The sequence below is a fragment of the Phragmites australis genome, chromosome 16, assembly GCF_958298935.1.
Source record: "Phragmites australis chromosome 16, lpPhrAust1.1, whole genome shotgun sequence".
In the NCBI taxonomy this organism is placed as follows: domain Eukaryota; kingdom Viridiplantae; phylum Streptophyta; class Magnoliopsida; order Poales; family Poaceae; genus Phragmites; species Phragmites australis.
In genome coordinates, this window is record NC_084936.1 from 26,205,368 (window position 1) to 26,277,085 (window position 71,718).

Consider the following 71,718-nt stretch of genomic DNA (forward strand, 5'->3'; position numbering starts at 1 on the left):
GATCCCGACTGCGACTGATGCTGGGGGGCCCATCGGTTTGGAGGCCCTTTAGCGGCACCCGAGGCTGCGGGGCCAGCTGGGGGTCGAGTCCTGAGTGGGATCACGGGGATCGTGGAGGCTACAGCACCCGAGGCCCGTGCCCTCACTTCCCAATGACTCAAGACTCCACTGAGTTTGACCACACTGGGGCCACAATTCCGAGGCGAGAGCAGACACGGTTATACCGCTCCTAACTCCCAACCTACTCCAGATGCAGGTCCCGCTCTGCAACGGAAAGTTGGCCGAGGAATCGGTCCATGATCTCGGTCGCATGGTCTAACGCAAGGCACCTCTCTGAAAGTAAAATGTGTCTCACGTCTGTGGATTCAATGCAAAACAAACGGGAGGACTCACCAGAAGTGTCGGTGGGTCCAGAGTACGCCCGAATGGGCTGAATCCGCAGAAGTGTGAACTCCTCTGCAAGATCATGCATGCTCATCCTCCGGGCCACCTTTCGGAGGAGCGCCACCCTCGAAGCAAGCTGGGCCCCAGGAAGGTCCACCACCAGGGTTCGAACGTAATGGATGTCCCGATTGGTGGAGCGAAGGGGGGATCTGAAGCCAACGTCATAATAGAACCACCCTTTCAGCCACCTGGTATACCACCGGTCGTTGATGATCTTTGCCGAAAATGTGTCCTAATACTTCTGCTGGAGCTGGAAGTTCACGCTGCCGAAGTTGAGGGCATTCGTCTCCCCATCCTCCATTCGAGTCTTCAGCTGGCAGCTTGTTTCATGGACAGTGGCAAAGAGCTCTGCTTGTCCCTCACAACCCTCCGCCCGCATGGCCCATTCGAAGATGGTCAGGTAAGCGATAGGCGTTGACTGAGAGTTGGGGGAGCTCAACATAAAAATAGCGGAGCACCCCTTCGAGGAGCGGCACGGCCGAGAAACCAAGGCCCACATCAAAGAAGGCCCTGAAGACCACAATTTTGTGGCCCTACAGTGCCAAGATCACCTCCACCCGCGAGGTGTGGGCTGCGGATCTGGAGGAGATCTTTCCCTCCTCGACCATCCAGTCAAGCTCGGTCGCAGTAATGGTGGACGCCCCCAGTGTGCTGGTTTGCAAGGGATACTTCTTGCTAGCACGACGGAGCGTCACGCCCGGCGGCAGCCTGGCAGAGGTGGCGGAGTCATTGCCACCACGGTTTCCATCAGCGTACGCACATTTACGGCCACGCCCACTGCTGGCATGCCCATGCCAGCAGTGGCGGAGGTTGATTTCTCATGATGGGCAGCAGCAGCTAATGCTGCCGACACGACAATAGGGTCCCAGATGTCGCACGACCCCTCGCTGAGGAACTGGCCCTACCGCAGGCACCAAATCGAGCGATGTGAGTCCCTAAGTGTCGGCGAGGAGCAATCGACGACGATGGATGCTAGGAGCATTGAAGCCGGTGGTGTTTGGGCAAGAGCAATGGCCGAGGGGAACATGAATGCCGGATAAAGTCACCGCTTGGCCGGGATCCCTACTTTATAAGCTAGGGGAGGAGTTGCTACCTCATGGGGGCGTGTGCGCACGCCCCATCCCTTCAACCACGATCTTGAAGAAGTGAAACGGCTCTCCACGACCCTCCAACACCGAGACGCCATGTGTCCCACAACAACCTGGCAAGACATGACTGCACCACCAACCGCGGGTTGCATTTAATGCCCTCTCTCGCAGGCGACGTCAGACATTTGATTCGACCGTTTGACCGGCACTTAAATTGACTCAAAACAACCAGAGGACCATGCCCCCCAGCAACGAAGCTAAGGATAGCCGGAGGCCCAGCTCTGAAGACCGCGGGGCCGGTCGCTCCGCTGGCCATCCTCGCGAGAGGCTGCTATTGGGGGTCGCCATCAAGGACCCTCTGACGCCCTTGGCTCCGCCCGCCTAAGTCCGAAGCCATCAGGCTCAAAACCCCTCAGGGGCCCCCGAGCTCCGGAGCCGCCACAGAGACCCAGGCCTTCATTGCCGCAGACCCTCGGAGCCTTCGGGGGAGGGGGCAAGGGGCTCCCGGTAATACTAGCGAGAAGGGGGTCTATCGGCCACATGGTATCTGCCATGATGTGATTGACATTTAATGCCAATCTACTCAGGCGCTGACTTGACATGCCAGACACGACCGACACCTTAGTCGGCGACCGACCAAAGCACCGTGGCCGCTTGCCACCACAATCACTGCCATGGTTAGGTGATGTCATCAGAGTAGATGATATTTTGACCTGCGCTTGAGTAATGTTCTACTAGGTTGGTCCTAGGTCCCGATTGTATAGTGGCAACTTGTATCTCCACCCCCGTAGGGGCATGTTTGTATACTTACACTCTGAAATGCAATATAAATGTTGACTATGGACACACGGTGCCAAGGGGGAAGATCTTACTGATCACTCGAGGCATCCCCTTCATCTACACTTCTTCGCTAAGCTTGTGCCACTCCAGTGAGTAGCTCTTGTTGCACCTGTTCCTAGAAGACATTTTCTTCCACCAACATGATACATACAACCCTTGTTCATTATTACATCATCTTAGCTTATAGTTAAATATTGAAATGAAATGAAAGCGTAAAAGATCATATAAATATAAATTATTGATCACATAGTTTAGTACTAACTGTCACATATTTTTTTATGAAGAACTCCATAACTACCACATACAATGATTGGCACACCATACTTATGTTTTCTCTCCCGTTTTGCTGTTGCGTCAATTTTTAGAATCTCAGCCAATAAATAACCCTGAAAAATTGTTGCATTTCTATCCTGTAGTCTTGTAGAGTTCACAGCTCCTTGACGATCCATTTCTGTAGAGCACACCGATGTACAATGGTCACACAAGTCCGTATCAGCGTACTAGGGCTCATGAAGACATCATAGGCAACGTTGAAGATTCAAAACTTATCACTTTCTTAGCAGAAAAAGGCATGTCCATGTTGCATATTTTCGCCATTGAGCTATCACGTTGCAACAAGCATCGCTCGCACCGGTAGACTGCATCCGCGGCTGACCCGTCTCCGTCTCCTCCGGCGTTCCAGCCTGCGCGTCGACGAGGTTTTCCATCGATCAAGCCGGCGCACACACCCATACGGCCGTGCAGACTGGAGAAGGACCACGGCGAGGGGCTCGGGCCAGTCCCGGGCTCCCGGCTGGGTCGACGCGGGTGTTGGGGCAGGCTCGCGGTGGGCAGTTTTGCTAAAATGTTGCGCGGTTTGAGCCTTCGGTTCGGGTCGCTGGCACGGGCCCCTGCGTTCCACGGCACCCATGCAAATCTTCTTGGGCTGTGGCAGGTGGCAGCAGCCGCGCAGCCCGCACAAGTTATGACCCACCACCCGCACCTGCGGATGGGTCGGCGGCCCAGGCATTGCCCTTCGTTGTTCAATTTCGTGGCATGCAGAGGCCCTCGCTCCCCCAATAGGAGCTTTTATATTTTTAAATTTTAAAAATCAAAAAATTGCAAAACTAATCGTCTGTTTGAAAAATTAAAAAATAAGTTACTATTGTTCATTAAAAGAGCGGCAAGGTGTCACCCTTACAACTTAAAAAAATAAAGATATCGCACTTCTAACGAGCGATAGGTTAAAAAATAAAAAAAAACACTGCACTTTATTGTTCTCGAAATTTAAAACACTATCAAAATAATCATAAAAAATCCAAAAAATAGTATGTTGTAGAGGATGCCGTAGGTGTCCAAATGGATTGGCGAGACGCTAGCCCGCCGTGCCTGTGATAAGTCCGGGCAAGGGTTAGTTCCGGCCGCCGCGTTTACGTGCGTGCAGTCAAGGAACAGGTAACAGACGAGGCCGGGCCGCGTCGTCTCTTTCAGGATCGAGGGAGGTCGGCATTTCAAATACCGTCCCCGATTTCAGTCCATTCGCAAATCAAATCGAGAGTAAAAATCTGACAAAAACACAGAAATCGCAGCTGGATGGTGGGTGCCCCTCTTTCAGTCTGTCGAACCAGATTGCAGGCAGCTAGCTAGCTACCCATCCCTCCATGGCTTCGACTCTCGAGCAGCGCGAGACGACAAGCAACGCGGCTGGTTATGATTCGCATGCATGCAGCGCTGCGCCGTTGGGGATTGGCCACGCCTTCTTGTCAAGGGAATAATATTTGCCCTCCGAGGGAGTGGAGTCCCATCGGCCGTCGCCATCGGGAACGTGCCTGCGGCGACGGGGACGCGGCGTGCGGGATCTCTAGTCCAATCTCGCTCGCTCTCCCTGTCTTTTCCACGACATGGTTCGTGAGTCATCATCAAATGTTTGGTGGACCACCACGGCATGCACCGATCAATCACACGCTCAAACCGCAGTAGTGATTTTAATTTCATTTTACAATTTTTCGTTCACGGCGAAAAGACCTACAGACTAAAACTCAGGAAATTTCATCAAATTTTGGTAATTTTTCTGTTCTCTGCTCTGTATGTTTTTATATTAATAAAAAAAATTCAAAATTAGATATTTCGTTCCCCTTATAAATGTTTAAAATTTAGACAAAATTTGAAACATAAAATTTAGACAAAATTTGAACCATAGCCACAACAATCGACATTCGGTGCCCCTGAGTGCACATACACCTATGCCTGTACTATTCTTTTTCTTTTGTATGTTTATCTCTATGTAGAATAACCGGAGTTAGTGTACATATAGGATGCATATATTACAATGATTACAATGCACATTTACGTTTCCTCCAAGTACTTGTACGGCTACCGCTCTACTTTCCGACATTGGGAAGGATTCTAATATAGATATGCCTTTTCAATTTAAGTCATTAAAAAAAAATCGTCTGGTCAGCTCATCGTGGGTTTCATTTGAAAACCCCAACGCAATTCCTCTTGCATCAAATCTGGTCGGTGGTTAATACCTAAGGCATAAAAGAGGTTTCCTTTCGAAATGTATAAATCTTGCGTCAAATCCGATATGCAGGTAATACCCAAGACATAAAAGACGTTTTCCATCAAAATATATAAATCTTGCATCAAATCCGGTCGGTGGCTAATACCCGAGGCATAAAATATGCTTCCCTTCAAAATATATAAATCTTAATTGTAAAGGTGGACGCTAAGCTGTCCGTTATAGTATATCCCAGTAAGCATTTTCTATATTTCTTTGTTTCCAACCTCTGACCATAGAGTAAAATATCGTACTTAATTTATAAATAACTAGTATCTCAAAAAACAAAATATCAATGCTTTATATTTTCTTTTCCCGAAAATAAGGCTGGCAAGAGCTGTCGCTCATTAAAGAGAGAAAAAACCTAGAATTTTATAACATGTAAGCCCACAAGGTTACGAGCCCGACAAGCCTACAAAAGAGTATGGACCGAACAAACTTGTCAATGCTTCCTGACGTGACGTTGCTTCTTTGCACAATCAGTTTGCTATTGTCAAAAACCAATAATTCCTTTCCATTTCTGAAACTTTAAGGTGAAAGAAATCGTTTGTTGTACACGCAGATGCCTTGTCCATTGCATTGTCGGCTGCCTAATTCTGCACTCATTTTTGAGTCAAGTAACTATTACTGGTTCGGAAAAAGCAGTAGCTGCATATAGTTAAAGGAGCTTTTTCACTCCAGCCTTCAGACCATCTCTAATAGTTATAGACAGTGTCTCTCATAGTTATAGATAGTGCCTCTAATAGTTATAGACAGTGCTAGCTCTTACTTTTAGTATTTGTAGTATGAATAGGTCTTACCTCAATACTTCTCTCCTCAATAAAATAAATTGTGAGCGACACACTCCGTATAAATTTTAATAAATATGCTCTCCCTAAGAGTTACACTATCTTTAAGACCAACTCCAGCTGAATCGGTTTCCTCGCCGTATTCTACTGTGCTGAAGACTGTGGCTGTCCTTTGTCGATTTGTGACGTCGGCAACTGCCTCCAGCAGCTTCGATATCAGCATGAACAGGGAAGCGGGAGATGAGAGAGAGCCGGCAAAGTTGTGGCCGGAAATAAGGACCCGTATCACTGTAGCTACGTATGAATGTGGGTCCGAAGAGTGATGCAAAATAGTAGAATGTAGGAAATAGGGTAGCTGCTGGAGATGTAAAAAATAAAAGATACCGTAATAGTGTTAGGGGATACTGTAATAGTGTTATAGGAGATGAATTTTTAGAGTATCTGATGGAGTTGATCTAAAACTAACTATTGGAGATCCCCAAATCTTTTAATAGGGATCGCACTGGCCCAAAAGTGCAGTTATCAAATCAAAGTGAGTGAGGTGACACGGATGAAAGAACAAAAGCCTTTGCTTTTTCATTCCCGGCTGGTGGTGGAAGGCAGGAAGTCAATGTGGTCTATGCTTTCCCTATGTTGAAAGCCATGAACTTTTGAGCTACAGTTTTGACAATCCTCATTAGCAATGACTGAGCTATCGAAACAAACCCATCTAATACAAGACACCCCAGGATCACCAAAATTTGTACAAATGCACTGAGAGAGAAAATTTGGGCTGAAATGCAGACGAAACACGCTGGATTAGACAAATCCGGCCTAAAACTTGTGTAAACGCTAAAACATGTTATGTCTGAAGTCTGAGGTTTGAACCCCTATAGCGCCAGTTTCTTGCAGTACGTACTGTCAGGAGCATCAGATCCTGAAGTCAAAACCGGCAGCTCAAGAACACAGGTATATATATCTCGTTATCGATTAAACAATAGTGATCGAGATAGCAAGCTCCATCGTTAGGCCTTGATTAGTAATTAATGGTGATCCACGTTTCATGCTGCATCTGCATGCTACGGGGTCTTGCAGTTTGTATATTTCTTCGTCATAAACTTGGTCAGAGGAGTGTGCGCATCCCGAGGACGGCGAATTATACTAGTAGTTTGGTTGCATGGTCTTCGAGAGGGTTTAATCTTTTCGTTTCAAAAGAGAGAGAGAGAGAGAGAGAGGGTTTAATCTTTTCTTGGGCTCAAAGAAGAATTTGATCCAAGCTGTAAATTTTTTTTTTCTAAAATGGACAGCATTTCGAAAGCATATATGGTTGCTGCATTTGTTGAACATCTGCACCAGATTCACATTGAAGGTCTAGAAGTTTAATTTGCATGAAACAAGCTCATAAGTAGGGTTCTCTGAAGGGGAGAGTTTTCTTGCTCCTCTAATGTTGAGTGCATTAGAGTCAGGTGACTTGACCGGTCAAAAAGAGCATACAGGGAGTAACAGGAAAAGGGAAGGTTTGAACAGTTGTGATGCCAACATGCATATTATTGTGCTTGGCAGTGTTTGTTAGGGCACAAGAAGTCTAGGTGTATAAGGAAGCTGGCTGTACACCATCAACATACTTAAAACAAACAAGCAAGAATATGGCTAAAAAAGACCTCATATAAGCTACAGAGATAATTCTAAAAACTACTTCTCGCCAATCACTACTCAATCATAGAAGAAGCTATCCCCAAATAGAAGACAAAGTGCAGGACTACTGGTCCATTGGACAAGACTGAAGAGTCTGAAGACTGCACGCTAAAGGCACCTAAAGGACAAAAAGTACCTGCATAATTTTTGCTCAATGATTCTTGCGAGAACAAAGACATGTCAGGACTGTTTTATAGATCTTGCTCTGCACAAGCAATATGCCTAGTACTGAAAGGTGAATGGAGAAGCAAGAATTATATGAACAGTTGATGTAGTAAACAGTAACTGCATTGCAATACGAGTCCAAACAAGAAGACAGAAGAGAATATACATGATTCAGAATTTCACAAGCTAATCGCTGCATCTCAAATGCACATGCAAAGATTAGACTTGTAACGTTGCAGTTGATTAAACTCCATGCTAACAGATGACTTTATACATAGATATATAAAATCCATAGGACCATTTCGATATCCAATGATCGACATTCTAAAAACTGTAATTGACCAAAGCTACAAACAGTTTGAGGAAAGAAGTTAAAGCAACAACAAAATCAATAAAGAGGAAAGCGAAAACAACTCTGAATTGAGGAAAATGCCTGGCTTTCCCGCATGCCAAAATCTGTATCACGAAACGGCTTCTTCTTCACCAGAACTCTCCCCAATCCGTTGAGCCGCTGGTTTGCATGATGAGCTCCATGGCTTTGCTCCGAAGAAGAACTGAGAAGGCGAGGAAGAAGAAGACATTACCGGAGCGACCTCTCCGGGACGGGGAGCAAGGAACGGTGTTGGAGAAGAAGAGACGGCAGGTTACAGGAGATGGTGGCATTGACATCCTCCTCATCCTTCTTCATGTCCTTGGTGAGCTGCTGCTAACTCGGAAAGCTCCAAGAAAGCGTGTGTTAGAGAGGGGTAGAGAGAGGGAGGGGAAGGTTTCTTTGCACTAGATGCAAGTGCAGTTGATTATAATACTAGAGGTTTTTAAACACACACAACCTAGCAAGGGCTCCCACCAGGATCTTCTGTGTTTGCATACATGTGGTACTTATCACTGTATACAGTATAATAGTATATGACACAGTTCCTTTAAAAGCTTAAAGGATTAAGAGAAAACGCGCAATATACTCGTCGCTTAATGTGTATCTATGTTATATTACATGTAGTTTTGAATTAGATATGATTTACAATGTATAGTTTTGATCATTATTTCTATTAAAATATATTTATAAAATTTATAGAATTTGTGATATTATAAGGGCATTTTTAAGACAAATCTACCCATATGATTTTAAGATTTTCAAATTAAATATTTTAAAATCTATTGTTAGTCAAAATTTAAAAGTTTGACTAAATATATTCTAAAATAACATGTATTTATGATGGAGGGAATACTTATTTTTTTAACTAGCATGCAGTCCTCGAATCCTATGACCCTACGGATCACAAAGTTGTGTTGAGTGTCGACTCTCAGTCCTACTCTTGATCCCAATAAAAGTAGGATCATGATCCTAGTCTTAGAATATTTTAGAATTCGTAATTTGATCATCCAATTCCAAATTCAACTCAATTCTTCTGAGTCTAGCCAACTGTGTATAAGTTATTTTCTTGGTCACGTCTTTCATGTATAAATGCTAGTTCTACCGTTTTATGTGTGCAAAAAGCAACAGTAACTGTGTATATGTTATTTTCTAGTTCACACGTTTCAAATTTATAAGTTATAACAAATTGATTATTCTAATGTTGAAGATAAAATGTATGTTTTTTATAAATATTGTAAATGCCGTGGTTCACAGTTCAACTTAAAACTTGAACAAAATCAATACAACTAAAAATCCAAACTCTAACTACCCTGCCTAGAATAACTTGCTTGTTTGCATTCTTCGAGGCATATTTGCAAGGTCCAATTTCAGACAGTGATGCAGAAGATAAGGAAGAAGATTGTTCCCACAAAGAGCTGACCTAAGACCGAGCTCTAAGGCTTTGGGTTTGCTGATCAAAGGAGAAGGTAGGGAGGGGCCCAAAAGTGAAAAAAAAAACAGCGTCTTCTTTTTTTTCCCACGCTCACGTTTGTAAACTGAGCTTTTATTTCTCTCACTGAAAACACAGCCTTACTTCATAGGTTTTACACTGCAGTCATGCGCTTTTGATCATGCATGAGTTATGTGAAAGATCAAACTTGTTATCTGTCATGCACTCATGCCAACGAATTCTAGACCTTCTACGATTTATTTTTCGATCTCATTCAAACGTAAAAGAATGTAAAAAAATAAAATAAAATTTTGGATGAGATTGACTACCAATCAGATATACTTAATTTTGCCCAAATGTTAGGCAATCCTTTGGATTTTAAGGGTGCTCTCAGCATTGGCAGAGCTAGGGGTGTCCTGGGTTCGGGTACTTTTTTTAACACCGCGCTCCTTTTTCCGGAGGTTTCTTTAGAGCCTTTGACGGGGCGTGTATCCCGCGCAGCCTCCGTGGCTCGAACGCGGGTGGTTCGGGAGGGAAGCTCTTTGCTCCTTCCGTCACTGCCAACCGAGCTAAGGCTCGGATGCGGGTCCGAGTACTTAATATTAGATATAAATTTATATAGTATTAATCTAATATTACTTGATCAGTTATATTGTTATGCTTGTGCACACACACTCCTAGTTTTCTAGCTCCGCCATTGGCTCTCAAGATCTAACCCTGCAATTGACTGGACGGCAACACTTTGGGTCTAGTGATATCTGATGGCTGAAACACCCACTGGCCACCCTATGGATGACCACGGCAGTGTGGACAACAATCAACAACCACAATGGTAAGCCATTGGTAAGGTCATGCATAGGCGAGAGTTAGGAGTGGCAGTGGGGCTTTGGGATAGGGAGAAGAGGATAGAGTTGTTGTGAATCTATGTACAATCCAATGGTAAAAATGTACAAACTCGGACTATTTTTTAAGAAAAGAAAAAGAAAAAGGGTTGTGCGTAGTGCCTGCCCATTGGAGCGTGTAAAAATCAAGGAAAATGTTATACAAAATCAACAATCAAGAGATTGCGAAATTTCGCATGTGGGTAGGATTCTCTCTCCCAAATAGCTAAAGTGAGCCTACTTCACAGCGTTTGCCCTCTAAAGAAACTAGCGCTGCTATGGGAACATTTCTTTTTTTCGAAAAAAGGGTAGGAGTTTTACATTTCATTAAAGAAGAAAAAAAGTTACATTAAGATTAACCGTTGAAAGACAATCGCCAATCAGCAATAACTAGAAGAAGGAAATTACAAGGTGATTACAAAAGGATGAGTTGACACCCATATGAACATCAGCCAGACAAGCCATCTAGCTAGTCACCATGACCACTTCCAGCTTAGCTGTGATCTCTTCCTTCACCAAATGCGAAATCTGAATCGGTTATAGGCTTTTATTTTGAAAAAGTTCTTCAATTCCTCTTCTTTCTGATGTTCCAGCAGGCATAGATGAACACGGAGTTCTCCCCATTCCAATCAGGTTTGGTGATCGATGCCACTGTTTCCTCCCACCAGTCCTTGTCTGAAGCATGGTCCTGCAGAAGCATTAGTCTAAATTCATGTCTTTGTGACTAGTTTGCTACATGCTCCCAAACCTCCATTACTACAGAAAATGTGATCGATGATGATTCATAACTAGCATCACTGTCGGTTCTCAAACTGGCAGTGATAATACTACATGTTCATGCCCTAAACCAGCCACTAAACAATAAGAAGTGATAGTCGCTGATTATCAGTATCGGTTTCCGAACCAGCAATGATAATATTGTCGGTTCATGCCATGAACCAACAATGGTAGTCACATGCTACATGATTTTTTGCACAAAATAAGCACGCGTGCAGTTCGTGGGAGTCAAACTTGTGACATCTCACCTCGCGCAAAGCCTCCTTACAATCTTACCTATCACTAATTGTTGAGAGAAATAAGATATTTTTTCCTTTTGATACTTGTTGTCCGAAATTTTTAATGATTATTTGGTAACTTAAAAAATTGTTAACTATAAAGTTGTAGATCTCATTGATAGCTATAATTTTCATATAAATATTTTTTAATCCAACTCCGTATAAATATTTTATAAATTTCTAAATATCTCATTAAAAATATGCAAACTGACACTTGTTTTCCCCTGCTTCAACATGAACCAACTTAGATATTGCATATATTATCATTTTACCATATAATTACTACCGTTAGAGATGATCATTTGCATAAGTTATATTTTTGTATCATTTCATATTTCATCCAACTTAGAATTGAGTTGGCTCACATGAAAGTCAGAGGAGAGCATTGCATATATAATATGTTAGTTATTTTTTAGTGGTTAAGCATTGCATATATTATCATTTCACTATATTATTACTAATTTTATCCTTTTTCATCTAGTTTAGGAATGTTAGGTACTCCTATGAGTAAACCTCAACGAAAAGAGTCGAGCTCGATAATTTACAGATGTCAAAATGGTTGTGGACAAAATTTGTGCATCTAGATGGCTTCAAATGAAAAAAAAAATTGTTAACTACAAAGTTGTAGATCTCATTGAGAGCTATAATTTTTTATATAAAAATTATCTCCATCCGACTATGTATGAAAAACTTATGAATTTTTGAAAAAATAAATTTCAAAAACCTATAATTATTTTGACACATGTTAAAAAAACTACAATTTTCTCACCGTGAACCCACATGTCATCCTCTGGTAACAGGTGGGCCTACTATTAATCCTCCTATTACATGCCATAGAGGATGACAGATGGGCTCACGGTAAGAAAGTTGTAGTTTTTTACAACATGTGTCAAAATAATTATAGGTTTTTTAAATTGACATCAGAAGTTATAGTTTTTTGCAATATGTGTCAAAATAGTTGTAGGTTTTTAATATTTACTCTTTCTTAAAACAAGCTACAAACCATTATCACCGTGGGTTCATGTCAAGAACCAGTAGTGATAGTATCAATATCGATTCTTGATATGAACTGACAGTGATAATATTTTTTTCATTTCCAATTCTTTTCAAATGGGCTATCACTCTCATTTTTAAGGGACCAGCGGTGATAAAGGGTCATGGATTGTTATTTTTGTAGTGGTGCTCCCTTGAAAACACACACTTTAATCTGAGATGAAGTGTTGATTCTTGTGCTTGATCACAGGGAGGGCACGAGTTATTACGTGGCTAATTCTTTCTTGCTAGGTTGTCTGAAGTGTTTAGCTTGTGTTGTATAAATAACCAAGAAAATAACTTGCACATATTTTTAACCTTAGCCTTCCAAATATGACTAGCTCTGAACCGGTGAAAGGAGCCATAAAATTGGGGCAAGTATGATGACCTTGCGCTGTAGGTACCGTCTGCCGTCTACTTTCAAGCGATATTGTCTGGGATAGCCGACCGCAGAACCACTGCTTGGATTTTCTCCCATAGATCAACAAACTCATGTAGTTGTATGGATGTTGTGATGTTTCTGGTCGATTTGATCCAATTTCCATTTTGGAGTTCGTGTGCTACAGTTTGGTGCTTCCTTGGGGTGATGAGAAGGAGATTTGGCGCTATGTCCTTTGGGGCTTGACCATGCAACCATTTTGATTCCTAGAATTTTGCTGTTTGACCATTATCTATGCCGCAAACAAGCTGCTATCTGTGTCGTCACACAGGGTAAAGCAGCTCCAAAGCCATGGTCTCTCCGGCTACTGTCATTCATACCACAACCATGCTCTTCCGAACACAATTAAAAATTTTAAACCAAAGCCTCCGAATTTCTTTGGTCCGCAAACTCTCATCCAGTTGACCAAGCAATGCACTCCATTCACTTTTTCTGCTTCTTTATGGAAACGTTTCTGTTGCGTTGTCATCTCGACACTTTTGATTGATATAGGAAAAAGCAAAAGCAAAGCATACGTTGTGTTTAAAGAGAAGAGGCGAGAAAGACTGAGATAATCTACATGCAACATTTCTTTATCTCTCGAGGGTACTCACCCAATAACTCTTGTTTTATATCTCTATTATATAAAACAACTTGTATTTTATATATCACCTCTTCTCTTACTTTTCTCTCATCTAATAAAAATATCTAAAATTTAAATAATTTATCTATTTTTTTATCCACCCTTATTCTTTAGCATCATGTCTTGTTACCGGCTACAGATATAGAACTTATTTTACTAATAAAAATAAAAATATAAATTAGGAGAAAAATTAACAGATAATCTTCTCTCTCTTTTGGATCCTATCTGAAATCAAACTACGATATCGCCTCCAATATATTCCTTCAATAACACTCTCACGTCACATCCACATTTATATATCTTAAGTTTATACTAAATATTACTACATCTAATATTTATATTTTTATTATAATACATAGATACTTAGCTAGTTGACTTAGTATAGTTGTGGCTGCCGTGTGATGGGTGGTCACACTCTGCGCGCTTGTGGTGAAAAAGCATTTTAAACCTCTACAATTTGTTTTTTAGGGAATTTTAAACATCCTCAGCCACAGTTTTATTTTTTATTTTGAAAGGGAAACCGAAGTGGCAAGGCCCAACGCAGAGTTATTAGGCCCTGATCCACCATGCACCACCACGCGCTGCACAGGTGGCAGGCCTACGGCCACGGCGCTTTGACCTCCAACGCCGGGGCCACCCGTCATTCCGTCGCCTCTGCGCCGCATCACGTGCAGACCGACCCCGCATCAACCGAGGGGCGTAGCGGTCGTTTCGGCCGGCCACCGCCGATCGCCGTTTCGAGCGAAGGGGGTTCGCACGTGCGGGTCTCCACGGCCGGAGCCGCCGGTCGGGCGTTCCCGGGACCGAGTCCCACGACGTCGGCCCGGCTCTTACACCGATGCTGCCCACCCGCCGAAGCAACGCAACGCAACGCAACGCAACGCCACGGCCGTCCGTCCATTGGGCAGCTTCGCTTCTATTCCCACGTACGCGTCCATCCCGATGGTGGCATCCAGCGTACCGTTGTCGCCGTTCCCACGTAAGAGAGAAGTAATGGTCAGCTGGATGTCGGCGCATGGTGGCCAAGTTCAGAGGCACTAGCGTCCAGCTCTTATACTATACAGAATGTTAAGGGTTCAGGGTGTGCCTGTAAGATAGAGATTTTATGACTCTTTTTTCCAAAAAAAATTGTAGAAAACTTTTCGACTTTTATGATACGAAATTCACGCCGGATGATCCAGCGCTGAAGAAAATAAACTCGTCGGATGATTCGAAGTTCGCATGCAGTACGCGTTGGAGCATTTTAACGAAGAAGAAAAACTGAAGTACATGTCGGATGATCCGACGTTTGGAATTAGTGAACGCCGGAGTTTTTCTTGCAGAGAGGTTACAAACTGGCTCCGACGGACTTGTATACGCCAGAGTTATTTGTCTAGATAGGGTGCAAAACAGGTTTCGTCAAGAATGGATATGTCGGATGGATCGGCGATGGGTATAAATACACATCAGACCATTTCTTGCAGAGAGGATCACAGACGGCCTCATTCAGCGTTCAAGATTTTTTAGAGATAGGTCATTTCTGCAAAGATTTTGATTTTGACTAACTTGTGATGGACTTAAATAGTGTTGAAAGTACATGTTTGCTTGTCTTATGGTGTGTAAGTGATGGATGCAACTTGGCGACCGACGGCAGGAAGATTGAGGCTAAGCGGAGAGCTTTGTGCCAAACGATCGAGGGAGTCAGACGAAGTCAGGGTGATCCTAGCTATACACGTGGAGATCAAGCAAAGTATGAGATAGAGGATGAAGATGGCGTGTTGATAAAGTCAAACGAAGGTAATACCGGTACAAGTGACAAGACGAACCGAGGGATCAGGAGCAAGAGAGACTTGCCGACGGTCAAGATCATAAGACGGAGTATATGTGTCGTCATCGGGATGCTTGCATAAGGTGTATGCAAGTAACTATGAGTCACGCTTCTCAAAGTGTGCAAGGTGCTTTCTCGGTTTGGCCGTAAGAACCGCAGGGGGATGGAGTGCATGTGGCATCATCATGAAGTTTACGTCAAGGCGAGACTAAGTCATGAAGGCATCACGGCCATCCGATGGATGAAGATAAATTTGGATGAAATTACCTCGTGGTAGGTGGGAGTACATTGTAAGTGAAGTATAGTTTAGGAATAGGATTGCTAAGTGTTAAACAAGCTCTCTAGAACTATAAATAGAGGGGTATGGCTAGTGAAAACACTTAAGCATTTGAGAGTTTTTGAGAGTTTTGATAGCCTTTCACTTATGTTGTGTGGAGAGGAAGAGATAAAGGTGCTTAGCCTATGTTCAGGTGAGAGCTTTTGTGAATAAAATACTTTGTAATATGTCAAAAGAAAGCATCCCTCTGAGCTTAATGAAAAGAGTATTTTTTGTATATGCTTAAGTCTATCTCCTTCTAGTCTCCTATTTTTGGATCTCATGTTTTCGTAGAAGTTTTTAGTGTTTTCTTGTTGATTTTTGTTTTCCTAAAGAGTTGCTTGTTTTGGTCGTGTAAGGGGTGTTCTTATTATTGCTAGAGGTTTAATCATCTCGTATGAGTTGGTCTTGAACCATCCCAACCCGTTAGATCCATTAACTTGAAAAATCCTTTCTTCCGGCAACCAGTTCTTTAGGAGTTTTTCGTCAAGTTACTTGCTTTCTTACGCTATGACTCTTAATATGGTCTTAACCAAAGTCTAGTGTTCATATTCATCTAAGAGGAGCGTTGGCTTTGGAAATTTTGCATTTGCTCTTGTCTCTCTTGCTTTTGTATGTGATTTCGAGGTGTGTTGAATTCAAAAATAGAAAAAGACTATCAATTTTTTTAAAAAAAATTATTAAGTGTATATTCACCTTCACTAGTCGCCTATCCCAAACCTACTTATTGTTAAAATACTACGTCCGCCACTACCCAGCAGTCATGACACAAGTAAGATGAAGTAACGTGCACATGCGGGAATAGGTTCACAAGGAGCCCACCCGTCAGACGAGAGGGCGGGGAGGAACAGGCTTAGGTCACCCAACCACGTGCACGTCAGCGCCCTGGTTGCAGGCATACATCATTGTTTTGAGGTGACAGTGGATAGACCTCGCTGGGCCACCATGCCATTTATAGGTCATCGTGCCTCGGATTATTTCTATGACGGGTCGACTCAGGAACAGACTTTGATTGATGAGAGATTTTTGATGGCCCACCGCTCCCCCTTTCTTTAAGGATAAGGGCCGGTGGTGGGCATTTGGGAAAGTCGGCTAAACATGGCCAAATGGGCCATTCGTGCTGGCCCGGCACGGGCCTGACTTGGCACGGCCCAAACGGCCCATCTACAGTAACGGGCCGTGCCGTGCCGGGCCGGCCTGGGCACGATTTCGGCCCGACGGGCCGAAATAGATAAAAAAATATAAAAAATGAAAAAATATATATATAAAAATATATAGAAAATAGATAACAAATATATAAAAAAAGATAACAAATAGCTAAAAATTAAAAAATATATATATAAATAGAAAATACGTGCCGGCCCGTCGTGCCGCACGCTCGGCCCAGGCACGGCTCGTGGCCTCGTGCCGTGCAGGCCCGGCCCGTCGGTGATCAGACCGTACCGTGCCTGGGCCGTGCCTACAGTGCCGTGCCTCGGGTTGGCCCAGTATGCACGGCCCATTTGGACGTCTTTAGGCATAGCCTATTTTTCATATTTTGTCGAGCCACTAATCGTGTTTATATTAAGGCCTAGCATGCCCCATTATTTGTGTTGGGCCGTTCGTTTGTGCTCACAATATGCTGTGTCATGGGCCAACCCAAAATAGCAAGGCGTTAAATCTTAACCCAATTGAAGGTCTGTTTGTTTTAACTTTAAATTGTTATAATCTAGTTTAATCTGTACAATTCGTAGAAATTTATTCTTCTCAGATTACGGATTGTAGGATTTTTATAGTATAAATTGGTTTGTAAATTGTAAGAATCAGCTTTTATATTATAATTATTTATTTTTGCTTTAGATTTTGATGCTAAAATCATAATCAGAATTAAAACAAACAGACCTAAGACACGGCCCAATTGAGATCAGGAACATTCCAAAAGACTAAACTTACTTCTAAGCCCGCCCCACGCAACCAGCCCACCAACCCATCGCAAACTTGCAAACCGCCCGGCCTTGACCTCGCCGGCGTCGTTTCCTCGCGCACCCTCGCCGGCGTCGCCGTCAGAGACAGCAGGCCACACCGGCCACCTGAATCCTCCGACCGTGCGCCGGCGGCCTAGCGTTCCCCGCTGCTGCATCCCACCTCCGTTGCCGCATCTCGTACCAGTTGCTCCCTCCCCCAATCTTCACCTTCGCGCACGATTCATGTCCATGGTCGTACGGGTTGTGCAGAATCGATCTCGTGGGCGTAGTTTTGATGCCAACCATGGAAGGAATTGGGGGAGGTCAATGACAAAACACATGCTGAAAAGCTTAGATCGTTGTCGAGAGAGAGGCCAAGTCATTTACTAATCTTTTGAGATATGGGGTGTTTCTCGCTCAGACACATCCTGCAGACGAACAAATAGCTGCATGCGGAGAACAGCGAACTTATTGGCGATGGAAAACTATGTGGTTTCAGGCAAAAATAAAATCACAGGGCAAGTGACGTTCGTGCACTTCATGCTGTTCCTCACAGCAACTCATCAGAGAAGAGAACAACAGCAACTCTGCTAATCCCCCAGTTGTCAGGTAAGGAGTCAGGGCAACTTCTTTATCAAAGAATTGTATGCTAATTGCTAACTGCAATGAACAATTAGTCGGTTTTTTACTAGCCAATTAGTAGCATTCTGTTAACCAATTCAATTTTGAATACCATCATCTTTCCTTCCAGCATCATGTAACAAACATGACAGGTATCACTCATTATCTCTAGGTATTGGAAGTATCACTGACAAGTATTAAATACTTTCTGCATACATGCATCAAATCGAGTATCAACGACAAGTAATCATAGAAGCGTATGATGCAAATACTCAACAACTTACCGTGGCCATTTTTACGATGCCTACCATATGTCCAAAGAATGAATCCAGAAAATCCATATAAAATTAAGCAGGGAGGAGCTGAACCTTCTGCTTCAACATGGTCAGGAACCTCCAAATTCTCACCACAAGAGCATCAAGCCACCTGAGACAGCAAGCACCAAGTAATTGACAATGCCGACACTGACTTGGTACGATGAGTTCTTCGCTTCAGCCTTCGCCTTTGCGCTCGTTGATTTCCCTGACGTAGGGCTGGGAGCAACATCAGAGGCCTTGGCGTCTGGGGCAGGTGCAGGGGCTGGCGCGAGCGGGGGATCGCTCTTGAAGATTTGCATTGGCAGGAGAACCTTTTTGACCTCATACACCGCAACCGGGGCAGTCGAGTACACGCTGCTGCTGATCTCCGGGTTGGACCACATCGACTTCACTCGGACGCTGCCCATGTTGTCCGTGAGGTTGAGCGTGTACTGTGAGCCAGCGAAGGTGGCCACCGGGTTGAGGCTGCTCAGCTCGTTGAACTCAGCCAAGGAGTAGTACTTGGGGAATGCGTGGTACAAGAGCAGGGACTTGAGCTGGTCCTGAGTGAGGTTGGCAAATGTGGTCTTCTTGAGTGCGGCGAAAGCCGAGTCCGCGGGGACAAAGATGGTGATGCCCTCCTTGGTGTTGTTCGCCTGGTTCTGGAAGGTTTCAATGACATTGGTCTTTTGCAGGTAATCCAGGAAGGTGTGGAATGGGCCGGCCACACTGAGGAGATCAGCGAGGTCCACATGGTGCGGCTCAGGTGCCGGTGCGGGGGAAGGTGGAAGGATTGGGGCCGCTGGAGCAGGAGGATTCTTGGTCTTCTGAGCAATTGCTGGTGAGGATAGCACAATGGCTAGCATGGCCACGATAAAAATGCCTGCTTTGAACTCCATGATAGAGTATCCGATTGCCTTCATTTCTCTGTCTGATACAATTCCCTGGGGTCACGCAAGAACAATGAAGCATTTAGCACTGAGTATCTCATGTTTTTTTGTAAATCTTAATAACTGAATTCTACAGTAATTAGTAGCCAAATATATAAGAAATTTATTAGAGTTGACACAGTAAGTACTGAATTATTGGTCAACTACAAGAGATCTAAATTGTGCTTCCTTGTCTGAAATGCCAGGATGGTAACTCCTCGTTCTTTAGACTTTCACAGTTGTTGGTAATTTTTATACATAGGAGGAGCTATGCAGTTTTGATTTTAAGGAGGTGTGGACTTGAACCAGGACCTCAACAACCCCAGCCTTACACAATTGTTGGTAAATTAACCAGAGATCAAAAAAATAGGCTGCTTCATGATCTGAAAGACCGCATTGGTGTTCAGATCCTTGTAATCTAGATTTCAGATCAGTAGGAGTGAGCATAACATTAAAAAAACTAATTAATGTGGATTTTCCTATCACCAAGAAAGACAAATGTAGGAGCAAAAAAAAAACATTGCAGACCCGATCTGGAGGAATTGACCAACATTATCGAACTGTTAGTTGCCACCTACCAAATCAAGTCGCCACATAAACTAGTCCATGCATGAACAAAAGAGTACTACAGAGTGCAGATCTCAGCATCATGCATGAACCCAAATCTAAGGAAGCCAGTAACCAGCCATAAAAACTACGAGAGCATTCTAAAGAGCGTGTACCAAAATTACACGCGCAACGTTTGCTTCAGCTTAAATGAAAAGAAACACAGAACACTAAGAAGATCCGTTCCTCCTCGGGTCAAGAACTGGGGAACCAGATCCAAATGCAAAACGCTAGCGCATCACGATGAGCAATAAGAACCTCTAAGCTAGTGAGCTAGCACAAGCACCTCCGATTGCAGCATATAGCGGCCAAGAAAAGAATAAGCTTTGAGCATTGGAACATGGCATAGATTGCAGTTTTAGAGACAGGTTGAGGAGGAGACTGACCTGTGCAGAGCAGGAGCAGGAGAAGTGAAGGCAGCAGGATGAGAGGGGAATGGAATGGAGGGTGGTGGTGGGATGGGGGAATCAGGGGAGCTAAGAGGGAGTGTGTGAGAGCAACTACAGTAGGCTACTCATATTTAATCTATTATTCCTCTTATTTAGAGGATTCTTATCAAAAATTTAACTTTTATTTCTCATCGTGTTTCAACCGACCCTTCATATTTAACTTTTTATCTAGGTTTTAATTTTTTAATTTATCTGAAAGTTCTGAATTCTACTTAAAAGTTCCAGTATCAAGTTTGATCAATCCTTTAACCCGTCGTCAACAGCAAACGGCGGTGAGGCTCGACCGAAGGTTGGTACCAGAAGGACCAACGTGACGAGAGGAATCCGTTTTGGGTAGCGACAGTACGCACGTCGGCAACAAAGGCCTATGTAGCTAATGGCGGTGGCGGCGACTATCGGGTTACACGGTGGCACGGGAGGGGGCCAGTAGCATCACGGCACGAATAAGCGTTTCATTGCCTTTAGGGTGCGGTGGGGGGATAAACAGATAATGAGGCCATGGGTGTTGCGACACCCACATACCACCTCTCTCAGTCTCACTCTCGGGCTCTCCCCAATCCAAAGAGCTGCACTGCACAATAGGGCAGCACCATAAAGGTAGCCAGCTAGGAGCTAGCTACCCCTTTCTGTCCTGGCTCCCTTTAAATCTCTTTGCTCGTGATTAGTGGTAAGATTAGCGCCCATAAACTACAACGAGACGTTTTGTGCTTTCTTGCAGCTAGTATTGCAATGCTTGCAAGGAAGGATGCCTTTGGCTTTTTGATCAAGTTTTTTTTTTTCTGTTTTGCTAGAGTTTGTTTTGGTCATAGCTCCAAAGTACTACCAGAGGAGAATTTCTTTTGAGGAATTTCCCAAGGTAACCAATCATCTTTGCTTTAGTGCAAATAACAAAAGAAAAGGAGTTGGAATGTAGTGATCCAAGAAAAGGGTGAGTTCATGTGATGTGCTGACAAAAGCACTACCTATCCCTTTGACCTTTTCTTCTGTGGAACAGGATTCCTCCAGCTTTCGCAGTATCGAAGTTAATGCATGATTATAAGAAGATTTCCGTGAGACAATCAGACAATGTGACAAACACACTAGCTGCAGTTTTCCTGCGAAGACTAGACAACATGACATTAAAATAAAAATTATGAGAGCAGAAGCTTGTGCTGCTGTTTCAGCGATTGTTCTGAACGGAAGCTTCAGTTTTCTGAAGGCCGCACATGTTCTGATTGGCATTGCAGTGATGTCACCGGAACCATACAAGCAAAATGTAAGATTCACATTTTTTTCTCTCTCTCTCTCTTCTTTTCTGCGGTCGTCACGACAGTGCAATGCAAGTCTGTCTGAATACGACATTCTGATTTTCTGAACTACTGCTTCCAATAATTGGACATGAATGGACTACTAAAAGTGGATTAATGTGTAAGCAGTAAATCTGGTGTGATTACCTGAGCTCGCAGGCAGTGTGATGGAGTGTCGGTGGGCGACCATTCTAACTGCGCTCACGCAGCTCGTATCCGACCAGTGTCGTTGACTTAATCACCTTCTCGAGCAAAATGCAGAATAATTAATAGCTGTTCCGGTGGTAGGTAAAGAAAGCCTTAACAATGAAAGGAGGTAGGGCCAAGCTAGAATTTAATTGATGATGGTGCTAAATACATAATTCAAAGTAAATATTGGTTCTAAAGCTCAATTTATCGTAGTACATATACGATCAAAATTAAACAATAATACTAAAATTTTGATTTACCCTAATACCAGTACATAAGGTACCACGCCGTAGCTTCGCGCATAGAGGCAGCATGCAGCTCTCGTGCTGTCATGCTCCACTGGGCTGGGCTCCCAGGCAAAAATCAAAATCATGGTTAGCCTAATACTTCCTCCTATAAAAAATATTTTACATTTTGGACATATAGGGTCTCTAATGTGTATCTTTAACTACTATTTTTTATTATAATATATTTAAAAAATCTAATAAATTTATGAGTTACAAAAGTATTTTTTAACCAAATCTACACATGTGATTTTAATATTTCCAAACCAAGTATTTTTAAAGTTATTGATAATCAAAGTTTGAAAATTTTGACCGAATCTTATCTAAAACACCTAAGTATTTGTGACCAAGTACTCAGATCACTTTACATCCAGTCCAATCAAAAGGATTGGCACACCTTGGAATTGAAGTTCATATCTTGTAAAGCAAATACTAAAAGATATTTGTTTCTGCAAATTCATATATTTCATTCAATTCAGGCTGTCAAAATTAAGGATATACTACTGAGTTTTCTTTATTACATAAGGAACAAATTTGAGTATAGCATGACAACTCTTTCATGCATCAGACACCTGAACATGCACATCCTTTTTTTGAGAATACTCAATTTGCCCATCCTTAGTTCAGGTCATGCCAGAGATGAATTCTTGTGTTGTTTTGGTATGAAGAAAACAATGTAGTACTCCGTACCATCTGCGTTATACTATTCCGGTTGCCATTAACAACACATGGCAGCATACACTTTTTTTTTCAATTTTCTCTTGAAATCCTGAACAAAAAATATGGTTTCTATTTACTGACCATATTACGGAGCAGAGATGATAAAGAACCGGTGGGGCCGATCTGGTACGGACCCATATAGGCACGGCTCGGCTACGACCTGACTTAATCGATCTGGTTACTGTAACATGTTGTATTATGCCAGTCCATTTATTATCTCCTCCGTCCACAGCACAACCCATCAGTCATCGTATCGTGTCATGCCATGCCGGGCCAGGCTGAGCATGATTGCAACATGAAGGCACGATCGATCTGACAACACGGCAAGGCCTAGCGAGCACAGTGGAGGCACAATCAGGGTTCAAAAAACCATCGATAACCGCCCAAAAATCGCGGTTACCGACCTTCTCGGTCCGGTCCGGTTTCAGAAACCGAACGGTAACCGAAATTTGAATTTAAAAAATTCAAAAAAATAAAAACATTCAAAAAAAATCTTTAAAAAAACTAGACACAATTCTAAGACCTTATGTGAATTTTTTTTTTCAAAAATAATGTCGCTTGCATCATATTCTATAGGGAGAAAGTTTGAAAAAAAAATGAAAAAAATTGAAACGTGCGGCTCAGTTATTAACTCACGTTAAGGAAAAGTGTAACATGCAAACACATATTTTTCTTGTATAAAACGTATTTTAAGAGAATCTTTAAAATTGATTTTACTTTATTTAGAGTTTTATTAAATTCTCTATGATTTTTACAAAGTTCACAAGTATAAAGTGAATATGTTAAGAAACAGCACTGTAATTAACTTTTTCATGTCTACTATTATTTTTTATACATAAATCATAGTATAAATAAGCTAATGAAAGTGGTTTCACTAATTTTTGAGGTGTGATGGATCAGTTATGAATTAATCTAGTCGCAACACATTTACACAATCATGCATGTTACAATAACTAATTTATGAGTTCATGTATTTTTAAAAGACATAGGATCATGTAAGAAGACTAACAAAATTAGTTTCATAATTTTTGGATTAGCAAAGAGTAAACTATGTATTTAACTTGGTTTAAAAAATACAATTTCTCACAAAAAAAATTTGAACTTTTTTATGAGTATAAATACTTTTATCATGTAGATCATGTTACAAGGAAGCCAACAAAATTTGTTTCACTTGATTTGAAGCTCAGATGAATTAGTTATTGATTTTACAAGGTTTAGCTCTTTTTTGGATTTTTTTGTTGAACTGCGCTGAAATTCGATAAAACTGCTCGATAAATCAAGAAAACCGAGCGGTTACCGACCCAAACCGCTCGGTAACCGACCAAAACCGAGCGGTTACCGAACAGCTAAAATCGCAATTTTTTTTTTCCAAAATTCAAATTTTGCCAAATGAATTTTCTTCGAATTTTTTTGAATTTTTGATCGGTAACCGCGGTTATCGCGCATTTTCGGTTACCGCCGGAGCTCGGTAACCAAGCTCCGGTCGGTAAATTGAACCATGGGCACAATCGGTCCGTCAGCACAGTTGTGCACGGTAGGCCCGACAGCACTCAAAAATAAAAAAAATAAAAAATAACAGCTACAAAATTCTAAATATATATATATATAATAAATAAATAAATATGAGCTTTATTGATTAGTTGTCTCCTTAAAAAATCTTTCTACTAGAAGAAAAAAAGGTACAACTTATGACTATGTTTCAAAAATTATATAGTTTTATTAGAAATCTCATATTTTTCTTGCAATAATATGCTTACATAAGTGTCCCGTTTTATTTGTAGACATGTCAATCAATTTTACTTAGCAAATCTTACTTGTTCCCTATTAATTTTTCTAAAAACCTTTTCAAAATATTGCTACACTTATGTTTATGCACGTGAGTTCTCAGTATCTTGATCTACAAATGGAAATATAGAATTGAGTTGTTAAAGTGAGCAAGCGGCTTTAGCTTGCAAGTAGAAAAAGAGATATGGGTGACCGATGGGAATAGAATATTGAGATCACTGGAAGTTTGGCAAGAACAAATGGTGGCTATTTATAGGCCAAGATAGAGGGGGTGGCAGGTACTGGTTCACTTTTGGAAAAAAAATCATAAATAATCAAAAATAATAGGGAGATATAATTAATTCTAAAGATAAGCTTTATTGATAGTTTGTCTTGTTAAAAACTTTTCTAGCAAGGGAAAAAAAAGTACAATCTAGCTAAAAAAATAAATATTATATGTTCTCATCAACATCTAGATACAAATTTTTGAATGAAGCTTGAAGCTCAGTGTTCTTTGCAGTGTGTTGCATTCGCGTTTTAGCTTGTTCCTAATATTTTACTATAGTGAGTATTTCAACCATCTCACTTGTAAGATTTGTTCTTCTCTCTTCGATTATCCTTTCAGTAAGACTGAAGGCAGCCTCAGAAAAAATTGTAGATACGAAAAGCGTTAATAAATCTCATGCTAATAGCGAAAGTATTGTATAATTCGTTTTGTACTCATGCTACCATTGCAATATGTTGGAATTTTATTATTCATGGTTAATAATGTCGCTATCGATGAAAGTAGTTAGCTCTCCTCCGGATGTTGAAATTACAGCGCTCGTAGTCGTAGACGGTCGTGATGAAGAGTCTGAACTTCTTGATGAAGAACCTCTGTCAAATATTTTTCCCCATGTTCTCATCTTCTTACTTGTTATGAGTGCTAGTGGAGGTCGTTGCAGGCGAACCATGGCATAATTTATTTCATATTTACTATAAACATCGAATAACATAGAACAAATATTAGTATAATAAATAGAATAATTATGGTCAAGAGTATCACCTAGAATTATAAGAACTCTAAAAAACCTAGGATTTTAGCTCTACAATCTAAAATAAAGACAAAGACATACAACAAAATAATTTATTTTTAATACTTTAAAATTTTAGATTTCATAGAAACTACACGATCTCTTAGAAGATTGTCATTTTCATAGTTATTTAAATGAGTACCAATTTCAACAATATTATACACTAATAAATAAGATGTTAGGTAATAAACTCCTCATAAACTCACAGTTGAATCATAAAAAAATTCAAAAAACTCTAGTATACTTTCGGGAACATACCAATACGTTTCTGTGAGTAAAGTTTGACCCCATACTAATGATAATGTGTATGAATAAACACATCAAATATGCTCTTATATGGTACTCCATTCGATTGCAAAAGTAGGTTGTTTTAGACATATGCACAAGGATTAAGAAAGTAGATCAAATGACCTTGTTGCCCCTTATTTATTTTGCATTGAAAAAGATAACTCATTCATTTGTGAGAGTGATAGTATTTATTAAACAAGGGCAAGAAGAGAACAAAAGAGAAAAAAGTGCATAGAAGTTTGAGAATGATTTATATTTAGAGAATAGTTAATGAGGCTAAAATGACCTACATTTGCAATCAGAGGGAGTATAAGATTTTTTTGCATCAAGAAAGTAGAGTTCCATATTACCGGCATGTCCATCTTACCTTTCTTGCGAAACTTCGGAAGTACCAGCTCTTCATCTTTTAGAGCATGTGCTTACCGATGCATGTGCACCTGTGGATCCTAACGATAGAGGTGCTTTTGTATCACCTGCATGTGAATTAACCAGAGGTTAACAGTCGGGTCTATCATCACCTGCAGCACTGGTATTAAATGGGTCATAGTCCCTGTAAGTCCTTGGAGAAAAAAAATTATGATGATGGATGTATTATGATCATGATCATCAGCATCCATGATCAATGTCTAATGGCACTAAAAAAATTAAATATTCAGAGTTAGAAATAATCAAATAATAAAATAACGATATAAAAAATCACCAAGATTTCTTTAAGACAACAGGATGATATTTTTAAAATGGCTCGTATTTTTGTAACAATTCAAACTAATTTTGCCAAATTATCGCAAATTGTAGAGAATATTGAGACAAGAATGAGAGGAGGAAACAAGAGAGCGAATGGTGTTGCTGGTGTGAAATAGAAGGGCAGGGTAGTCCTCTATTTATAGGTGAAAAATGATAATTTTTACAATTTCTTTTTGTTTTTTTTTAGCTCCAAACCAAACAATCCCTATAGGCGTGTTTGGATGCCCTACTGAGAGCGTGCATGCACCGACGGATGCAGAGCAGAGCGGTGTGCGCGTGTTTGGTTGGCGCTCGTGACTGCACCCGCTCGTGCAGCTGCATCCGCCCAGCTAGGCTCGGGGAAACGCCGGAATCGACCGTTTCCGTTGGGCCTAGCTGGGGAGATGCAAAAATACTATGCGTACGGATTTTTTATTTAACTTTCGATTTTATTTAGAGATCTAAAAATTCTAAATGTTTTCGTGAGCAAATTAGAGCTCACTAACAATCCATTTTAATTAGGTTGATCAAAAAGCCTAAGTCAATATTTAATTAAATCCTCCAAAAATCATAAAAAAATTGACTAATATTCTTATCCGGTGATGTACTAATTTTTAAAAATATTTTCGACACTAGATTATTTGGTAAAAAAAAGTGAGTTCATTTGTAATACAACATATACTTATACAGACAACCAAACATAATCTCTTCTCAACCAAACTGAACACATACAGCCAACCAAATAAACCTTACTGCATCTCCCTAACATATCTCAACTCAACCTGTATGACTTATACGAGTCGGACTGAGAGTATACGGTAATCAAACAGACCCTATATCTACACGCTGAAATCTGAGTCGTTTCAGAGTTCTTCTTGAACGAGACCTCAGTGTGACTGACAGTGTTGCTGGTGTTTGTGAGAGAGTTCTTCTCACTGGTTGAGCCAGAAGTCTCCTCTTTCTTATCCTGTCCATCATGCTCAGCTCGTGTGCAAGCAGCTCAGAACGCGAGATGGGCCGAGACGGCCGGAGGAACATTTAGGTCCATTGTACGACCCATCTAGCCCAGTCTGGAACCGGGATAGCCTAGAGCTTGGCCCATTAAGGGGGGTATTCCGAAGGATTTCTATAGAAAACTTGGCATCGTTGTAGTTGTAGACTTGTAATTGTAATTCGATTCTCTCTCTCTTGAAAAAAAAGACATGTAATCTGATTACCCAAACAGAAATTCAAGCGTCGATTAATATGTTCCAACCCGGGTAGCATAAGCGTCAGAAATGAGAAGTACTCCAGTACTTGAATATTTTCACCCATACTTGAAGGTGGTGTATTTCACTGCTATATTGCGTATACTGACGCCTCAGCTCTTGTAGATACTCCTTCAAACCGGGTTCTTTGATGGAGTAACGCAGTAACAGCAGCAGGAGCAGTCGAGCTTCTGATAATTTTGGCAACTGTCTCGGTTCAGAAGGGATGGACGCGACGAAGGTTTTGGCACCGCAGGAGCATAGAAAAGGGGCAAGTTATTTGCAGGCTCCCAGAAGCGTATCTATTTGATATTAAGATATGTTTGTTTGAGTTTCTATTTTTAGTTTCTCTAATAAACTGTATTTTTTTTTCTGAAAAACTATTTTTAATTTTAGCTATTAGATTTTATAATAATTTTTTTTCTCAACATACTATTTTAAAAAAGCTACTCTGAGTTAGTTTCTCAGCTTCTATTTTATTTCCTCACAAGTAGCTTTTTAACTTATTCAATTACTTTTCAACAAATCCGTTTATTTGAGTTTATGACTTTTAAGTTTTTAATAAAAATAGAAACCAAAAGAAACTTAAAACAACAGACTCTACCTATCAGGTAGACCATAACTATCAGGTAGACCAGTTGACCACCCAGCTGCAGAGCTCAGGCTCTCTACAGACATTTCACCGCGAGCTGGTTTTCAGGGGGAAAAAAGAAAGAAACAATAGAACCGACCCAGAATCCCAATCTTTTTGCAACAAGCATGCTTTTTCAACGTACGACGTTGCGGATTGGCGTTACAATGATTGCGTCGACACCTCCGATGTCTGAATTCCAGAGCTGCTCGCCTCGGACACGCGGAAAGAGAGGGGGAAAGGACGAGAAAGCAAAAGGCCATGGCAGGGCAGGCAAAGACCGTGGACCAAGCAACAGCCTTGTTTGGCAGCAGCATGCGCCACGCGGGGTGCGAGTACTGTGGCAGTAAGCCAGTCCTACGGTCCCGTACCGCAGAAATAGGAGCACCAGGAATTTTCGTATACTGCTTTCTCCTCAATGCGGTAACAAGACTTTAAGGCGAGAAGAACTTGCTTTCAGAGAGGGAAAAAAAAGGATGAAAAGAACACTCTTTTGTTCTAGAATTGCCAACCCTTTTGACCCTTTGGTGTGTAAAGACTCTAGCCAATGTTCCTCCTCCAAAGAAAAAGTCTACCCAAGCACCCATGTCTACGTTGCCTGACACAACTTGCATCAGCACGTTGCGACTTGCAAGCACCAATTTCCTCTTCGCACGAAACGCCACCGACATCGAGGTCAAACTCAGCTCAGCACGACGAGCAGCGTTCGGTTTCACCTTCCCATCGGATGCTTGCTTGCTGCTTCTCCTCTCGGCCAGGCATAATGCGCATTGATGCAACCGGTCAGAGTTACAGAGCTCCATTTTTTCCAACAAAAAAGAGTTAAAGAGTTCAGCGGTGGCAGGAAACGCAGCAGGTAGCCAGGCAAAAAAAGAGCGACGCGGCCTCGCCACCGCGCTCGCAGCCGAGCGGGTGAGCGGCCGTGCCAACCCCCAAGTGGTGCGCCGCGAGGGGGGGGAGGCAGGAGACGCTCCTCCCCGGGTCGCTGCCGCGCAGGGCCCCTGGGGACGGTGGGCGCGCGGGGGACGGGGTCGGGCAACCAACCACCGCGGTGGGGTGGGGCGCAGCGCAGCGCAGCGGAGGGGCGGTGGTACTGGTACGGCTTATCCATCTGTCCGAGCTCGGTGCAAGTCTGCCGACTTGGGAGCGGCGGTCGTGTCTTGTTGGCGCGCGGTGGCCTGCGCTTTATCGCGGCGGTTTTTTTATTGGGGCGTTGGGTTTCAAGACTTTGAGGGTTCCAGCGTCAACGGAGCAATGGCATACTGACGTTCTCGGTTCTATCCCTGTGTTAGGTGAACTCGACAATGTGATCTCAGGTCACGAGCAACGCGGGGACGTGTCAGTTGTCACGCTAATGGAAGGCGTCACTGTTCATCCCCTGTGTTTTACATGCCCTCAAACATGAACACTGTAAAGTCAATATTATTATAGAGTAGTACGATCTTTATTTACTTTAGTATGTGTGTTTATTAAATTGTTTTTTTAAGAAAAAGTAGGAGAGCTATCGATCATATTAATAAAGAAAAATACTTGATGAGTAAGTATAAGTGGTGGCCGGTCATGGCCAGAAATGAACCGAAAGTTATTCTCTCCACATAAACCGTCCTAGTGACACCTTCCTGCAAATCCCTGGGTTTTCACTTCCTCCTTGACACTCTAGCCCATGAAGTGTGCAGGTTGTTCTGTTATACTGGAGGTTTTAGCGTTACAATTCTTTCGGATCTTCTAACAAACGAGGATGATGAGTGACTTGAGAGCCCTTCTAGGAATGCTTAGGCTATCCACCATTGGTGGATGCGGATGGATTGTTGCTAGAGGACCAATGTGAGGGATGACTGTGATGCACACTCCATTAGTAATGGCGAGACGCGTCTGATGAATCTACAATCGGTGAACAAGTGATGGGCCGTCTCAAAGTCCTTTATGCACAGTAGGCAATATGAGTTATGGTGCCACGCTCTGGTGGTTAGCCTATCCGATGTCCATAGACTGTTCTAGATTGCCAGCTAAGAGAAGAATGTGCACTTTCAGAGGTGCCTACACTTCCCAAATTAGAGATTAGAAGTTCATACCCGTTGAACCCACAAACTATGCTTTTATATGTCAAATCTTCTATGTACTCTCCATGCTCTATGAATTTCCAAACGATGGTGTCATGGGTGGACGATTGTAATTGCAATATCTAGATTGCAGACCAAAGTTATATGTATTCAATAATTCATCGATGCATGATGCCAAACGAGAACGAAAGGTCGTGCAACCAACAACTATTTAAAATTGTATCACATATATTCCTATATATCACTGATCATAGTAACATGTTAAAATATGAAATTATCTCTCACTAGACATATCATTACGACAAGTTGCCTCACTTGTTTATCATATCTAAGTCATAAAGTTGTGTTGTTAGTTGTGTCTTCTATATTTAGGTCATCTCCAACAGCTACCTTAAATTTTCATCTAAAAAATACTATTACAGCATTCCTTATTTTTTTATCTCCAACAATTACTCTATTTCTTACGTTTTACTATTCTTTTCCTCCATCCGAACCCACTGTCATCCTCTATCTACAGTACTGCTACAGAAATCCGACAGTGTTTTCCCGGACCCACTGCCAGCCTCTGTGAACAGTACTACTACAGCACTGCGGAGCTACAGTGCTCCGACAAATTCACAGCTCGATGCTCCCTCGTAACACTGTAGCGTACTGTAACACTGGATAGAGATCTGCTGGAGATACTTACAGTAGACCGTAAAAGTACTGTAACACTGGAATCTGTAAATTTGGGGATTTCATTGGAGTTAGCTTTACTTGAAATATCTACTTTTCAAAATTAAATTATATCCACAGTCACCCATATTAAACATCCAAATAACAGGATATTAAACTACAGAAAGTCTCTCCTCGTTTATCCCTATCCCCGACCAACAGGCGATCCTCTAACGTACTACACGCCTGCTAACATACTGGCTCGGCCCCACGTGTCATCGGTCGAGTATCCCGTCCGACCGAACCCGCAACGCAAGCCAGCGGAGGAAACCACAAAACCACCGCGAGCCCCCAAACCCCCGAAACGAAACGCGCCTCCGCAGCAGAAGCGAGGGAGGGATCCCCACCCATTTCGATTTTCAAAAAGGCGAGGAGGAGCCGCACCGCCGCCTTCCCGCCGCCGCCGACGACGAGAGAGGAGAGGAGAGGAGAGGCCCCCTCCTCCTCCCCGAACCCAATGGTGTCCGACCAGGAGCTGGCCAACTACGTGGAGTCCCTCGTCCGCCAGACCGCGAGCCGCGGCGGCGTCGGGATATCGGCCGACGCTGTGGTGCGGCAGCTCGGGGCGCAGCTCGGCGTCGACCTCTCCCCCAAGGCGCAGCTCATTCGCGACATCCTCGTCGCGCTCCTCGGCCCGGCGGCCTCGGCTCCGGCTCCGGAGCCCGCCTCGCGGAAAGACCCATTTGACCCTGACCCTGCCGCCGGCACCGCTGCTTCTGCGCAGCTGCCCTTCTCCCCCTCCGCCGCGGCGTCCGTCTCCGCGCCCGCCGTGCCCCACTTCTTCCCGCAGCAGATGCAGTCCTACCTCTCCGCCACGCCGCCGTACCAGCAGCACCGCCCCAGCGCCCCCGCCTCGCCGTTCGACGTCCCCGTGTCGTTACGCTACGCGCAGCAGCCGTTCTCGCAGCTCAGCGAGGCGCAGCTGCGGGGGATGGCTTATCTCCAGCAGCACCGGCAGCAGTACGAGCAGATGGCCGCGACGGCGACGGCGACGGCGGCTGCTGCAGCTGCAACCGCAGTTACTCCGGTGGAGAGTCCCCGTGCGGCGGCAGCCCCGGCCGTCTCCAAGAAGGACAGGTGGTGACTCCTCACTCTGGTCCCGTCTTTTTTTTATTAACTTCGAATTAGGGTTTGGATTACCCAATTAGCTGCTAGATGCGCCTACTCCTGCGGTTTCATTTAGGAGTAGCTTCTACTCGAAGCTAAGATCCTAAACCTGTAGGACGTGAGTTTTGTTCCCTTTTCAGATTGTTTGGTGGCTTGAGGTTGGTTTAAGTGCAAAGAGATACTTTTTTGGTGGTTACAGGGTCTTGTGTGTGTGTTAGGGATTTGGACTTAATTATTTCTGGTGGACAGAAATGTTTTATAACGGTTACTCGAGTGATTAGTGGGGTGGGCCCGGTGGGGTAAACTGGAAGGAACTGATTTCTAGCGCTTCAATTGGTTCATGTGAGGGATTTTGTGGTGCATGTCTACTTGTTCCAGACATTTAATGTCCATGGACGATTAAGGGACTTACTTCTAGTGTACCTGAGAAAATCTTTGAATTCTGCCGTAGTTATGCCAACCGTACCTGCAGAATTGAAGCCTCTGAACTCGTTGGAGTGATAATGGATTCTCTCATCCCCATCAAAATGTTTGCTTTTCAAGCAACCGGGTTGAAGAAACAAATAAAGCTTGCTTATCCATAACGTCCACTGTGCTTAACAAATGGATTGGCAGATTGAACTACATTTAGGTATCGAGCTGGAACTAGAAAGGAGCCTTTCAATATTGGAATATGTCTTTTCACTTCAAAGAAATTTACAACATTTTGTAAGTACTAAAACCATATTTCGCAAACATCAATCTGTCTGCTAGGAAGAATATTCCTGATGTCAAATCCCGAGGGGTGCTTCTCCTAGGATAGTAGGAGATATTAATATGTCCCTTGTTCTCAAATGTCTGTCATCTTTCACCAGTTTTCAGTCTGTTCACTGAACTTGTTATTCTGGTTGTGTAAATGAAGCAGTACTAGTACTGGAGTAAAACGAAAAGGTGGTTCAGGAGGGTTAAACAAAGTCTGTGGTGTGTCGCCAGAGCTGCAAGCTATTGTTGGTGAACCAACCATGGCAAGAACCGAGGTTCATTCTACTGTCCCATCTTTGTAATGTCCTGTCTTAATGATTACATCATGGCAGAAACCCTGAGATTGTTAATCAACCGCAGATTGTTAAGCAGCTTTGGGCATACATTCGAAGGAACAACTTGCAGGATCCTAATAATAAGAGAAAGATCATATGCAATGAGGAGCTACGATTAGTTTTTGAGACTGATTCCACTGACATGTTCAAGATGAACAAGCTTTTAGCTAAGCATATACTTCCTCTTGAGACTACAAGTAGGTGTTTCCTGACACATCATAGCTAAATTGTCACGAAATAATCAATATTTTGTTTAAGGAACATGTGTTGAAAATTATTGCAGAAGATTCGAAGAAATTGAAACCTGCGGGCAGTGAACCTATTTCTCCTGTTGAAACTGATGCTAACCAACTTCCAATTACCATGTCTGATGCTCTTACAAGCTTTTTTGGGACTGGAGAAAGAGAGATGCCCCATTCTGAGGCCGTCAAGCGTGTGTGGGACCACATTAAAAGCAATAATTTAGAGGTTAGTGGATGATTACTATCAGAGCCTTTATGCGCTATATTGTTCTTGTATGAGTATGAATGTTGTATGCGGTTTTATATTTCTGGTTGACATTGCAAAGTTATTGTGTCCAACAATGGAAAAATATGCAAAGTGAAAAGAAATGTGATCTCTTTTATATAATACCTTGATGGTCTTCCAAAAAAATATATAGGAATCTAGAATTACTATCTCATTAGGAAGAAAATGTAAATGCTGTAAACGCCACATGAATGAGTAACTGCATTCCTTTACTTCAGAGTTCAGACTGCTGTTGTCATGCCTGGTAATGTTTCTAATTCATAACAGATTTTGTTGACTGGGTACCCTACTTGGTGGTTAATTAATTTTTTTTATTTGGTAGATCTCTTGCTTTCTGTTTTCTGTATTAGATTTTTGATCTGGTTGGTGGCTTAGTTGTTGGTTGATCAACTAGATGTATGTGGTAGTTGTTTCTAGATGTAAGTGGTTGAGTGTATATTTTCCATGAGCTTTTCTTTTTTGAACTTGAAGTATTGGTACATGAGGTCGATAGGCTTTTCAATATAGTATTTGGCCCATTATAAAATCATTAAATCTTAAGCAACACATGCAAGTTAGTGCAGATTGCTTCTATATGCAAGTTGGTTTATTGTCTACTCTTTTGACCTATGACAAGAGTGAAGCATAAGCAAAGCATGTCCCATAGAATCCCTCCTTTTCTGTTGGTGTTTTCATACATAACTTAAGTAATGATGTTGCCACCTGTAAAGACTTCTAAGAATGATAAACCAAAACATAAGCAATAGGTGAATGGAATTGCTGGCTGTCCTTAATTAGCAGACATATCTATTGTGTAATATCGCATCCGTTCTGCTATGCCCCCTCCATCCTGTCTTCCTTTTTCATGGGGATGATCCAAGATGGTGGATCTCATTGAAATATGCATGCTGGCATATCTGAATGTAAGCATTTGTTACTGTTCTTAAAGTCACATTGAAAATATGCATGTCTCAGGCATTTGGAGGTTAGCATATTCTACAGTAGGCTCATTGACGCATAGAGCTTATATTTGTGCAAGATTTTCATTAAGCTAAGAGTATACTGTTCTTATTTCGAGGAAAGTAAGACTATACTATCTGAACTGTCTCTCCTTATGTTTGAGTTCGCTTCCTTAGTGCGGTAATTTTATAGGATCTGTGTTTTAATCCAAAACATGTATCCTTGTACAGCCATCTTGCTGTTCTCTTCTTAAAAATAATTTTATGTGAATTCCGGCATCTGTGCTAAGTACAAATTGATTGGTAACTTGGTTTGCTTTTTTATCTTGTTTTGCAGGATCCAGCGAATCCAACAGTGATATTATGTGACTTAAAACTTAAACAGCTCTTTGGATGTGAAAGTCTAACTGCTCTTGGTGTTTCAGAGTTGCTGTCACACCACCTTTTCAAGCAACATAACAAGGTCTAACTGGTTAGTTATTGACTCTCTTCCTTACGACCTGCCTAGTGTCTGTGGGATAACATACAATCCTTGCAGTTGCTTGCTTTCAAATCCTAGTTTTGTCTTTTTAAAAAAATATGTTGCAATTGTAAAAGGTGTCTATAGAAGGTGTCAGCTTTGTACAGTAATATTTTTTACTTGAGCAAAATTTATTCTTGCTGTCTACATTTCTTGCATCAGTACTTGGCCCTTATTACTGTTATTAGGAAAAAGTCCATTTTACTCCCCAAACTATACAGTTAGAGCGGAAAAACCCTTGAGCTATTAAACCTTTTGTTTAACCCTCTGGGAATCCAAATCCGGATCATTTTGCACCTTTGATAGTGGTTTTGTATATGGAAACAGTGGTTTTGCTAAGCCGATGAGAAGACAAGGGGGTGGGGACTGGCCGAGACCAGTCGAGCAGGGGGGTTTTGTATACCCGGAATCGTCCTGCCATGTTGGCCGGCTTATGTGGTAGGTCCAGTCAGCAAACCAGAGTACTAATCAGCTTAAACCACTGTCAAAGGTGCAAAATGATCCGAATTTGGATTCCAGGGGGGGTTAAACAAACGGTTTAATAGTTCCCCGGGGGGGGGGGGGGGGTTTCTGCACCAACTGCATAGTTTGGAGAAATAAAATAGACTTTTTCCTTGTTATTATTGTTGTCATTCTTAATGGCTCCTTGGCTGCTGATAACTACTAGGTCTGTTCCATATTTTTGCAGATTGGTGTTAGTTTGCTTATCTAATATGCTCACACAGAAATTGGCGATTTCTTTACTTTTGACTGCAGATGAATGGTCTACTGGACTCTAGTTGGTCTAACATCCTGGTAGTAGGCACTCAAGAGATGACACAAATTTGTTGAAAGTGTTTCTTGTATCTTTGTGACTGACTTACCTGTGGAAAAGGCTGTAGGCTAATCTCAATCTCTTCACAGTAGTGAGGAAAAGGGATGACAGTTGTTGCATATTGTCTAGCCTGATCTTGTTGAAAAGGGTCAGAAGTAGTAGTGTATCCGAATTTCATGTTTGTTAAATAGAAAGCAGTCCTGAAGCAACAGTTAAAAAGACAGTGGGAGCTGATGAGCTTTGCCTGATGTGAATTCAGCAACCATAATCATAGGTGCAGTTTGTGGTAAGAAGTTGCTTTCTCTTTTGCTGCCTGAAAGCCTCTTACATTGCTAGGGCTCTTGTTGAGGGTTGAGACATCTGTACCCCCATATTATGTTGTAGGTCATACCTAATTTATACAGTTTAGATCGTTATCAGAATGTTCCAACTTTTCCTCCCGTTTAATTTATACAGTTTCGATCGTTATCAGAATCTTATCCAAGAAGAATAGCTGTTTGCAACTAACAACTACTGTGCTCTTGCTTATAAGCACGAAAGTATAATGTTTGACGTGGTAAAGCTTTGTAGTTATCCTTGTTCAGAATTCGGTGTTTGCAGTTTTGCATCGTGTGCTTGATGATTTACAAGCTCTTGCCACTGTACAGCAGGAGATGTCGTGTCTTGCTGTCCTAAACCTACAAGTTCCTGAACATGGCGTTGAACAGTACCATGACCACCAGGCCAACGATGACGCACCAAATGGTTGAGCTGCTGCTCTTCTCGTCCAGAGTATCTTCTGGCAGAACCTTGTGCACGATGGTCGAAATTACCGCGTCCAAGTTCTGCAGTGTAGCGAAAGATAAATCTTGAGCTGTTTAGCCTTTTGCGAACAAAGTTATCGTTGCTATATTAGTGGTAACTTTGTTTCAAAATCTGTTATGTCATGCTTGCCTGCTGGATGATCTGAAGAATCCCCTGAAGAAGTGGCACGCATGTCTTGTTCACTTGGCTGCAACAACAGAAAAACAATGCGACTTAGTCAGTTTCTTCATCCTTCTGCTATCCTGGTTCCTAAAGCTGATATTCCTGCAGATGAAGATAATGTTTTGCTGGGAAAAAGAAACAGTAAACACAAACAAAATGGCAGATGTTCAATGCAGTCAGACACTAGAATTACCTGATGAGCAAGAGGCCCCTATAGACGTGAGAAGTAGAGACATTGCAGTCAATGCCCCAAGGCAGCTTCTTCCCCTGCAAGTAATTATTTCCAATGCTTCAGTTTTGTAGCCCAGTGATGAGACTGGTTTGCCACGTTAACTGATGGGGTTTTCTTAACAAACATAGAGACCATTTTATGCCCAGGTCGAAACCTGCTTCCTTCTCCGTCGGTTTGAGCACGAAAGATACATGGTGCCTGACCATCATTGCATGGAGAAGAAGGGACATGTCCTGCCAAGAATGTTTCGGGTCAAAATGCAGGATTGCAGGCAGCAGTACGGATGTGCTCGTGCAAGGGGATTGATTTATGATTTTTTACCATTAAGTTACTAAGAATTCGATCGAAATCCCTTTTGTTTAAAAAGACTTTTTTTTAACAATAGATCCCCTTGTTTCAGGTCTTCTTTAGAGACCTTTTAACGGGGATGTAAACCCAGGTTCGAGCCCTGGACCGGTGAGGACGATCTTACCGGTGAGCCATGCGCTAGTTTACAATAGTCATTCTGTTTTTACTTCTCGTCTTATCACTGCTAGAATGTTTCAACTGAAATAATCTTTCAGTGTTTAGCTATTTCTATGATCTACCTTCGGTAACATCCCTTTTTGGTCGCCGAGCAGCTCCAGCAGCTCCCTGACGCTCCGGTTCTGGATGTCAGAGTTCAGCTTCACCACCCTTCTCACGGCCCGGAAGCCGTCTCCCCCGCCGTCGCCGAACAGCCCTCTCGCGCAGAACCTACCAGCATTTCTCCCTCCTCTGCCCGTCTTGGCACGCGCGAGAGCCTCCTGCCGCCGCCGGGGCCGTCGTGATCTCTCGGAAAAACTTTTGGGCGACATGGACGGCGCTGCTGAACTGACGGAAGAGGAAGAAGAAGACACGGCAGGGTTGAGTCCATGGAGACAGACAAGCTAAATCAAATCAAATCAAATCAAATGTGGTTAGCTCTGACGTGAAATGGATATGGATCGGTGGCGTAGTGTTTTATACGATCGAGCAGGGTTTGGAATTTTGGTGTGCGATGCAAGTAAATATGTTCAAATGGACCGTGTCTATTGAGCCGTATCTCGGTCCAGTAGGCACGGTCTAAGCACGATACGGCTAGAGTCGAGATGGGTCGGACCAGTACGGCACGAGGTTACGGGTTGTGTTTGGGTCGAGCGCGCGGCACGGGCACGGCCCAGCCCAGCCGGTACGATCCGGCACGATCCGGCTCGGTATGTAAATGCTCGGTTATTTTTTATTTTTATTATATATTTTTAATTTTGTTGCTATTTTTATCTATTTTTAAGTATATATATATATATATTCATTTTTTATATATTTTTTTATCTATTTTCGGCCCGTCAGACCGACCGGGCCGTTCGGGCCGTTGGACCGAAATCGTGCTCGAACCAGCCCAGCACGATACGATTACCGACGGGCCGTACTGTGGACCGAGGGGAGACACGCGGATCAGTACGGTACGACCCGTTACAGTAGATGGGCCGTTCGAACCGTGTTCATACTGGATCTACCCGAATGATCTATTTGATCATGTTTAGATGCAAGCGATGGATGGATGCATGTCCGGCTCACACGGAAAGGATTGCATGCGATGGAAGCCATGCACGGGCGAATGTCTCCGATCGATGCGTGACATGCACACGGCTGACGGCTGCAAGGTTAAGGTTGCCAAGGTAAGGAAGGAAGGATGGATACCCTTCGAAACGTGGCTTGATGTCTATGGCTATGTCCCTAGCTAACAAGATTTAGAACCTTGGGGCCTGTCTTACCAGTAATCCATTACTCAACAAGCTGTCTTGCCAACCAGTAGTCCATCGAGTGCTAGGGCCAGTTTGAAACAAAAAAGAAATAGATAACACACGAAAGGGAGAAGGAAGAAAATACAGTGCGGAGAATTGGAAGAGACATGAATTTTAAAAGAATATTTACAATATAAAACACGAGTTGTTACCACGTCACATCTTTCTTTAATATTTTACTATCTAATAAAAAACGTATTACCCTCGTCATTCAACCTCCATGCCTTATTATCAGTTACGAATATATGAGCATTTTACTAATAAAAATAAATAAAAAATTAGCAAAGAAATTAGTTGATAATGTTATCTACATTATTTTTTTTTACGTATTCGTTCAACGACGCTCATATAATACATCCACATGTTTATACTTTAAGTTATACTAAATATTATCAAGTATAATATTTATATTTTTTTACACTCTACGAGCACTTACTATGTGTTTTGAACACAAGAATGATGAGAGTATAAAATTCTTTTCTAAGTATATAGTTGATCTGATTGCTTGGAGTCAGAATGAATGCACCGGGGCCCGTCACATCTGATCATTTTGTATGCTTCTTTCTTTAACACAGGATGCTGCCATTGGGAATCACTTCATGGCGCATTCGATGGTGAACAGTAAATGATCTGGACACACGCGTGCTACTGCCGCATGCCACGTGGGCATCGTGGCAGTTCGTGCAGATCACTGATCAGGGAGGACTGCTTGTGGGTCCCTCCCCACCGCCACCCTCTGGTGCCACATCAGCGTTGGCTGGCGGCTACGGCTCTAATAAAGCGCCTCTATGATCTCTGTGGCCGGCCACTCCATGGCCTCTGGTGTTGCCCAAGGTCAAGACGGTCCCGTGACAACAAAATTTCGTTAAAAGAAGACGTGTTCAGATGCCACTCCATGCACTGCGTATAAGGATTTCAATTTCATTTTGGATTCACTTGTGGTTATTTTTCATCCTCGGGTCTCAAATGTAAGTGAATTTTTTCGGAATTAGATATTTTCATCCTCTCTAAAATTTCTAAAACTTGTGAAATTTTATTAAAATTTTGATGAAATTTTAATCCCTACTATGTACACTGATCTTACCGCTAAAAGAAACTTCTATGGTGTAAAATATTAGCACGGGAGTTAGGAGCTGCTCCACCACTGATCAAGATGCCGTGTCCGCTTAAAAAAAAAAATCTGTGAGGGCCTTTTGTAACGTAGGAATATAGACACTGGAATAGAAATATACTAGTATTTTGGTATAAAACACAAGTGACTCTTTCGACATCATGATAGAAATTCTCTAAAATTCCAACGGAACGAGACACTCTATAGAAACAAAAAAATTAGAAGCACATTAATTCCTCTAGGACTTCATATAGATTTTTCCCACATGAATTCCAAGTCCTTTTGAGATTTCCTTATTTCCCCCCTTTCTTTTCCATATAGGCACTTAATTTCGTAGCATTACTTGTCCATTGCTCGAGGAAAAGCTCAGAAACTGCTCGTCCACACACTCACGGATCCAAAGGTCGAGCATCAGGAAATGGCAGGTTCGATCCAAGCCGGCGTGCTTATGGGGCCCGTGCTGATCACCGACCATGTTGATTCTCAGCGATTTGCCACCAAAACGATAAAAAACCTTACAGGGCATGCAGGACGTTAGGTCTGAAACTCTCTCCAATGCTTTCAATTTGCCTATTTTTATCATTTTTATTGTGACAAGGGCCTGGCTATTTTGTCATCGATTCTCACACCTCCTGTTCCAGTCTATGCTGTAAAGCAAGAAAAGGACACGCACAAGCCTGCGTCCTTCCAAATTCACCAGAAAAGCTGTCTACGCATCGATCGACACTCTGTTACTCGCAGCTGATAGGCGTACTATGTGCACAATTGTTATCTGCAGCTCCAATGATTTAATTATTAGAGTACACTTTTAAAAATTATGCAGATTTCTCGTACATTATAAAGGAGAGAAGTGCTAAGATAAGAACTGTTCCGTGCTTAAAGCTATCTCTTCACCTCGCCTTTAATTCCTTGTGGATCAAATTTGCATCACCTTGATAGTGTGGTTTCACAATTCTCTCATCCTAAAAAGCCCAAATAACTAGGATCACACTATATAACACATTACGTCTTTAATAAATATTAAACGCGTCGGTCAACCTAACCTCACCGAGTCAGTCGTGATTGAAAAATTCTTATTACTTGACTGAAAAAAAACTCATTCCAGACTAGAAAATCTCACGTCCAGAAAATCTAAATTAAGTGGATGGAAAAACTCATTAAGAAACCGAAAAACCCATTAAGAAACCGAAAAACCCTGACCCGAAAATCCCCATCTAATTACCAGAAAAACCCATTAAAAAACCAAAAAAACTCCTAGTGACCATAAAAACAATTTGGTCCATAGAAAAAATAATTTACAGTTGTGAAACCATTTTTACAGTAAATGGACATGTGTTTGCTTAGTTTGGTGACTATTAGCCTGCTGAGTGTTAAATAGGAGTGTTACAGGTATGAAACAGTTCACCGCTCCTCGAGGAATAGCTGCCGTTGCCAAAACGATGAACAAATCAAGATGCTTTGATTATTCCCCATGATCGCCAGATCATACGCAGTACGTGGAACCCATGCATGGCGCCCCGGCTAGCCAGCAGATTGGTTGTTTCTGCGACGTCCATTTCTCTGGCATGGGAACGGGAGAAAGGAGGCATGCATGTATGATCAGCCAGCTCGAACCGATTGATCGGTCGATCAACGCTGACGATGCAGCACAACAACTTGTGCGACCGGCTTCCATTTTTATACACTAGCTTTTCGGAAAAGGCGCAGAAAGTTTAGTTGATCGAACAGGAGATTGATCGCCCTCCATCTGCCGGAATTATTGGTGCCAACGGGAGCTGCCAAATGTCACATGCGAGCAATTAACCACAAAGATGAGCTCGTTAGCTGTAAAACTATCTCCTTGTAACTGTAAAACAGTGGTGGATTCGAGGCCACGGGCTCTTTTTTTTTTTCACTTTTTTTCTTCATACCTAAAAGTTGAAAAGGAGAGAGGAGAGAAGAATGCTTTTAGGTGCGCCGAAGGTGAAGGAGCTTGAGGCCCTGTTTGATTTGACTTTTTTGTCTTCTGTTTCTCAGAAACCAGAAGTAAATTCAACTAAACAGATTATTGAAGGGGTGGTTTTTGAAAAATTGAAAAACTAGTTTATGAGGTAAAATAGACTAAAAGCTGAGAAGCTGATTGAAAAAAGTTTTTCTAGCTTTTGACGTGTTAAAAAGCTAAAAATTTATTAAAAAATTAATAGCAAAAAATCATCAGCTATCAGCTAAAAGCTAGAAAGCAGCTTTTCAACCGAAATCAAAAACCTCAGCCCAAGCACTACGCCAGCTTATTTGTAAAACTTCATACTCCTGGGTTTAAGTAACATGATATTTTGATAGATGTTTTGCCCTCTGTTGATTTGTGAAAAAAAAAACGTATAAGTCACGGTTTTAACTGGGTGTAGTGATTTATGACTACAATATTTTCGATTCGTGATACTCGGGTTCATCATCTTCTTTTCTTTGAAGATGTTCATCTGGCTATATAAATATTAACGTGGCTCCAGCCACATTATTCCTGGTTCGCATCATTGCGTGGGGATATGATTTGGACATCCCCTTTGCCAGTCTCTGATCTATACGCAATCGTCTACGCAATAGGAGCACTCATTCGGCGGTTTCTTTGTTCCGAAGTTAATCCCAACAGTTAATTTCTGCGGTAATTTACACACGTCAATCAAATATGTCACGCTCTTCGATGGCAGCATTCGATCGAGCGCACATTCCTCGGCTGATCAAGTTGCGCCGCCTTCACGCCACCATCGAGTGCCAATGCTACCGAATCGATGCAGATCAATCTCTCCGACGTGGTACAAAAGAAAGAAATTTGTTACTGCTCGCGTAGATCTGGAGGCAATTAGTCATGGAGTGAGAAAACCAAAGGGATCTACGGTCAGGATCGGCCAAAGCTGGCCGACACTGCAGCAGAACGTGCAGCAACATTTTTGACGCGACGTACGCGTGTACGGTGTACCGATCCGAGCGGTGCAGTGCGTGCATTGACTGGCCTGGTGACCGAGGGAAACATGTATGATTTATCTATTTATCATACTTAATATTTATTATTTTATTATTTTTTTTTAAAATTCTATATATTTTTACATATCTCTATAATATAAATTTTAACATAAATAAACCAGATCCTTACAACTCAAAAGGATTGCCCTCACGGCCTCCAGGCCAGCTCTCCCTGCTTGGCCTTTTCTTCACCCAAATTTTAACCTTTGTCTTCTTCGTTAGGATTCAGTTATCTCTCTCCTGTTTAACCAATACAAAAGTAATATTACTCTAAACATTGCAGCTGTACACGTGGAGGATTGAGATACATGATTAGAAGAGGTAAATAGCAACTTTATAAATTTATTACGAAATAGATAGACTACTACTTATTTACTCAACGCATCTAAAGTAGAAATTAGCATAAAGAGTAATGCAGCAGAAATTCAAGTTTAACCGGAAGTTCTAATTTTAAAATAAAATTTGAAAATCTAACAAAGTGTGAGTCTTATAATTGGAATCGAACTCTAGGTTACACAGCAAATCAATCCATAACTCAATCCTATACAAAAATTAAATCTTTAGGAGAAACACCAAAAATTCAATGAGATGATCACTGTGTGAAGAAACACATCCAAGTTGATAGATTAGAAGCAAAAGAATTTAATACCCAATTGTGTACTTTTATACATGGATTTTATACCTCTAGCAACTAGAAGATTAACTCCAACAAGATGAAACACATAAATTCAGCTCAAGCACGAAAATGAAAATCGCAACCGAGATCCAAAACTTGCAAAAAATAATAAGAGAACCAATAGAGCAAAAGTAGAAGAAGGGAAATTCAAGCATATGCAAAAACATAAATTTTATTAGTCAAAGAGGTCGGTCCTATTTTAAACAAATTGCAAAGATTTTTCTCTCAAAACTCACATCTATTATATAGACTAAGCACTAATTCTTTCTCTCATCTAAAATCCTAGCACTAGACTCTCAAATGAGTGACATAAGAGGCTTAAGTGGCTGGTTCAAACTCTTACATAGCCCTATCCATTTATTTATAGACTTAAATTTTGACATCTAAGTTTTTTAGCTTATTACCAAAATACCCTTATCTTTTAGTACACTTTTAACTACCACCGATGGTATTTTGGTTAATTTCTTGCTCCGTACATCGAATGGCTACGACGTCTTCACGACTTAGCTTTGTCTAGACACAAGTTTCAGGATGTTGCCATATACTCTTCTAATCTTCTCACGGTTTTAAGGTCCAATCGTGAAACCTCTGCACTTTTCGCCACTTGCTTGCACCTTAAGCAAGCATTCTGATGTCGACACGTGCACTCCGTCTTATGATCTTGACCGTTGGCAAGTCTGTTCCGCTCTTGATCTCTCGAGCCGTCTTGTCACTTACACCGGTATCCCTTTTGCTTGACTTTATTAACACGCCATCTTCATCATCCGTTTAATGTTTTACTTGATCTCTATGTATACAACTAGATTCACCCTTAACTCTGCCCGGTTCCTTAATCGTCCGTCACCGAGAACCCGTTTAGCCCTGATCACCCGCCGTCGACCGTCAGGTTACATCCGTCACCTGTACAACATGAGACAAGCAAACACATTTCTCTAACTCTAATTTTAGTTAGTACATAATCAAAATACTTAAACCAAACTTAAACAATCTAAAACTCAACCAACTAAATCGATGACTTTATAAATTACTCATTATATATAAATCAAAATACATTTCAATATGATTTCTAAACATACCCCAGTACACACATTAATCTGGATCCTACTAGCTTCCCTGTCATGCAAGCCTCATGGCCGGCCACCTTCTGATCGACCAGAGCCACTTGCCTGAATGTACGATATGGGAGTGAGATTCCTACTCGATCTTTTTTTTTTCCTACACAGAGGCTGGCTTGCTCATTACTTTATGAACTGGCATTAAGACCATTTTGTCATTGGAGGGCCTATATATGGCCCCTCTACTTCAACACACTGCTTCACACACACACAGAGTCGCATACTCAGTCCGATCGATCTCACTGGTAAGCTCTGGTTAGCTAGGAGCTTCAGTGCCTTTTCACACAGATCGGTCCAGCTCGGCAGCCACAACTCAGCACCGATGGCCACCGTCGAGGTAATTGCGCCTTCTGATTTGGTTTTCCCATCTTGATTTGGTCTGGATCTGAGGGCGGATTATTCCATCGTCTAGCTCTTTCAAGTTGCACGCGTCGATCAAATGGATCGGTGTACTATCTTGATGCGTGTTGAACCTGATCATTTGCGGCCCATGGACAGCGAACATTGATTCTCCCGTACGTGCATGCAGGTCCAAGTCGCGAGTGCCACGCTGCCCGCCGAGGAGGCTCCGGTGGCGGTGGAGGCGGTCCAGGCGGCCGTCGTTTCCGAGGAGGCCCCGAAGGAGGAAGCCGCTGCTCCGGCTGTGGCCGAGAGCAAAGACGCAGAGCCTGCTCCGGCCGAGACGGAGGCCACCAAAGAGGCCGTGCCGGAGGTCGCTGCAGCACCCGAGACGGAGGCCACCAAAGAGCCGGAGCCGGAGGCTGCCCCGGCCCAGACTGAGACGAAGGAGGCCGAACCAGAGGCAGCTCCGGCTGAGACCGAGACCAAGGAAGCAGAGCCAGAGGCTGCATCCCCGGCCGAGGCAGAGACCAAGGAAGCAGAGCCAGAGGCTGCAGCCCTGGCTGGGACCGAGACTAAGGAGGCAGAGCCCGCCGCTACCGAGGCCGAGGCCAAAGAGCCGGAGGCCGTGCCGACTGAGGAGACCAAGGAGGAGGCGCCCGTTGCCGCGGCCGCCGCTGTTACAGAACCGGCTCCGGCGCAGGAGGAAGTGCCGGCCGACGCGACTGAGGAGGCCGTAGCCGTCGAGGCTGCACCGGCAGAGGCCGAAGCTCCGGCCGCCGCGACCGAAGAGGCCGTAGCTGTCGAGGCTGCGCCGGCGCCGGCGCCTGCTACCGAGGCCGACAAGGCCAGCGAGTGAGCTGAGTGGGCGTACGTGCGATCGATCGAGCTATCTTAGGGTGTCGTGCTCCCGCCACGGCATCTTTTTGCTGCTTCGCGTTTGCTTTCGGCGGGAGTCGTCGTTGTTTGGGTTCATCGGTTCTTGTAGCTACGTGGAGCCCCAGTAGTAAGGGGCGTGTCGAATAATGTACGTGTCTGTGTCTGTGGGGTTTCCGGGCCCAGTGTCAGTGCTGATGTGACGTGGCTTGATCGCACTTTGGTGGAGCCCGGACCCTGGAGCTCTTTGTCGTTTAATTATGTTGGTTTGTGTGTGTTCTTGTACTAGGTAGGGATGTGTGACGCTCTAGATCCAGGTTCACTGCTGAATCTGGACAAAGCCTGGTCATATTGAGTAATTTCATATTTTCTTGAAGCACCCCGATCTACGAAGATAATCTTCTGGTAGTTTAAATTTGTGGAGCAGGTAAAATATTACTCTATAAAATCTACTTTCCACTATTCTTATGAAGTTATGATAAAATTACCTATTATTACTACCAAAATAATATCTATCTCGCTCGAGTCGCCCCTGCACCCCCTTCCTCCACTCGCTTTGGCGACCCCTCCACCCTAGCCCACCGTCACCCACCTCCGCACTCCGTCTCCGACCCTCCTCCTTAGCCTGACACCGTCGCCCTTCACTCGTAGTCCTCCGCTTGCCGCCCACCTCCGCACTTCGCCCGCCGTCCTCTACCCTAGCCCCGTCTTTCGTGCAAACCTGTACGTGTCAAATCTGACCCTAGCCCCGTCTTTCGTGCAAACCTGTACGTGTCAAATCCGTCACAGCAAATGCGGCTTCTGCCAAGTTAGGTGCTTGTAAAGCTCCATGCCTGAACCCTTGTGGTTCGATTCGCACAGCGTGCTACTGCATATTTGGCACTAGGCTCGTGCTCCGGAGCCCAGAGTACCAATTGAGATCACTTTGCTCTGAGAAGAAGCATGTCCCAAACACTAGCAGCGGATAGGATCACAGCATTTGGGTAGAATCAGTTTCCACATGGCTAGGCTCATTACAGCACGACTCAGCTGAAGCCTTGTCTAATTCTATTTGTTAGGTTCATTTGAAAAATTATATTTTTTAGATCACAGGGCACTTCATAGCCACCCTAAAGCTACGCCTCGGATGAGGAAAACCGAAAGGAAACTTATGAAATTTGCTTCGTGTCCTGGCGAAAAGGGAGAAAAGAAAAGAGCTGGACTTCGCTCCGCGTTGTTGTGGGTTGCTTTCATGCGCAGCTGCACTCAGAAGGCCGGAAGCCACGGGCTCAGGGCCGATAGAAGATGCACAGTCCTACATGCCCGGGTGGCGACTTGGCCCAGTATAGTACAGTAACTATCAGCTTGCACCTTCGGGCACCGGTAAATCTACTTTCTGCCTGCGGACGGCAGGGTGCTCGGACCATGGTCGTGTCCTGTCAGATGTCGCGTTCTGCGATCTCTCGTTTCGGCCTCTGTCGTTCTCCTCCGCTGCCAGGCTCTAGTTTAGAAAACATGGAGTTTTACAATAGGTCTATTTTTGATTTATTAAAAGATTTGATTTTATTTTTTAGTGTTTTTATTACTATATATGTGGGGTAGAATTTTTATTATAAAACACAGATCAATAAAAAATAAACAATATTTTTCCTATATGATGTCTCTCTTTTGCAACTGTTCTTTTAAGAAATTGCTAGACTACATCTGTTAGCAGTAGTTTTTCAACACGTTATCAGCACGAGACTCTGACAGGAGATAAGTTAGGGAATTGTATCATCTCGCTCGCAAAGATTGAAAGGTATGATCAATTCGGTATGATTATCATCGTTGTGCTGTATCTCATATAAACAGTAGCCTATATATGCATGTATAGTAGCGTTTACATGAGTAATAGTGCAATGAACAGGAGCATAGTGAGATGGATCTGCACGACAATGACATTACGGTGTGAACAGTACAAGTGCATGAACAATCTACACGGCGAGATGGTGAGGCCCACCGCCACCGTCACCACGCCACCGACTGGCAAACCGGCAGGCCTTCCCCTGCAAGAAATCACGATGGCTCGAAGGCCATCGCCACACATCGGGAAAGAAAGAAAAAAAAGATCACACCATCGGCATGGAAGCCAGCGGCTTTCTTGCTTCACTAAACCCCTGGAGGACTGTCGGCGCTGCCCGAAGCAGCATTGTTGGGCCATCACACCGCTGAATCGCCGTCACCGGTCGCCCACCGCGCACCGCATCGCCGCCCGAAGTAGCCCCTATGCATCGCCACACTGACGCCATCCCCGCACAAGCGTTGTCGCCCGCCGTACGCGTCGCCCATCTTGAAGCCATCGCTGGCACCACAGTGCACCACCACCGTTGTTCGCAGTGCACCACCACGGTCGCTCGAAGCCATCGCCGTCGCCGCCTTGTTGGCCTTGCAGCTCACCACTCCCGCATGCCGCTCCTTGCGCCTGGATACCTAGTGTCAGCCGCCGACGGACTGAGTGGCCTCTGTTTTAGAAGAGGGGCAGATGTTTTTGGGCCAGATTAGTCCAGATGTAAAAAAGGTCGCACGACAAGGGTGAAAACAGGAAAAAAGAAAAAGAAAAAATCCCAATAATTACATTTAACCCCCTGGGTTTTCCGTATTTGAGCGCAATCCTTGAAATTTTGCGTTTAGGCCCCTAGATGTTCTGAAAATTATCCTGACACTCTATTTTTGCATAGAAGTACCACTGGAATTCAAATTTTGTATCTAATTTTGCAATTATGTAGTATTTAATTCTATTATTATTGTTTCTATTCTATTAATTATTGTTTTTACTGTTTAAATTGTCTGTTATGCATTTAAATTCAGTAAAATTTGAATAATAGCATAGAAAATTTGCAGTAATCCAATTTAGCAATATGGTGTAACTTTACTAGTAGTAATGCTTGAGTTATTAAATATGTAGATGGCTGATATCATGAATAAGTAGTTTACTGAGCTGAGTGCTGATGGCCGCAACTATCTTACTTGGGCGTCGGATGTCCGAATTGTACTGGGAGCGAAAAGGCTTCACGTTGTAATTGGTTTGGGAACAAGTAGTGCAATGGTTCTCATAGAGGATGAGAATGATCAGGTACTTTATTTTCTCCGTCACCATCTCTCTTACACTTTGAAGGATGAGTACATAGCAATGACCAGCTCTAAGGCACTATGGGATGCACTGGATCAAGCCTCTCGCAGAGGAAGAATGGGTCCGGCTCTATTTTTGTGACTACAAGTATGTCAGAGAGTACAACTTCATGCTACACCGCATTGCACACTCTTGTGTCTATGTGGAAAAGAGATCATAGAAGAGAAGACAATCGAGAAGACTCTCTCCACTTTCCACCCGAATACGACAGAATCCGCATGCAATCACCGTCGATCAAAATACAAGAAGTATTCTGAATTGATTGATGTGTTGCGGATTCATGAAGTTTATGACGAATTCATAAACAAAAACTTTTTATCCCAGCCGTAAGGAAAGATCAGTGGCCTAGAAGTGAGTCACAATTTTTTCAAAGCACGCAAGAACAACAATAAGAAGCAGGGGAGGGGAGGAAGGAAACTGGTGGCAGACAAGGTCAATTCTAGTGATGATAATGGCAAGACAAAGAAAGAAGTCAAGCTATATGGTGAGCAGAATTGAAATCTGCAATGCACCGAAGTATGTTGTGAAAGCATACAAGAAAAATAAGTAGGAGCAGCCAGAAGCACACCTCACTATTACAATAGGGATGAAGGTAGAAAAAGTAGCCATAAGTGAAAGGGTAGCATCTCACATGGAAATTGATGATGCTCCCACATTGACAGTAAAAGACCTCCTAATGAATAATGTAATGACCTCTACTTTATCCTCCTCCACTGCCATAGAAGATGCCATGAAAAAACCATTGAAGAAAAAGTGATTGAATATTTCACAGACACTATCTAAAATTAGAGTAATTAGCTATTTATGTAGTTGCTGAATTTAGAAGGATTGAATGAATGAATGAAAGCTCTAGAAGAGCAAGCCTAGCTGCAAACAATATTTTTGGGTATTGAATAAAATATGTGTGACGCCTGCATGGAGGAAGTGTATTGTGGATAGTAGAACCACAAACACCATTTTAGAAGAAAATATATATTTTTGGTCTATCAGAAATAGTTCTAAAAAAGTGATGACTATCACTAGTAGTGATAAATGCACAGTAGATTCTGGAAGAGTCACAGACATACTACATATGAGAACTATTTTGCACATCGTAGAAGCATTGTTGTACCCTGAATTTACAAAAAATCTCTTAAGTTTTAAAGATATTTGCGCTAACAGTTTCTATGAAACTGGTGAAGAAGATAGTAGGAAGCACCTACTTATCACTAAGCGTGATAGTGAAATGAGAATATTAGAAAAACTTCACTCCATAAGCAATGACTTTTACTACACTTGCATTAAAAGTACATAAAGTGTTCACTCGCAGTGCAGAATTATTCTCCCTTTAACTTGATAGATTAGATCACCCTGGTCTCAGAATGATGAGAAACATGGTCATAACATAAATGTGAAGAATTTTCTGAATCATGAAGATTTTGCATGCTTTGTATGTGCTACCGGTAAAATAATTATAAGACCGTTTACCTTGAAGGTACAAGAAGAAATCCATGCACTCATGGACCGAATCCAGGGGGTATTTGTGGTCCTACTCAGTCGCTTTCTAGTCCGTTTCGGTACTTCATGCTATTGACAGACACATCCTCAAAGTGGTCACATATATGTCTATTATCTACCCGTAACCACGCCTTTGCAAAGTTGATCTCGCAGATCATATAGATCAGGAATACTTTTCTGGATTATCGCGTGAAATCCATCATAATGTACAACACTGGAGAATTTACTTTTAAAGGGTCCGATGATTATTGCATTGGTATGAGAATTAAAGTTGAATATTCTGTACTGCACATCCACACTCAGAATAGACTAGCTGAAGCATTGATAGAAGAAATAAAATTTATTGCTAAACTTTATTACAATATTGTAATTTGTCTGCTATATGTTGGAGACATACAGTCTTACATGCGACAGCTCTCATTAATTATAGATCATTCTCCTATAATATCCATTCAACTATGCAACTAGTGTAAGGGAAATTCCAAAAAATTCCCATTTATACAAACTTGGATGTATGGTTTATGGGCTTATATCGCTGCCGCAACGAACTATATAGGACATTTGAGAACAGTTGGAATATATGTTGGTTATGAGACCGTATCCATAATCCGATACTTAGAACCAACAACTGGATACTTGCATACGACCTACTTCGCTGACTGCATATTTGATGAAAATTATTTTCCATCATTAGGGGAGGAAATATACCCTTGGGTGAAAAATATCAGGAAATTATTTGGCAGGCTGAAGGAATTGTGACATATGATCCTCGCACTAGTGAAGTAAATGATGAAGTACAGAAAATTGTCATTTTACAGAAATTAGCAAACGATCTATCTAATCATTTTTGTGATTTGAAGAGCATGACTAAGTCGCATGTGCCTGCACGCAATGCACCGGAGAGGGTAGAAGTACTAAAAGAAGGTACCTCTCATCTTGTCCTAGGAGCTTCGAAAAATAAATAAAGGATAAGAAATTTGGTTTCTTAAGTCCTAAATAGTCAGAGACGTTTGACGAAAGTGGGGAATGAGAGCTTACCACAACCAATCATAAAAACATCCCAAAAAAAAAAGAAGGGAAGCCAGTTGAGACCTATTCATGCTATGAAACCTTAGGAAGTATGCATACCGGATTTGGAACTTCCCACATAAGAAGAAACCAATGAAAATGAGCACGCTGAAATAGAAATTGACGCTGATAAATTAAAGGATCTTGCTTCAACAGTAAGAAATAATAAAGAAGCATTTGAAAGTACACCTGAAAGAAATTATGAAGAGAAATATGAAGAAGCACCTGAAAGTGCAACTCATGATAAAATAGCAATGAACTATGTTAATTTAAGGGAATCCTGGAAAGAGCAACCACAATAGTCGACATACACTTTGCAAATAAAATTACCAAAGTTATAGATCATGACCCTGAGCCTGTATCGCTCATTGAATGTAGAATGAGGTCAGATTTGGAAGATTGATAGAAGGCCATAACGGCTGAAATGTTGTCCCTGAACAAAAGATATGTTTTTAGACCAGTATGCCGCACACCTCTCCGAATGAAACCAGTAGGATATAAGTGGGTTTTTGTTTGTAAGAGGAATGAAAGGAATGAAATTGTGAGGTATAAAACACGACTAGTGGCATAATGTTTCACTCAACAGCTAGACATTAATTATGAAGAAACCTATTCTCCGATGATGGGTGGTATTACCTTTAGATATTTAATCTTAATAGCAGTCAACCTGAAGTTAAAAATAAAATTGATGGATGTTTTGACCGCATGGGAGCCTTGATTCAGATATTTATATGAAGGTACATGAAGGAATATCATTGCCGAATTAGGATAGAAGAAATAGATACATTTATAGCGTATAATTGAAGAAGTCGCTATATGGGTTGAAACAGTCATTTCCCAGAATGGATTTTTGCATATGAAGATGATCTGAATATCATCGATACAAAAGAAGAAATAGAAGAAACAAGTTCATATTTAAAGTCTGAATTTGAAATGAAAGATTTGGGTAAAACCAAGTTTTGTTTGAGCTTGCAACTAGAGCATGTGGCAGATCGAATCTTTTGTACATCAGTCAAGCTACACTCAGAAGGTGTTAGAGCAGTTTAGTTTTAAAAAATTACTTCCCGCTAAAACCCCCATGGTCGGAAGATCATTGCGAGCAGATCAAGATTCCTATAGACCTAGAGAAGAGAGGAATAAAGTGTTGCGACCGAAATTCCCATACTTAAGTGCAATAGGTGCGTTGATGCATCTGACTAATTACACTAGGCCAGACATAACGTTTGCAATAAACCTACTTGCATGATACAGTGCGGAACCCACTAAAAGGAATTAGAAGGACTTGAAGGATATTCTGCGTTACTTGCAAGGTAGCAAAAATCCAGATCAGTTCTACAGAAAGAATTAGAACCTAAATCTGGTTGAATACGCATTACCTGGGTATCTATCAGACCCTTATACAGCGAAATCACAGATTGGCTATGCCTTCTTATGTGGTGAAACTAAAATTTATGAAAATCATCAAAGCAAAGTCTTACATCTACTTCGACGAACCACTTGAAAATAATTGCTCTATATAAAATCGCACGAGAATACACATAGCTTAGAAGAGTGATCAATCATATCTAGCAGTTATGTGGTTTGAACACTACTAACACCCCTACCATTATCTATGAAGATAATGCTGTAGGTGTCGCACAAGCAAGATAATGTGAAAAGCAACTTAACAAAACATATCAGCCTCAAGGTCTTTTATGCTCATGAATTCCATAAGATGAATGAAATAAAGGTAATACATATCAAGTTATGTGAAAATCTTGCAGATTTATTCACTTAGTCTTTCCCTATATCTAGTTTTAAAAGATGTGTTTGTAGTATTAGGATGATGAGGCTTCGAGAGTTACACATTTTAGGGGGAGCATTTTCACATAATACCGATACGAGAAATTAAATTTTAGTCAAGAAGATTAAGTGTCCAAAGTTAATCATCAAGATTATATGAAATATTTTAGGTGTATTGCACTCCTTTTCTCGTAAATGAGTTTTCTTGAAATTTCTCTATGTACTCTTTCTCCTAATTTTCTTCACTAGGTTTTTGAGAAGTTTTTGATGAGACATTTGTATTTCGTGAGAAGTGACAAAGAGGAGTGTTAGAAAATCTGAAATTTCACAACCGAATATAAGACCGTCTCGATCTCTTGAAATATTCGATTGTATCTCTTAGGATTTTTAGTACTATATATATGAGACAGAACCCCTCATTATAAAATACAGATAAATAAAAAAAAGATAATCTTTTTCTATATAGTATCTCTCTTTTACTATCGTTATCTAAAAAATCGCTGAAGTATAACCGGTAACAACAGTTTCTCGGTAAAAAATCCAAAATTAGACAACATACATGACTGTATTTGCCAAAATAGACAACGTGTCAGTGTATTTACAATTTTAGCATCCGTATTCGGCACATCGTGTGCCGAATATGGGCTACACGGTGTGCCATATTCGGCACACAGTGTGCCGAAAATGACACTGTAGCACTATATTCGTGTGCAGAAAATGGGCTACAGTGCCATTTTCGACACACCATACGCCGAAAATAAACAGTACCGCGTATGAACAGTAACAGCAGTGCTTTTGAATTTTATTTTTCCTCTTTTTCAAAACAGTGGTCTTCTGTTACTCCAAAAATATTAAAACTTTTTTTACATACTCCATAATCCATGTGCAGCCTATTTTAATTGGATTCACCGAAAAATCCTTTGTATATTTAAAACTAAAATTCTCCAAATAAGACTACTTTTATAACTTGTAATAATCGTTAGTGTCTCAAATAAATTCCAAAAAATCTAGGAAAATTCACTAATATTCTTATTATGTGATGGAATACTTTCTAAAATTATTTTCAGCCCTAGTTTATATGATGAAAAAGTGAGTTACTTTGTAATGCTTCATTTACATGAAATGATAAAAATGCATATAAATAAAGCATTACAAAGGAACTCACTTTTTCATCATATAAATTAGGGCTGAAATTAGTCCATCACATAAGAAGAATATTAGTGAATTGTTCTAGATTTTTGGGAATTTATTTGAGACATTAAAAATTATTACAAGTTATAAAAGTAGTCTTTTTTGGAAAATTTTAGTTTTAAATATACAGAGGATTTGTAAGTGAATCTAATTAAAATGGGTTGCACATGGATTATAGAACTTGTAATTTTTTTTTAACATTTTTGGAGTAACAGAAGATCACCGTTTTGAAAAAGGGGAAAACGAAATTCAAACACACTGTTGTTACTGTTCATGCGCGGTACTGTTAATTTTCGGAGTATGGTGTGCCGAATACAGTACTATAGTGCCATTTTTGATATACCGTGTGTCGAATACGTTGCTATAGTACTATTTTCGGTACACTATGCTGATATGTTATCAATTTCGATAAATACGGTCACGTATATTATCTAATTTTGGATTTTTGCCCAGTTTTTCAATACGTTCAACATGGGGGCTAAAAAAAACATAACCTTTGGGGTCAGCAGTCAAATTCTGGCAGCGGCGCTCGCACGGCACATGCACCTTTATTTATGCTGACTTGTTGACGACGATTGACTGGACGACGGTGATATAATGTACTAACCTTTGGAGTAATGTTGACCAATGGTTTTGTACAGGGAATATATCTTAAAAATGTTGTGCTTGTATGAGCGAATTGAAAGAGAAATCTGGAGAAACTTCTTGGGACAATAGGAGCGGATCGCAATGGGCCAGTGGGTGCACTGGCAGCCGACCGAAAAATAAAATCTATATTTAATACTCTCTAGTCATAAATACGTATCATTTTAATTAAGATTTTGAAATTTTAAAACTTTAATCATCAATAACTTTTAAAATATTTAATTTAAACATATAAAAAATCGCATGTGTAAATTTATTTTGAAAAATACTTTTATAATATTATATTTTTATTAAATATTATAATTATATTTTAATAGAAAATAATGGTCAAAGATGTATGTTAAAAAAATAAAAAATAAAAAATAATAAGTATTTATGACTCAAGGGAGTATACAGTATTGACTAATGTGCACCCGTTTTGGCAAAATTCGTGCACCACCCTAAGACCCAGCCACGCAGGCCAACGACCATCACAGTCAAGCAAGCGACACGGTTCAGTCCAGCAACCAGCAAGCATGCAATTCAGATGGGGTCATCGGGAGGCGGCTAGATGGAAGAGTGAAGACAAATAGACGGTCAGTCGATCCGGCCGTCGCTTCCTCGCTGCTTGACCCTCAACGAATGCCTCCACGCCTAACCGTCCACTAGGGATGAAAACGGATGGGAACGATCGGAAAAACTCTCTAACCGTTTTCACTTTCATATTTTCTCTGCCGGACGAAAAAGAAAACGGGATAGACGAGAACGGGAAAAAACAAAAACGGTCGGACATAATCGGAGGGTCGAAAACGAACCAATCCGATCGGGAAAATACCGGTATCAGTCGGGATTCGAAAACACAAAATGGAAACACTGACCTACAGAACCATCAAGACATATCAACATGTATAAGTTTAACATTATCTTCAAATAACACTGAATTAATAAGTTTGATGAACCAATCCAATCAGCAAGTCGCATTAAAGTAAAAAAATGTCATATGCTTTTTCAATTCACATGATATATCATTTTTTTATCAATATTTCACTCACACAATACAAGATACGAAGATACAACAATATAAGCTTTAGGACCGAGCAGTAGCTCTGTTGGTTCGCTCTCAGTGGCAGACTGACAAGGACGGCCAGTCGTGGGTTCGATCCCTAGTATCGACCCACGAGCCTCATCGGAGTTTTTTGCTTAGTAGTTAGGAGTATGCACATACGTGCTCGTTTAGCGAGAATATATCTGTAACGTGTATGCTTAGGACATGCACGTGTGCGCGCGCGTTAGGCGTGAGTGTGATGTAAGTGGGTTATATACGTCATGTTTTATACCCCTCTAAAAAGAACCACATAAACCTTAACTCGATACTCGAGCATATAATAAACATAAGTGATAAATCTCAACCAAAGATATAAGTGAGCGTAGAGGTGAAAATGGACGGAAATGGTCAGAAAAACTTCCTACCGTTTTCATTTTCACATTTTCTCAGTCGGACAAAAACGAAAACGGGATAGACAGGAACGAGAAAAAACAAAAACGAACTGAAAAAAAAAAGGATACGGCACCGAAACAGAACGGAATTTTCCATCCCTACCGTCCACACGGCCTCCCTCACGCTTGCATTGCAGCCGGCGGCCCCTCCGCGCTCCAGCACGCTTGCCATGCACGAACACGCTGGGCACCACAGTCCCGTGGGTAGGGGCGGAGCCTAATGGGCTAGGGGGTGCACTGGTAGCCGGTCCGGAAAATAAAATTAGTGCTTAATATGTAGTATTGGCCATATGTGCAACCCTTTGGACCAAATTCGTGCTCCAAAAGTGCAGGACATTTATGTGCAGAAGTAGATATAATTTGGGATGAGGAGATTCAGTTTAATTCGTGTTTACGAAAACATAATCATATGTACTATCATAATTAGAGAGACATGGAGTACAAGCAACGATAACGTTTTAAAAGTGAGGTGAATTAAAATACTTAGAAATCTAAATTAAATTAGTTTTAAAACTTCACAAGATAAATTTATCTTAATTTCTATCTAAATATGTTCTAAATTTATCTAGTGTGCTTACTTTACCACTAAAGAGAATTATAACCTACTCTAGTAAGATAAATTACAAGTATATAAATACGAAAATATAAATAAGATAGAGAGACAAATTTGGTATGAGGGATTTTTATCCCGTAGTATCAATAGCATGAATGACATTACTAGTCTACGTTGGAGCTCCATAAAGAATATGCTCCTAATCGTCAAGTCTCTTCTAGTTACGGTTCTTGAGCTACCAAATCACCAAGACAAGATCTCAAGCATGATGAGCCACTAAGTTACCAAGATAAGATATCACAATTAGCCTCTTTTCTGGTCACTTGCCATCGTGGTCACTTCGGAGTTTGAGCCACCAAGGCAAGAGTCTGCATCCCAGTACACGTGTCTTATTGCCGCTCCATATCAAGTTGAAGGGTCAACAAGTTTGAGTTACTAGGACCCAAGATACTGACGAGTCATCAAAACTCTAAGGCGTCGACATACCACTCGGTATAAGTTAGGATCACTCATTGATCTCTTTTTCAAGCTGTAGCACCTAGCTATAACTCACTCTAGGCTTATAGGCACTAAACACTTTCTAATTTTATACTTAATTGCATTGAATAATCACTTTAAGCACTTTGGTGATTTGCATGTCTTCTCAAGTATGCATGAGCTTTTTCTAGACTCCAACAGCGTGCCACACCTTCAAATGATTGAGTAGAGGGGTATTTATAGCCTCAAACACGCTAACCAGTCGTTTTCCAACGGCTCAAAAAACCTGTTAACACTAGATGATGCTTTTGCCGAGGTTATGGGTAATGATTCAACAGTTGATAGTCTTATGGTGGCTGCTAAAATCTAGATGGACATTGTTGAATGTTTTGCAAAGGAAATTATGCACCCTATTCTAGAATAAATTTAAATGACATCCTTTGCTTTCTAGTTGATAAGTCTAGAGATGTGTCTTACAAGGAACAAAGGGCGGTGCTATTGAGATATGCTGATAAATGCGGAATTGTGAATGGGCGATTTGTTGGCCTTATCCATGTGAAGAAAACAACTTCTTCATGTCTCAAGTCTTCTATTGATTCTCTCTTGCACGCTTTATGTTAAGCTTGAAGCAAGTAAGAGCCCAAGGATATGACACTGCTAACAAATATGCAAGGTGAGTTCAATGGGTTACAATAATTGATTATGAGAGAAAGTACTTCCACTTATTATGTTCATTGTTTTGCTCATCAAGCTCAATTAGTTATTGTGTCTGTTGTGAGAAAACATAAAGACATTAGCAATTTCTTTGGTATGATATGCTTTGTTGAATGTGATGGTTGGTTCATCAAAGAGAAGAGACATGATTAGAGATATCAATTATAAACAAGTGGTTAAGGCATTTGGTTGTGGGCTACATCAAATTGGGACAGGGTTAAACCAAGAGTAATATCTTCAAAGATCCGAGGATACTCGTTGGAATTTTCGTTATAAAACTTTTAAAAGTTTGGTTGACATATTCCCAACAACAATAAAAGTGTTAGAAATTGTGGAATGAGATGTTAGAGACTACACAAATAGAGATCAAGCATCGGGTCTTCTATTGTACTTTTAGGCATTTGACTTTGTCTTTTAATTGCATCTCATGATGACTGTATTAATAATCACAAACACCTTATCATTATCATTCAACAGAAGGATCATGACATTGTGAATGCCATCAAATGTGTGAAATCAACTAGATATCATCTGAATGAACTTAGAAGACACTAGAAAATAATGCGTCTTTAGCACGCCATGTGGTCCATCATCGAGGCTAGAGTGTACAATAAGTCTAATTGTGTGTATTGTTTGATAAAGGCGACATTAAGTTTGCGCCTGAACACAATGAAGTAAGAATTATTCTCTGTCTAAAAACAAAACTCAAACACACAAATAAAAATAAGTTGGTAGTTAAGACATAACGTAGGCAGAGAATGATAGACAATCAAGATAGTTTAGGTATCTCTATTTGCACAGTGATATATTTAAAACCTTCCAGTGCTTTAATTCTAAGTCTAAGGTTATGCAGCGGCAAAAATTCAGGAACAAACTGTAGACATTTCAAAACAAGTGCAAGACACAAAGCTTAGGTAATGGACAAATGTATAAGATGGCACCAACAGAACTTTATTTCAGTGCACAGTGGCGGATCCAGGACTTGGCAGTTGGGTATTCCCAAGCCAAAAAAATTGTCCAATCCAAAATTACAGAAAGTTCACAGCAGATAAATTAAAAGTATAAATTGTTCAAACTAAAGATGTTCCATACTTCCATGTAATAAAGAGAAATATAAAATATTTAAAGAAATTACAATGTAACTTTAAATTAGCATTCCTTCATAGCTTGGTACCGATTGATGATGTCACTGTCCTTAACTTGCAAAAAAAAATTCACGCTCAATAAATGTGACCAAGCAATCGTTCAAGTATTGATCCTATCCTATTTCGCAACTTATTACTCACATAATTCATTGAGGAAAATATTCTCTCCACACTAGCAGTTGCTACGGAAAGTATTAGCACCAATTTGAGAAACTTGTACACAATATCATGTTTGATATGCTTCCTTGTTTCAACAAGCATAATGGAAAGCTCAGCAAGCCTTTTGACCTTTTTAAACCTTTCATCTTTATGCATATCAGTAAGAAATAATTGAAGTTAATAAGGAAGATGATTCATTTTTTATCTTGAAAAATCATTAGGATAAAAGTGAGCAAGCTTAACCAAATTGGCTTTATCATAAGCCGCAAATGAATCAACATGATTGAATGACGCCATGCAAAGAAGAAAACCTGTGTTTACCTCATCAAACCTATCATTAAACTCTCGAAGTTGCCTATCAATGAAACTTAAGAACATGTCAACATGAAAATGATGCAGATTCTTGACTTTTTTAAAGAACCTCTCTTATCTCTTCCAACTGGTTTGTAGAGGCAGTCCATATTAGCAATATTGATGCCATACTTGATACAAAAAGAATTGGCATCTTTAAGAAAATCATCCTATCCACTATCCTCCCGTAGTTGTTGCAATTGAATTTTTATCAAAAATATGAGATCTACTGCATTAACAATATCTTGATCCCTCTTCTGCAAAGCATGATTTAAGTCATCTGTTTACCCAAATATGGTTTGCATCAAGTGTGCCATGAATACAAACTCAAATGACTCAAATGTTGTCAACATTGTTTATGCTTGTGAACACTACGTGCCTTGAGAGTGATCTTCGCCAACCCTTATGAGATCACGCTGAATTGAAGGATACAAAGAGATAACATGCATAACAATTTTATTGTGAGATCCTCAACGAGTATCTCCTGGTCTACTTAGACCCATCTCTTGAATATGACCCTTTCCAAAATCAATGTCACTCAAATCTAATTCTTGTATAAGTCTTTGAGCTTGTGCTACTCGAAGCATTTGTATAAGTCTTTGAGATCACGCTGAATTGAAGGATACAAAGAGATAACATGCATAACAATTTTATTGTGAGATCCTCAATGAGTATCTCCTGGTCTACTTAGACCCATCTCTTGAATATGACCCTTTCCAAAATCAATGTCACTCAAATCTAATTCTTGTATAAGTCTTTGAGCTTGTGCTACTCGAAGCATTTGTGTCTTCTTACAAAAATTCCCAATAAGAGTCACAAAAATCTAAGTTGCTAAAAAAACCAAACGCAATCTGTTTTCCTTAGCAACAACCACAAGAGTTAATTGAAGTTGATGTGTAAATAAACACAAAATAAGCAGAAGGATATTCATCCATAATAAGTTTCTTGAGACCATTAGCACAACCCTTATAGAGAAAATAGCTCTATTAGGCACTGATTGCGATTTTGGTGATTAATGATAATATAATCAATGGGACTAACATGTTTGTTAAGAATATATGTTAGTAGGTCTTATAGATGCAATACATGAAGAAGCCACCGCAACTAGGATAAAGTTGGACTGAATTGGAGAAATTTCAGAAAGATATGTCTCACTGGATGGTCCGATGCTCTGGGTGTTGAACTCACCGGAGCATATTTGGCAAATGGGAGAGAAGCTTGAAGATCTCACTGGAAGGTTCAGTGATCAGAGAAGATACACATCGGAGCATTTTGTCAAGAGAAGTTTGCAACCATTGAAGTTGAAGATCAAAGTACCGTGTAGTTCGGTGATCAATGTGTTGCACACACCAGACAGTGAACAGTGTAAAGAGGCAGAACAAAGTTCAACACATCAGATGGTTCGGTGATGAAGGTTGTGCACATCGGAGCATTATTTTCAAAGAGAGTTGCATTGGCTCGGTTGACTGGAGTCAATTCACCGTATAGTCCGGTGATGAAGTAATGTGCATCGGATGCTTACATCAGAGCAATTTACACAAAGAGGATGTAGTTGGCTCAGATGCTAAGTTTATACTCACCGGATAGTCCGATGATATAAATGAAGTATATATCGCTGTGTCCGGTGTTCACAGAGACTTGAGTGGGGTTCTAACGGCTAGTTTATGAGAGTACATTCACCAGATTATCCGGTGTTAGTACTATTATTCTCACCAAATCATCCGGTATTAACAACTTTTCTGAGTCGTTGGGTTAACGGTTAGTGCGTGAGTTTGAGGCTATAAATACGCACCCACTTGGCCTTTTGAAGGTGCTGGAGTCCAGAGAAGTTCATGTACATATGAGAAGACATCCAAGCCACCAAAGTGCTTATCTAAGGCAAATAAGCACAATATTAGAGAGTGTTTAGTGCTTATAGGTCTAGAGAGAGTGTTCCTAGGTGATTGCTACCTATAGAGTGGATCAAGGAGTGATCGAATCTTATACCAAGTGGTACGTCGGCACCACCTTGGAGTCTTGATGGCTTAGCGGCAAGCTTGTTGACCCTTTGACTTGGTGTGAAGTGGCTGCAAGACGATTGTGCAGGGACGCGAAGACCCTTGTCTTGGTGGCTCAAGCTCCGAAGTGATCATGGCGGCAAAGAATTGCAAGAGAGGCTAGTGGTAAGACCTTGCCTTGGTGGCTCATCAAGGTGGATGTCTCATCTTTGTGATTTGGTGGCTCAAGAGCCATGACCGAGTGTCGACCGGGAGCATATCCTTTGTGGAGTTCCAACGTGAATTAGGGGTGGTATTCATGCCATCGATACCACGGGAAAAAATATTGTGCCGAGTTTGCTCTCTCTACCTTATTTATATTTTCGCATTTACATTCTTTCAATTTACCTTCTTAGATAAGTTGTAAGCGTTTTGATCGGTAGGGTAGACACATTAGATAAACGTAGATCACATCTAAATAGAATTTGATATAGGTTTATTTTATGTTATTTTTGGAGCAAAAATAGTTCTACGTATCCTAATTCACTCCACCTCTTAGGATGTCACCGATCCCTTCAACCCTTCATGTTACTAGCCCCATCGTAGCCTTGCCCATGTACCATAGACAAGCTCAATAAATTGTCCATAAGCAATGACTGAATTGCAGATTTAAGTGTCAAAGAAGTAGTGTTATCAACATGAACAACATCGATAAACCTCTCAACTACCCTTCCCTTTTTGTCAACATAGCGTAAACAAACAGCTAACTATTCTTTTTGTACACATCACTAGATTTATTGGCAAGTATTGCAAAATAATCACCACCAAGATCTTCCATGATAAGCTTAGTAGTTTCTTTGACACAACTATTGATGGTATCTCTTTGTATTGGGGGGGGGGGGGCAGTTAGTTTACACTTCTTTGGAGCATTCTTCAAAACTACCTTGCCAACTTTTTCAATTTTTTTTGCTGGCTAATGTAGTAGTTCAAGAAAATTTCCTCTATTAAGTAAATTTTCAATTTCGTCATGTCCACGACAAGTCAAACCTTGACGCAAAAGAAACTTCAAGCATTTAAGTGAATAGGTCAACGTGACCTATATAGAACCTTCTCTTGTTTGGTGGTGGAAGCAAAGTTCTCAACAATTGACACGTTATGTGTAAGGAAGGAATTATATTTCATTTGAGCTACATTGTGATAACTAGTCATATCACCACAATGTTTTACAACCCTCTTTCTCATGTGCCAATTTCTAAATCATCCTTTTACAAAAGCATCTCTACCAGTGCAATTAGTTTTATACTTAAACAAATAGCAAACAAAACAAAATGCATCATCTACTGTACTATATGTGCAAAAAATTAGGAACTAGGGGAAGGGGAATCGAAGATTCTCTCATTCTCAGATTCTCACCTGATGTTGTGCTGCTCCTGGCTGTGTTGCTTGCTTGTGCTCAGTACTGACTACTCAGGGAGAACGAGCAACTGAGCAAAATGCTCCCCTGCAATGAACTATGCTTGCTTGTGTTTCTTATCCCGGTTGACTCTAGCTACGAGGTAGGTGGGTAGCTAGATTTTCCGCCCCAGGAGGCATTGATCATCAATGCTGCACGAAGCTGATGACTGCCTGCTCCCGGCTCCGTTGCTCTGAGCACTGGATCCTCGTGCCACTCGCCTCCAGCACCCCGTGCGGCTGTGCCTAGGGCACCCGGGCAGGTAGAGTTGGTTTGTTCGGCAATAGGGCAGGGTATGTGCCAGGTAGAGTTGTTGGCCTGTTGGGCATTTGGGCTGAGGCCTCAAGAAATGAAAGATATGGCCCAACTAGAACTATACACATGTATATACCTATTATATACTTAATTTTTTGCCCAAAGAGTTGAGTATTCTTGGGAATACCCATCCATCATACGAGATCTGCCACTGTCAGTGTGTTACAGATTAATCAGCATTCAACAAGCACATCATTATATTAAAGGTTAATTTGATGTGATCTTGAATTGGGCACAGATAATGTCCATTAAAACAACAGAACATACTGTTAGTTTGGGGTCTGTTAATTGTTGAGAAATGTAGCAGCATCATGGCACAAATATGTGATTGCTTATCAGAATCAACCAAAAAATCGTGCCATACAGATAAGAGTGCATTGTAGAAACATGTAAAGTAAAAAAAAAAAAACATGGCAACACCAATAGGATTGTAACAGAATTATAACATGCAATGATGTTATTTGCAAATATCCAAAGTATAGATCATGTTAGGTGGTGCGCTGGACATTCAAAATTGCAGTGAAGATTTAGAGGGCTGAGGGGAAGGAATGAGAATTAGGGTAATTCAAAAACGATAAAACAACATAATCTCATGAAAATGTACCTGTGATATGTACTCCTTGGTCAAGATAAAAAAACATGCATTGGATCAGCCACTCTCGAATCGAATATTTCCTTCTCACGACATCTCTTTCTTAAATCTTAGTAGAAAATGGATCTATTACAAATCAACTCAAGAAAATTAATGGTTACATCAACAACTTTATATCATAAGTTCATAACCCACCTAGACAAAAGAAGTACACCATTAAGCACCAATGTGAATATCTCAATTGATTTAATCATGTATTCTTGACAGATTGAAAGGCCAGTAAAGAAAATGTTATGGCGTCTGAATGGAAACAGGTACTGTGGAATGAAAGGTTATTACATATTGCATGGAGATAAAAAATAGTACCGATAATAGCATTGCATTATTCTACAAAGAAATGCATGACCTTACCATCAAGCATTCAAGCCTATGATTGAACATCAGGTCACACTATCATTGACCCATAAACGGGCAGTGATTAACTCCGTTTTAAATCAATCAAGAAAAGCATGTTCCTCTTTTGACCTATGAACAAATATCATAAGAACATGTCAGGTCAGTAGCTAGGCAGGCTCCAATTACATTACTGTATTACGTTTCATTTTATTGACATTCATTATTTCAGCAATGTTGAAAAATAATTCCACATCAAAGAAAACATGTATATACAAAACCACTGAGTACATTGAACTGATGAATTGGTATATGCTATTGTTGGGTCGTAAACCAAAACACTTTCCTATATAATCTGATGCAGTTTAACATTATTTTATTTATATATATCTTGAAATATTACTTTCATATAAGCGTGATGACTCAAAATATCAAAACCATTAAGAGAAACAAATAGAAAGCATATGTCCATTGTCTTCTATGAATTAGGTGACTCAATAAATATTCTCTATCAAAGCTAGGCGGCTGCACTCAACAAAACTGACAGGTTATAATCGTAATATGTGACGGGTACCGTATCTTGAACATGTCACTAATAACTAGTCATAAGTGACAGGTAAGATTCCATCACCAATAAAATTATTGGTGATAAATCAAAACTTGAATCGTCCTTTATTAAGGTCATAAGTGACATATCATAATTATAACCCATCACTTATGACCGACAAACGTTTTTCCCGTTTTTTAACACGAAAAAATCAAAAAAAAAATTCACTCAAGCCATCCCAACGGAGGGTCATCGTAACTAGCCACATGTCACAGGCAATTTTCACACTATTTTAATACTTTGCGTTCCAACATAATCGAATCCGTGACATAGCCTCACGTGTTTAGCGCCTTACCAGCTCACCCTCGCGTGTATTCTGAAGGAAGCCGACGATGTTATCCTTTTAACTTTTTTACCGAAGATTATTGGTGATATGTCACTGTTACGATCCATCACCAACCCGTCAACAATGACTGATTTTTATTTTGATAAATAAAATAGGTGACTAGAGTGTTTTTAGTAAAAAAGCATAACTTTTGTATACGGATTCTGATTTTAATATTTTTTTACTCTACGAATATCTACAGAAAAAATTACATCTGTTCCTCCCCTACATCATCAGGTTCGAAGAATCTTTCGAGATCTAAATCAACTTAAAAGATTAAGTTCTCGTGCTCGATAGTTTCTGCACATTTTCGGGGAGATCAGCCGCCGAAGCTGCAGATGCCAGCGCCATCGCACAATTCAGCCGCAAGAGCGCATCACCACCTCTTCTCATTTTCAGTGCTAGGACGCATGGTCAAAAATGAGCTGAACTGCAGAACACCAGGTTTGCTGTTTTTTTTCCTTCCAAATTTCTCATAAGCAATTTGCACATAAGAATTCTCGCAAAAAGAAAAAGATAATTCGAATATTAGAAAAATCGACAATTCTGGATTCCATCGCTAACCCTTTGAGGTAGAGACAGGTTTTGAACTTCTTGTTTACCTCGTTATGGTGCACATCGTGTATTGAATTCTCTCAAGTTTTGCTAAGGATAGTTTCAAACACCGATACTCCCTCAGTTCAAAATAAATATAGTTTTGAATTATAAATAGTCAATTATTTTAAACTTTAACTATAAATTTCTATTAATGTATTGAATTTATATACTTAAAAATTATATGAATAGATTTGTCTCGAAAAATATTTTTATAATAATATATTTTTACTATATTTTATTAATATATTACAATAAAAAGTAGTAGTTGAAGTTATATTTTGAAGGATGGTGTCTGTGTCCAAAACTTATTTTGAACGGGAGGAAATATTAACTACCAAAAATACACCACATTCATTAATTTAAATAAAGAGCAAAGAGACAAGCAAAAGGTCAAAGAACAAACATAGGTCACGCAATGGTCCGGTGGAGACGCCGACTCGCCAAGTTGCCATTCGCCAATTCCCGTACGCATGTTCACGAGCGTCTTACTGCGGAGTGGGCCCATCTACCGGGGTGCCACCTTGTTCCACCCACGGACAGGTGGGGCCAGCTTTTTGAACGCTACTACTCTAACACCGTGCTTTTATACGCGCTCCGCCAAAACACCAGAGCATTTCCAGTGCTCTCTCTCTCTCTCCGCCGCTTCTCACGCTTGCTCGGCGAGAAGCTTTTGGGGATGCGGAGGAGTAGAGGCCATGGAGTGGGAGGAGGAGGGGGTGGTGTTGGCGGTGGAGGAGGAGTGGCCGCTTCCCTCGCGGCGCTGCTGTGCTGCCTCGTGGCCCTCACCGGCGGCGCCGCCGCGCGGAGGCCGCGGGTCCCCGCTACCTACAAAACCCTAAGCGGTAATGCTCCGGCCCTCCCCTTCTAGAAGTTTCTGGACGCATATCTGCTTCGCGGGGTGCCTGTGTTTCTAGGGGAGCGGTGCATGCTTGCAAAGCCGATTGTGGTTTTGGGGTGGTTGTTCCAGAGGCTCATAAATGTCACTCTCTCTTCCGCCGCCGATTGTAGGAACTTACCTCCGAACTCCGAAGATCTTAAGGAGTGGTTATTGCTTCCGGAACGTTCCAGAAGTTCCTGTTCTTTTTTTACTAGTGGATTTTACTACAGTAGCCACTTTTTTGTTTTGTTTTGGGTGGGGGTTCACATTTTCTTTCCGTGATTCATGAGGCTGAGCCTTGTAAATTAATTCGGTGTTGATTTGATCATTTGATCAGTATTCTGTAATATAAGTAATCATGAGCATCTGTTGTGCAGGTAATGCTCCCCTTGTTGTGGCCGAAGGTGGTTTTTCAGGAGTATTTCCTGATTCCAGCCAATATGCCTATGCTTTTGCATTGATGACCAGTGCACCTGATACAGCTTTATGGTGTGATGTTCGACTAACAAAGGATGGTGTTGGAGTTTGCCTTCGGGATATAAATATGCAAAATTGCACTAATATTGCCCAAGCGTATCCTGCGAGAGAGAGGAGCTATGTAATCGATGGTGTGCGAAAAACTGGATGGTTTCCTTTGGACTTTAACATGGCTGAGTTTGAACCTGTTTTTTGTGAGTACCACTACCACCATGCCACTGCAAACCTTTCGTTAAAGCAATTAGATCATTGCATAAGCTCTGTACATCTCAAATGTGTAGTAAATACAAACTAATAAGAACAAAGTATATACTGTAGGAATCTTTCCTACTATCTTCCCTCACAAAAGAATAAGACCGAGTATATGCACACATGCCAGTAGACGCACCACCAAGGTCATAACAGAATATGATGTTCTTTATTCGTACTGTTTTGTTTTATATTATTAACCAGTTTTACATTATGGACATTCCTTTTCTCTTAAGTTGTTTGCATATATATTATTTATTTATGTTTGTTTGCTCAAGCATTTTTTAGTTTATGTGTTTTTCATGGCTTCAAACACTTTCTAAAAGCATGGTGATCAGATGAAGTAAGCTATGCTTCTTAACTGATTATCTAATATTTTGAGCAGTAACACAAGCAATTTGGTCTCGCATCGACAGATTCAATAACGCCGAGTATCCTATCCTCTCTGTCACAGACTTGCAATCCCTTGTCAAGCCGCCTTCCGTTTGGTTGAATGTTCAGGTTGAATTACTGTTCTTGGAACTTAACCAGAACCTACTGTTGCTATTTCTATCATTCAAAATCTAATTTCTTCTATTATGTACAGCATGACATCTTCTATAAACAACATGATTTGAACATGAGGAACTACATACTTTCCATCCAAAAGCATGTCCCCGTGGATTATGTTTCGTCACCTGAAGTGGGCTTCCTCCAAAGTATATCTGGAAGAGTTAATCGCAAAACGAAGCTTGTGTTTAGCTTTCTTGATAAAACCCTCTTTGATCCTTCTATAAACCAAACATATGGTTCACTGCTGAGTAACCTAACGTTTATTAAGTCTATTGCTTCTGGTATAATGGTCCCCAAGAGCTACATTTGGCCAGTGACAAAGGATAACTATCTTCTTCCGTCCACATCAATTGTAACAGAAGCCCACAATGCAGGGCTTGAAATATATGCCTCTGATTTTGCAAATGATAGAATTATTCCCTATAACTACAGCTATGATCCATTGGCAGAATACCTAAACTTTATCAGTGATGGTGGATTCTCTGTTGATGGTGTATTGTCAGAATACCCAATTACTGCATCAGAGTCTATTGGTAAGTTTCTAAATTTTGTGTTAGTACATATTAAAGATTCAACTACAGTATTCTTATCGATTTTCACTTTTTTACCTTTATATTAGCCTATGAACTACTCCCTCTGCTCTTCTATAAACGATGTTTTAGACTTGTGCAGACTTATTAAGGAAAAGGCACAATATTACGATCATCCTATGGAAGTATGCATTTTACCATCTCATGTCCTCGTTAAAATTTGTTTGACCCCTAATTTATCCCCATTTAGTCCTAGTGTTCAAAGTGTCCAATGATTAAACAGATTCGAATTGTAGAGTTTAGCATACATTAAATAACCTTATGCCTTATGGCATTTTAAGATATGGTTGTGTCCATCTCGTAATTGATAATTGATTGTTTTATGTAGAAATAAGCAACATGCATTTGTTAATGCATTTGAATCTCGTCATCTGCAGGTTGTTTTGCTAATCTGAATTCAAGTAAGACTGATCATGGTATGTCTCATCTGGGAGTAAGACCTACCTTGTGCATGATGCTTGAATGTCTTTGATTTCAGTTCTGTTTAATTATTGTAATGTTTCTGTACAGGGAACCCCTTGATTATCTCGCATAATGGCGCTAGTGGAGACTACCCGGACTGTACGGACCTGGCCTACCATAGTGCAGTTAATGATGGTGCAGATATCATTGATTGTCCTGTTCAAGTTACAAGTGACGGAGTTGTTATATGCATGAGTTCCATTAACCTGCTCGATACCACGAATGTTCAGCAAACACCTTTTAGTTCACGTGCCTCTATAGTTACGGAAATTCAGACTACACCAGGAATCTTCACATTCAACCTCACTTGGGACGACCTTAACAATAGTACTTTGAAACGTGAGTTCTATTGTAGCATTATTCAGATAAGTTGTTGATGTTATTTTCTACAAAAAATCCAAAAGTCGATGGCTAATAACATTAGAAATATATGAATGGCTTACAAAAAAAGCACAAATTCATGAAGTAGGCAAGTAGCATTTTGATTTGCCATTTTTCTGCAGCCAAGATATCTTCCCCGATGAGTAGCTATTATCTTATAAGGAACCCAAGGTACACAAATCAAGGGAAGTTTCTGAAGTTATCTGACTTTCTAGCAATCGGAAGGGATAAGGATTTGTCCGGTGTCATGATCATTATTGAGGTGACACTTCCGCTTGAAGTTTCTCTTATTCCGATATGATCCCATAGGTTAATCTTTCTATATGAACTATCTATCCTCTATTATCACTATGTAACGGGTAAAAGTTCACCTGATAGTTAACCTTTCAATATCTCGAAGAATACACACGAGTAATCAACATAATTTGTTTTTTAAAAGAGCACATAATCTGTTTTCATTTGTATATTTGTAAATGGTATAATTTGTGAAACTGTTGTCATCTCGATGAGTTCTGTTACTAGAAAGCAACCGGTGTGAGAATCATAGACATGCCAAAGTTGTACTTGTATAGACCTCTGGGCTAAGATAGTAATGGACAGATCGTGTTTGTCTCTCATTCCTTAACAGATATTTGGTTCATCTTTCCAGAAGTCAAATTTCTTGAAACTTATCTTCCTAATAAGTGGAGTTCTTTCTTCATTGTTCAATCTACCTTTTATACTACAGAATGCTGCATTTTTGGCGAAGTCATTAGGAATTGACATTGTTGATTCTGTAACCACTGCCTTGAGTGATGCTGGTTATAATAATCAGACTTCCAAGGAAGTTATGATCCAGTCGAAAGATAGTGCTGTTCTTGTCAAATTGAAGCAGCAGAAAACAAAATGCAAGCTTGTTTACACTCTCCCGTTGGACATTGGGGATGCTTCTGCTTCGTCATTAGTAGACATGAAGAAATTTGCTGATGCTGTAGTTGTTGACAAGACCTCTGTTTTTGCCCTAAGTGATGATTTTATGATCAGTCAAACCAATCTTGTGAAAGATCTGCAGTCAGTGGGGCTAGCTGTGTATGTACAGGTGTTCAGGAATGAGTTTGTATCACAGCCGTGGGATTTCTTCTCAGATGCAACCGTTGAAATCAATAATTATGTTCAATTGGTTAATATATCAGGCTTCATAACTGATTTCCCGAAGACAGCCAGAAGATATGAAAGTAAGTCTCATTTGCCATCTCTGTATGGTCATATGGTGGA

The 71,718-nt window shown here is 41.2% G+C and overlaps 5 protein-coding genes across 7 annotated transcripts in view; 3 read left to right on the forward strand and 2 right to left on the reverse strand.

Moving 5' to 3' along the window:
• Positions 1-18,021: 18,021 nt before the first annotated feature.
• On the reverse strand, positions 18,022-20,391 carry LOC133894731 (fasciclin-like arabinogalactan protein 7). The gene is made up of 2 exons (XM_062334893.1): positions 20,274-20,391; positions 18,022-19,296 (listed from the first exon to the last, which is right to left on the reverse strand). Exon 2 carries the CDS (start codon positions 19,273-19,275, stop codon positions 18,460-18,462), a length of 816 nt encoding a protein of 271 aa, XP_062190877.1. The 5' UTR covers positions 19,276-19,296; positions 20,274-20,391; the 3' UTR covers positions 18,022-18,459.
• Positions 20,392-31,612: 11,221 nt separating this feature from the next.
• On the forward strand, positions 31,613-37,139 carry LOC133896342 (uncharacterized). Of its 2 annotated transcripts, none has more exons than XM_062336926.1 (6): positions 31,613-32,392; positions 33,324-33,438; positions 33,524-33,695; positions 33,782-33,966; positions 35,302-35,436; positions 36,241-37,139. In XM_062336926.1, exons 1-5 carry the CDS (start codon positions 31,773-31,775, stop codon positions 35,431-35,433), a joined length of 1,224 nt encoding a protein of 407 aa, XP_062192910.1. In that variant the 5' UTR covers positions 31,613-31,772; the 3' UTR covers positions 35,434-35,436; positions 36,241-37,139. The 2 variants fall into 2 exon arrangements, with proteins under 2 accessions (XP_062192910.1, XP_062192911.1); XM_062336927.1 differs by having other exon boundaries at positions 33,327-33,438.
• On the reverse strand, positions 36,976-38,332 carry LOC133895179 (uncharacterized). The gene is made up of 5 exons (XM_062335347.1): positions 38,094-38,332; positions 37,617-37,784; positions 37,458-37,553; positions 37,232-37,289; positions 36,976-37,122 (listed from the first exon to the last, which is right to left on the reverse strand). The coding sequence occupies exons 1-5, from the start codon at positions 38,330-38,332 to the stop codon at positions 36,976-36,978; spliced, it is 708 nt and encodes a 235-aa protein (XP_062191331.1).
• Positions 38,333-45,329: 6,997 nt separating this feature from the next.
• Positions 45,330-46,791, forward strand: LOC133896487 (major latex allergen Hev b 5-like). Its single transcript, XM_062337114.1, has 2 exons — positions 45,330-45,534; positions 45,727-46,791. Exons 1-2 carry the CDS (start codon positions 45,520-45,522, stop codon positions 46,393-46,395), a joined length of 684 nt encoding a protein of 227 aa, XP_062193098.1. The 5' UTR covers positions 45,330-45,519; the 3' UTR covers positions 46,396-46,791.
• Positions 46,792-67,504: 20,713 nt separating this feature from the next.
• LOC133895816 (glycerophosphodiester phosphodiesterase GDPDL3-like) overlaps positions 67,505-71,718 on the forward strand; it is a 5,025-nt gene continuing 811 nt past the window's right edge. The window contains exons 1-8 of one of the 2 annotated variants that reach the window (XM_062336334.1): positions 67,505-67,718; positions 68,131-68,424; positions 68,865-68,980; positions 69,066-69,564; positions 69,999-70,037; positions 70,132-70,422; positions 70,587-70,726; positions 71,192-71,678. In XM_062336334.1, coding sequence (XP_062192318.1) covers positions 67,553-67,718; positions 68,131-68,424; positions 68,865-68,980; positions 69,066-69,564; positions 69,999-70,037; positions 70,132-70,422; positions 70,587-70,726; positions 71,192-71,678 — 2,032 coding nt within the window. In that variant the 5' untranslated portion in view covers positions 67,505-67,552. The remainder of the gene's footprint in view (positions 67,719-68,130; positions 68,425-68,864; positions 68,981-69,065; positions 69,565-69,998; positions 70,038-70,131; positions 70,423-70,586; positions 70,727-71,191; positions 71,679-71,718) is intronic. The other variant, XM_062336335.1, reaches the window with a different exon arrangement.

What these genes read in the sequence shown, in the direction of transcription:
- LOC133894731 (XM_062334893.1), bottom strand. Translation starts at nt 19,275, where the DNA reads ATGAAGGCAATCGGATACTCTATCATGGAGTTCAAAGCAGGCATTTTT.
- LOC133896342 (XM_062336926.1), top strand. Translation starts at nt 31,773, where the DNA reads ATGGTGTCCGACCAGGAGCTGGCCAACTACGTGGAGTCCCTCGTCCGC. An exon ending in CAACCATGGCAAGAACCGAG is followed by an intron (nt 33,439 to 33,523) that starts GTTCATTCTACT and finishes AATCAACCGCAG; the next exon opens with ATTGTTAAGCAGCTTTGGGC. An exon ending in TTAAAAGCAATAATTTAGAG is followed by an intron (nt 33,967 to 35,301) that starts GTTAGTGGATGA and finishes CTTGTTTTGCAG; the next exon opens with GATCCAGCGAATCCAACAGT.
- LOC133895179 (XM_062335347.1), bottom strand. Translation starts at nt 38,332, where the DNA reads ATGTCGCCCAAAAGTTTTTCCGAGAGATCACGACGGCCCCGGCGGCGG. An exon ending in AGGGGCCTCTTGCTCATCAG is followed by an intron (nt 37,290 to 37,457) that starts GTAATTCTAGTG and finishes CTGTTGTTGCAG; the next exon opens with CCAAGTGAACAAGACATGCG. An exon ending in TTCTTCAGATCATCCAGCAG is followed by an intron (nt 37,123 to 37,231) that starts GCAAGCATGACA and finishes GCTACACTGCAG; the next exon opens with AACTTGGACGCGGTAATTTC.